The sequence below is a fragment of the Oreochromis aureus genome, linkage group 13 (assembly GCF_013358895.1).
Source record: "Oreochromis aureus strain Israel breed Guangdong linkage group 13, ZZ_aureus, whole genome shotgun sequence".
Taxonomy (NCBI): domain Eukaryota; kingdom Metazoa; phylum Chordata; class Actinopteri; order Cichliformes; family Cichlidae; genus Oreochromis; species Oreochromis aureus.
The window spans coordinates 2,018,823-2,088,663 of NC_052954.1; the positions used below are offsets into that span (position 1 = coordinate 2,018,823).

Below are 69,841 nucleotides of genomic sequence, written 5' to 3' on the forward strand. Positions count from 1 at the left end.
TATAATGGAATATGATATAATAAATTATTTACGAGTTCAATTTGTCAGCAACTTTCTGCCAGCCCTCTCTCCTTGCTTTTGCAGCCTTTGCGGTGTTCCCTTGTGTTTTAATTAAACTCTGAAACTCCTGATATCCCTCAATCAAGAGTTCTTGCTCTGCTGCCGTAAAATACTGAGCGCGCGCCTTCGACATCTTCGGCGACCAATCACAGGGTTGCCGATCAATGTTTCTACTATCGATGCGTAGCCCCTTTTAAGCCACCCAGTGATCTCGCATTACTTCATCCAGCTATACTAATCGTCAACAACAGGTGTGTTCGGAGAACCGGATTAGCGAGCTCAAAGTTAGCGCCATGATTTGATCTTGGATGTGTCATTTGATCTTGGATGTAGTAAGCGAGGTACGAAGAACGGACCCCAGGTGTGGCCAGTCCTCAAGCCAGGCCACGCCCCTCAGGCCTGACGGTACCTGTAACTTGGCCACAGAAAACAGCAACACACACACACACCACCTGCCTACATACAGATGTGGACAGAGACCAGAGGCAGTGCAGACGACACACCAAATGATGATGATAATAATAATAATAATAATAACAACAACAACAACAACAATGACAATCATAGTCCCCACTGCTCACGGACCCCCGAGTCCCCAGAGCCGGTCCGTGACAGTCTTCAGTCTCAGCTAACTGCAGGTTTCCTCAACCTTATAAACAGTACATTTGCATAATGATAGAAATTAGCAACACTGAATGAACAATGGGCTGGGAGGTCAGTATATCCGAACTGAAAACACTAAGCCCACATGAACAGAATAAACTTTTTGGCATTAAAATTATGATTCTGCCTGAAATAAACTATTTCTCACTGATCACCTATAAACTATTACTTGGTTTAAATCACTAGGCTCCGGTAAATTTTCATGGAAAAATAAACCATCACTGATGGTCCAAAATCTCAACAAAAGCAAAAGCTTTATCACTACTTTTTATCTAATAGATTCCTATATGGTTCCAATTTGATTAAACCAAGCTTCTTAGACAACCATTGGCTGGTCCTAGCGGGTGGGTCCCGGAGGAGGGTCATCGCACGACGGGTGGCCAGCGGGTCGAGCGAGGCCACCACATGGCGATACTTCGTATCGTCAGCCGAGATGCCGCGAAGGGCGAACTGAGCCTCCATGTGTACGAACTAGAGATGGCACGATACCACTTTTTTATGTCCGATACCGATACCGATATCATAAATTTGGATATCTGCCGATACCGATATGAATCCGATATTGTGTGTTTTTTAATCAATAAAACTGTTTTTTTTTAATATCTTGCTGCATTTTGTATAAGTTCATACTCAAGTTTAAATAAACAACAACACTAAAGCTATTCTGTTATACCTGTGTGTAAAAAAATATACTGCACCCAAAATATTTCATAGTTCAGCAACACTGATCAATCTAATAAACCTTACCTAACTTAAAACCTAACTTAAACCTACTCCATCCTCCCTATTCTGGTATTTTAAAGAGTACTTAGCAGAAATATTAAGCAACCTAACTAATAGGGTTGCAAACTCCCAGCAAAAAAAAAAAATAGGAACCACCCCACCCTCCACCTCATGATGCTTAATCGATGTAATCAACTTTAATTTGATGCAGGGTGGAAAAAAAATGCACAGAAACAAATTATTTTTCAAGAATAATGAAATAGATTCAACATCTTTCTTCAACAGAATTGCAGAATTCACAGACGGTACCTTCCCAAAGGAAAAAGTACTATAGCTTACTAGGGTATATTAGACTTAACAGTTACTATATGCAGTAATGGACTTCTATACATTTTACATCAGATTAAAACTTTCGGTGTAAGATTCAGATAATTATTTATTAAAAGCTAGACATTTTAAATGAGAATAAGAAAGAAAAGTATGTCTTTGTGCCCCTTTTCCTGTTCATGCCCTATCGGCCCCCTGGCTAAATTTTGCTAGATCCGCCCCTGCACAGTTACCAGCCGTCAGCTACGTAGAAAAGGATCCTGGTGTAGAAAGTAATATTAAATAAATTCTAACAACAGCTTATCAAGGTTAAAGGTGCTGCTGTTGTTCAGCCGCTGGTTTCCTCTTTCTGGCGCGAAGTGGACCAAAAACAAAGAAGAGAGACGGACTCCCAACAGAAAAGCCGATCAGCTGATCGTTAAGCAGTTTCACGATTGAAGTAGCGGCAGGAAGGTGAGGGAGAGAGAGGCGCAGTCGCTCCATATATCGGTTGTTAAGCTTAACATGGGAATGCTTTACAAACATTCAGAGATGAACTTACACACTTGCTTTACTTCTCTCTGGGATAACTTCCTCAGAGATGAAATGCTGGTTTGGTAGAGGCTACAAATACACACAGCCGCTCTATCACGTGAGCACACTGCTGCAACGTGCTACAGTTATGAGCCCAGTTACGCGGTGTTGCAAGTTTTGTGAGGTGTTTTTTTTTATATTTAATGGATCGGATTACATTTTTTATTTTTCGCCGATATCCGATCCAGTAATTTAGGTCAGTATCGGACCGATACCGATACGTAATATCGGATCGGTCCATCTCTAGTACGAACCACGACGGGGGATCGTGGAGCCAAAAGTCCGGCAGTTTTAACGCCACAGCAAACGTAGCTGCAGCAGGGGGCGGAGGACCGGCGGCCGCTGATGCATCCATAGCGGAGCCTGCGTTATCCTTGGCCCGCAGCATCCTCGAGTCAGAGGTCACCAATGTGGAGGTAAGCATGGACGACACCGAGCTCTTAGTTCTCACTCCTTCTTTATTCCTCTCCACACATCAACTGAACACATCATGCCACAAAACACAGCAACACACTTCCTCAACACTGGGTGTGAGTGGAGCCCTCTAGTGGTCCACCACACTAGAACACTTTGTGGTACACATCTCTAATCTGCCTTTCATAAGCTCCAATTTTAAACATAATAACTTCTTTAAAAACTTTACCATAACTACCTCTGTGAAGTCGGACCCCAACACACATACACAAGTCCACAGGTGTGGTGACAGCACATTCATTTGATTCACAATGTTACAGTGGTTTCAGCACAAATGTATGGGACACATACACTCCCGCTCCGCTGTCACGTCCACTCACACACCCCTCCTCGACTGTCACTGCAACTGCAACATAAAAAGAGTCACAATAAATCACACGTCCCCAGCACACCTGTTTACCCCGCCTCCGCGCCACCCCGGGAGGTCACTGTGCCACCCTTCCTCTGTAGCCGGCCAGAGACCACACCCATGCCGCAACCTCTGTGACAGCCTGGCGGGAAATTCAAAAGATTTTATAAACCAGGTGCTATATCAGAAAAAGAAAATACTAAACCTTTCATCACGGCATGAGAAAGAGATTTAAAAATCTGGAGCATATTATACAAGATCTCAGCCTGCCCAGCAACTCCACCTGAGAGACCTCAAAAAGTCATCAGCAGGTAAACATCAGCTCTTTTAAGTTTTGGGTGTCTATTGAAATAAAAATAAAAGCATTCTTAAATTTGAACGTGTTCTATGTATAATATTTTACCAAGAGACATAACTGTCCATCCATCCATCTATTTTCTTCCACTTATCTGAGGTTGGGTTGTGGGAGCAGCAGCCTAAGCAGAGAAACCAGGATTCGCTCTCCCCCCCCGACCACCTCTTCCAGCTTGTGCTGGAGAACCCCAAGGCCTTCCGCCGAGAAATTCTGTCCATAAAATTTATGAACAGAATCATTGACAAAGGGCAGCCCTGCCAGAGTCCAAAACCCACCGCCCATTCTGTTTGGCTTATCAGTACCTATCGGTTGCCGCTGGAGTCCCACAAGCTAACCAAGCCCAATAGGACTCCTTCTTCAGGCTGATGGTTCCATTCACCTCTGGTGTCCACTATCTGGTTCAGTTGTTTCTATCAGGCACCAACCACCTTGCTGCCACAGCTCAGTGCAGCAGCTTCAGCAATGGAGGTGCTGAACATGGTCCATTCTGACTGAATGTCCCCACTGTCCCTCAGATGCTGTTGAAGCTCTGCAAGAGGTGGGAGTTGAAATGGACCAGAGCCTCTGCCAGGCATTCCCAGGAAACCCTCACTATAAGTTTAGGTGCGCCAGGTCTGTTTGGTATCCTCCCTCGGCAGCTGATCCAACTCACCACCAGGTGGTCATCAGTTGACAACTCAGCGCCTCTCTTCATTCAAAACATAGGTGTCACAGATGTGAAGTGGGTGTGTTTATGCTGCGGACCCAAGTGTGGACACGCAAAGGACGGCTCGTTTAACAAAAAATGAGCTGTTTATTTAGCTGAAAAAACATGAATACAAAACAAGGCAAAAATGAACCCGGGCAAAATTAAACTAAAACCTGAACTGGGAAAACTAAACTGTGATAACTATGATGACAAAAGGACATGAACATGATTCAGGGCAGTAGCATGCGAGGAACTGTGAGAATAGTCTGTGAAGGTTCTCAGTCATCCAGGTCATCGTTGACTAAGGAGCTTGGAAAGAAAAGCGTCTGGACTTCTTTGAGTTGCTTGCAAACATTTCACCTCTCATCCGAGAAGCTTCTTCAGTTCTAAGGGTCAATTGGTGGTTAGTCCCAGATTTAAACCCTGTGGGAGTTTTCCCCCCAAAGAGGGACAAAGGACCCCCTGATGATCCTCTACCCTAATCACATGAGCCAAGGTGTGAAAACGGGTGTGGGTCCCAATCAGCCAGGGTTTCGGGTGAGCTCATTGTGAAACCTGGCCCCACCCTATCATGTGATTTGCTGAGGTCAGATGGCCCAGGATGTGAGTGGGCGTTAAGGCGTCTGGGAAGGGATCTCAAAACTGGATTATAGATGGCAGACAGTTGGTGTCGTAAACCACCGCCTCTGTTCAAAGATGGTCGCTCACAGTGGACATAAATGGCTTCTTTCACTCCTCTTTCAAACCATCTGTCCTCAAACCAACTGTGAGAATAAACATGAATGTGAAACACAAGCATGACCTGAACAGAGTCATGAGGTACCTGAACACTTGACATGACATGAAGGCAGGAAAACAGACGCACAAACGATGAACAGAGGGAGACAGAGGACTTAAATACACAAAAGGGTGATGAGCAAAGTGGAAACACCTGGGGAACACAGCTGACACAAATGAACATGACGCCACAGGGGAAGCTAAACTACACTGAAAAAAAAGAGCATGTTAGATTTACTTAATTCAATAGTGGAGAATCAGGTTAACATAAAAATTTAATGGATTTACAACAACTTCCTTCCTCCTTTCTTTATCAAGGTTGCAGGGGGGCTGGGGCATAACCCTGAAGTGATAGGTTAAGAGGCAGAGTACACACTGGACAGCTCACCAGTCTATCACATAGAGATAAACAACCATTTCCACTTACATTCATCAATTAACCTAACTCTACACAGCAAAATCGCCAGTGTCAAATTGACACTGTGAGTGTTAAATTTAACACTAGAAAAGTGTCTATATGTGTCCACTCTTTTGAGTGTTAAATTAACACTTTTCAAAGTGTTATATTTTTAACAATGAGCTAGTGTTATTTTAACACTGCACAGAGTTAAAGATTAACACTGAGTTACACTGACCAGTGTCAAAAATATTCTACACTGGTGTTAAGTGTTAAAAAATTAACACTGAATAGTGTTGGTAGTACTTTACACTAGCCCTGGTGTTTAAAAATTCAACACTGAATAGTGTTAATTTTCTAACACTAACACTAGTGTCAGTCAAATCATTAATACTACCAGATTACAATAAACTCCCATTAATCTGATATCTCTACTGCTACAAGTAACCCCTAACATCTACCCATTACAAAGAAATACAAGACATTAACGTTCCAAAATACTTTGTATTCTGATACACCACAAATAAGCAAGTTATACAAAATTACAGTATGGGACAATGTACATTTTGTCATCAGTGCCATTTGAAAATTGCCTATCATAAGGTCTATAGTACACCAGATCATCTACAGAGATCAGTGCAAAGACATCTAATCCATCCTCAATAACAAATGCATTTAAGTGCTCATTGAAATATACTGTTGAAGCCTTACAAGTTAGAAGACAAGCATTGCAATCTAACAATTATATTGACAATCTTACTGAACAAAGGCATCTCATTTTCAACACCAGAACAAACATACATCCCAACTTGATATCTGTATCATGGTATCAGTTGACAAACAGTCAACAACAGATTGTTTTGCATGTGCATGGATGTCATTAACGAGTTCCTCCAATGAAACAACTAAACACTGCACAGTACTTTCAGGAACTCCTGATGATTGTACCTGAGCAATAACAGAGCTGCACATGTTCAGTATTTGCCTTTTTTCAACTGGAACCTGTGTAGCAATTGTCATGGGATGAGCCACATTTACAGGCTGTGAAACAGAGGTTCCATCGTTAGGTACAGGCTCAAAAGTATTGATGACCTCAGAGTGAAGACAGTCTCCATGTGCTCGGAGTAAGTGCCGCTTGTAATCAGAGTACGTCTGAAAGATAAATGAACATCCAGGCTCTCCACAGGTCAAACGTAAAAACCTTCCTGGGTACAAACCATGCTGGAACTTCAAATGTCTAAATAACACTGAGCAACTTGTGTGGTGTATCTTGCAAATGTAACAGATGAACATTTCCAGTCAAAGTGCTGAATAGTGGATATCTTTAAACTGTACAATGAAGACTTCCTCTTGTTTCCCTGACCCGAGGACTCTCCTTCACACTGCCAACATCAATGCCATACACGGTGGTCTGGATGAATGTGTAGAAGTTGTCCAATGCCTTGTCAAAGGACACGGCAAATAAAAAATGTGCCTTGAAAAGTTTTGCCTTGTCAAAACCTGCAACTCCCATCTGTGTCACACAGGGAATGACCTTTTGATCTAGGACAATGTAGAAACTCTGGATGATGTTCTTTCTTTCTCCAACACACAGGACGAATGGCTGAGTGGGGCCAGCCTTAAGAAAAGCCTCCATGCTACCTCCCACCTGAGGGAGAGAAAGAAACCAAGTGATTCACATTAAACAAAATTGGTAATCTGATGTTGAGGCATAGCTGCCTGAAATTATGACAATATTAAAATGTTTCACTCCGCGCGCACAATTATTTTTGTTTCAATGTGTACATTTAGTTTAGTTGACAGCAAAGGCGACTCAAAGCTTGGGAGGCAGCAACTGGCAAGACAGTCACCATGGTTCACGAAACCGGCTACTACGATCTTCTGGGTGTCAAACCCAGTGCTTCACAGGATGAAATCAAAAAAGCCTACCGAAAACTTGCCTTGAAATATCATCCTGACAAGAATCCAAACGAAGGAGAGAAGTTCAAGCACATTTCTCAAGCATATGAGGTGCTGTCAGATCCAAAGAAGAAAAAAGAAGAGAGTTTTAATAGAAACAATAACATGTCAGTCCTGCAACACCAAGCCTGTCTGGGATAGATACATCTGCTGCACGTTGGATCACCTTGCCATCTTAAAATATCAGCCCTTGATAATTTGCATCTGTTCTCATCAAAAGAGAAATATACAATTCTAAAAATCATACCTTGATGAATTTCATTAGGTGGTGAGCAGCATCTGATGTGCTAATCTTTGAAGACTTCCCTCCCTTAGATGTTGGAGGTACAAGTGAAGCAGCAAAAGCTGGCAGCATACTCATGAGTCCCAAACTACAGAATAGGAATTAAGATCATCACAATTACTGTCATTTAAAGGACCACAGCAGTCATTTTTTCCACGTTATGTAATACCATGATGACATTTTAGACACCCGATAATTTTTCAAATAAGGCAGTTTTCCAGTGCCTTGGTATACAAATTTCTTTCTAGAGACTTAAAATCTTCTGGCCACCACGTGAAGTACATATCGAGTCATAACAATAGTAAGATTACGTAACTTTTTTTGTGTTCAAACTACATTAAATGTCATTTCAGGTTTAACATGTTTGTAAGCTTGTTTTCATACCATACAGAAATGAACAGAAACCCAATGTGATTTAGAAAATGGACAGCTGTATTCCAATTTGTAGTAAAGGTTTACCAGTATGGTCCACTGATATATTGTGTTGTGGGAATTAAGCAAATGCTGTAAAGGCATGCAAAATCTACCATTTCCAACTTACACTTACCACCCTCGTCAGAGTAACGCTGTGCAGAAATGAGCAGCTCATCCAATTCTGTACTCTGAGACAGATTTTTGCAATCTTTGATGATCCTTGGCTTGGTTGGCCACTTTGCAAGGAACTTAGCAGACACTTCCTCCCCAACAAACAGCATTGTGAAGTCTTGGTCAACCTTAAACACAAAGTGTAACAACAGAAACAACACATTAACAAGAAAACAAACAAAGGAACCACAAAGCTGTCACTAAATCATTTTATGCCTTACCAAGCCAGGTGTACAGAAATCTTGGGAAAAGGTCCAGGACAGTAGAAGCTGTGGCAGGTTCTTGAACCACTTTTTGCCTATGTTGAAATGTCACCTTCATGTTGTCTTTGACATGTTTCATGTCAGTTGAGTGCCTCTTCCTTGCATTCATCACCTGACAACAGCCTCACATTTGAACACAGGTTGCGAGGAGTCTTGGGGCTGTCTTGAAAAGCTGACTTTGATTTCTTCATCTCTTGTCAGGAACCAGCATATCACCACCTTCCAAGAGTAGAATAAGGTCAAGCATATAACACCATTTCTTTGCAAAATATCTAGCATGTCTAGTCCCTTTAGACTGAGCTAAAATTCATTTTGTTAAGAAAAAACATCCTTGGTCCATCTTTAAGTAGTACAAGCTGTGTAACATGACTGCAATACAGTATTCTCTCAATTATCGCAGGGGTCAGTAGAAACCATATTTCTATTTTTTTATATATTTTAAGCCATAAAAACCCTCCCCACTCTCTAACAAACCCTAATATAACCCTGTTATTCATTTTTAGACTAGAAAATGCTTAATTTACCATGAAAAAATTTTAATCTAAAAAAAAGAAAAATACCCTACTGTCTACAGAAATGCACACTATAATGAAATTCCCATAATTTACAAGATGTAGGGGCCATTATAGTGTAAAAATACTCTCAGGTTACCCTTAAGCATCCTAGTTCACCTAAGGCAGGGTCTCAAACTTAAATGAGCTGTGATCTCATTGGAGGGCCATTTCAGTGTTCTAGTAAAAAAAAAAACAAAACAAAACAAAAAAAAAACAGAAACCACAAAGAAAACACCCACAAATATTCCTGACAATGTAGCGTTTGGTTTGTTTGTTTTTAAATTTCAAATATTGTATAACAAGACAAAACTGCAAATATGAACGCATTTTCCCCCCTCTCACTCTTAACTAACCGATGCCTTTAATTGAACTACCAAATGAACACAATGGTCCTCTCTTTTTGGTCAGACACTTTGCAGCACTTCTGCTGTAATTTTGTTCATATTTAACAAAATAAAAATGCAGAAATAAGTGTACACATTAGTTTTTGACTCTCACTGAACTAACAAAGCCAATCCCTCCACATGCTTGTACTCTCTTGTTACCTCGGCCAGGTCCGCGGCTCTGAACCGTGGTAAAGAGACCTCTGGCTAATACGTCGGGTTGTCGGGCTTGTAGCTTTACTGTCAGCGAACACAGTGTACAGTCGAGTCTTTACAGCTTTCTTACAACCAGGCACTCCTTTTGGCGGCAGTGGTTATTATTATATTTACATGCTTTCTTCTTCCATTTCTCCTCGGTAACAGCTCCTACTTTCTCCCTCTCTCGCGCTCAAACACACAACGTTCTCCCTACAGCACGGACTACACTGCCCATGAGGGCCTGTAACACTCTGCCCTTATTGCCTTCATATTAAATCATTTTTGGCTAATGACCAAAAAAAAGTCACTTCAAGGGCCAAATTGCATTATACTTCTTCACCTCAATATACAGGCCGCAAGAAGGGGTGACGTGGGCATAAGTGGCCTCTGGGCCGGGAGTTTGAGACCACTGACCTTAAGGCTTTGGCAGTTTAATTAAAAAATAAATAAAAGGCATTTAATAAAAACTGTGACATATATTAAGTAATATTCATTACAGTCTGCCAATAGCCAGATTATGCTAAATGAATATTAGGAAAGTAACTGGTACTTTGCAGAGTTCTAGCTAGCAGTAGCCCAGCTAAACAAAAAACAGTTAAAATTCAAATATGACACTTAAAGATGATGTATTTTGATATAAATACTATTTTTTTTACTAGTTATCATGTTACTTGTTCTAACATCAATCTAAAACTTGATATTTAACCGAATAAAACTTACCGCAGCAGCAAGAAAAAATGACGACCGAAGATTCTGAAATGCGAAGCTCCACAGGAAATGAAGGTGTGGTCTAATTTAACACCCACAGTGTTAAAATGCAGTAACGACTCAAATCCACACCAACACTTTTCAGGAATCAACTCCCGATGTGTTATTTTAACTCGATTAAGTGTTGAACTAACTCGGAACTCTGTTGAATTCTACTAACACTGAAAAATCAACACTGGCATTTTTGCTGTGTAATAACTGCATGACTTTTAACTGTGGGAGGAAACCAGAATACCCAGAGAGAACACAGTGCAAACGAACCAGATTGTGGATTTGAACCCAGGACCTTCTTGCTGTGGGACAACAGCACTAACGACCACACCGCCAATCCAGGCTTAACAAGGCTTATCAAGGCTTAATGCAGAATTTTCAGTACATTTTCGTCCTTGACAGGTTCAACCACAAAAAAATAGCGATAGCATACACGTGGTACGTGTAGTCGTCTGCCTCTTATAACTTCAGTGATTTCCCTGCAGTTTGAAATCTTGTGTGATCTTGTGAATTTCATGAGTCCAGCAACTAACCACTCTTACTAGATTGTATCATGTCATCTCAACAAGATCAAATTAAGTTGTTGAATTCCATACAGATCCTACATGATTTAATTACGTTCACCATAAAAACATGAAACTATTTTGTTCAAATTGCAAGTTAGACTTTTGTAAATGTAACAACCGCCCATTTTCCTTTTTTTCGGTATTCCGAAAAAAGTAGAAGCAGCTGCTCAACTTGACTTAGATGGATGCCTTCCTCAAACCATGATCCAAAGTGCGCGAGCCAAAATCACGTGCGGTGTCGCAAGATTTAACATTGCTGTATTATTGACTTACTTCACTTGAACATGATACTAGGGCAGGGCGATATGGCCAAAAATATTTATCACGATATACATTTGAAAATTTGCGATAACGATATAACTGACGATATAATTGACGTAAAACAAAATACAACTCTACAACTTTATTAGTGAAAAAAAAACCCTTCAATTTCTTTTTGTTTAAACAAGCAGCTGTTTGTTTTAATGTGCATTACAGCCACACAAAATTCAACAGTGGTTATCCTATTATATACATGGTTATACATAACCATGTATATCCACAAAACTTAAGAGGTGCTTTGCAACAAAAGTGCAGTGTGCAAAATCAATAAGTCAAATAATAATATTGCACAAACTCTTGAGTAAAAACAAAACAAACAAAAACATAGATAAATTACGCTACTGCTCCTGGAAGTTTTCTACATTTCAAGTTTTAAGATTCTTTGTCAGAAACACTAACATGTTCACAGATGCGGGCTTAAGGGAGGACCTTTGACAAGTTACAACATTTCCACCTGTGCTGAACAACCTTTCAGATGCAGAGCTAGTTGCTGGAATGCAGAGGTATAACCGTGGATCAAGGAAAGAAGCCATGTTAACAAGCCTCTCTGTGACACTGTTTTTGTAGCTTTTATTCATGTAGTCAAGTGTTGCTGTTTTGATGTCTTTGGTCAGTTCAGTGTCACCTTCTTTTACTTTTAACATGTCATTGTTAAACATCTGAAGAACAGGCTTAACACATGAAATGGTTACATACTCTTCAGCAGAGAAAGTATCTGTAAACTCTAGGAGTGGACTCAATGCAGTGCTGACCGAGTCAAGCACTTCAGTGTCTTGCCATGTCAACATGAGGTGCCTTGTGGTTTTATCAGCAGCTAAAACCTGTGTTATAGCTTTTTCTTGTTCCAGCAGCCGTTGGATCATTCTCTGCTTTGAACCCCAACGAGTGCAACATTCAGTTATGAGTTTGTGTTCTGGTAGGCCCAGTTCCTTTTGGGCAGCCTGCAGAGCTCGCTGGCCCTTCCAGCTGTGGCCAAAAGCAGCAACAATCTTCTTTCCCACTCCAACTGCTCGTTCGATCCTTGGGTCCTTCACACTTCTTTCTAAAAGAAAGAAGTGTGAAGTACAACTACCCACATTCAGAGATTAATAATACAAACAGTATTATTACCATCATTTAAACTAATACAATAAGTGCTTAATCTGACGTTATAATTAACTTACCTATTGCAAAAACAAACAAACAAACAAAAAAAACTTACCTATTGCAATGTGCAGGCGATGTCCGAAGCATGAAAGTCTGGTCCAGTTGTTGAGTGCGACGGCTTTCACAATGTTGGCCCCGTTGTCTGTCGTCACACACACTTGGTTTTCCTCCTGAAGATTCCACGAGCTGAGGAACTCTTTTAAGACTCTGGCTATATTTTCCCCAGTATGGTCCTCGGGGAAAAAACTTGTTTCGAGGCACTTGTTTTGTAGCTTCCAGTCTTTGTCCACGTAATGTATTGTGAGGCTCATGTAGGGGTCTGATGTTCGGCTTGACCACATGTCCGTGGTGGACGCAAAAAACTCCACCGAAGATAACGCATTTGACACCTCAGTGCGGATCTCTTCATATAAAGCAGGCAAGGCGACTTTAGAGAAGTATTTCTTTGTCGGTAGCTTGTAGCGTGGATCGAACATTTTAAGCATCTTTTTGAAACCTTCTCTTTCCACACTCTGAATAGGCATCATATCCCTGGCTAAACAATGTGTCACTGCATTAGTTAGTTCCCCCCAGCGTTTGTTACTTTTGTCATAAGGCGTGCAGCTATTTAAAGCTACGTCGATTGTTTGTTGAGTCATCTTCTTTCGTCTCACCACCTCGCTAGTTGAAGCGGACAACTCTTCACGTGCTTTAACGGCTTTTTTGTACTCCAAGAAGTGCTTCTGCTTCAAATGATAAAATAGGTTTGTAGTGTTTCCTCCCTTTTCCACGACGGCCTGCTTGCACGTTCTACAAAAAATTGTGCTTTGGTGGGTATCCGATGGACGAAAACCAAACCACTTCCACACCACAGAAGTTGCACCGTTTTTACTGACCAATTCTGGTTCACCCGCTTCATTCAAAGATGCGCTTTCGTTCGTGTCATCCTCCATTGCCGCCATACTTTATCTGCCATGTGCGTATGAGCGTATGAAAACAAAGGCACTGCGCATGCACATTTTGCCCACATTCTATCACGATATTTCATTTTCTTATCGTTGCCGAACGTTATACCGGTATTACCGTGAACGGTATAACATGGCCCAGCCCTACATGATATGAACAATTTAATCTACCCTCTCTCCATATCATGTAGTTTCTACACTATATAGTTACACTTAACTTTAAAGCATGAGGCAATTGTGTTAAATACACGCAAGATGCTTACATAAATCAAAGAGATGGCCAATCCCTTTTTTTCAGTGTAAACACACTGAACACGAGACATAGACATGACAGCACGAGCTTGACAACATGGAACACACAGACATAAAACACAAAACACAAGGAGAGATGCATGAGAACTACTAAGGGAGAAGAAAGCACGGCCATAACTAAAAGTTAAACATAGAGGACAAGACAGACTACACAGAGACCACGCAAAGACTCAAAACTAAAGGAACCTTGATGATAACATAGACTAGACTAAATTTTAACTAAAAATAACCACTTCGAGGTGGATGAATAGGCCACTATATCATCCAAATACACTTCGCAGTTATTGACCCCATACAAAACAGTGTTCATCAGTCGCTGGAATGTGGCAGGGGCATTTCTCAGCATGAATGGCATTACGGTGAAGTCTAAAAAAAAAATGGCCGGGTGTAACAAAGGCACTGATTTCTGATGCGTGTTTGGTTAACAGTACCTGCCAGTACCCTTTCAGGAGGTCAAGTTTGGTTAACCATTTAGCTGAACCGACACGGTCGACACAATTGTCCATGCGTGGAAGTGGGAAGGAGTCCGGTTTTGTAACGGCATTTACTTTTCGGTAGTCTGTACAAAAGAGTTTGATTAGGTTTTGGAACAAGCAGTGATGTGGAAAGCGGCAGTAAGACATCAGCTCTGAAGCCCGACCAAGACAGCGAAGGTCGTTAGCCAACAGGTCCGGAGGCCAACGGGGACGGAGACCCTCAGGTGGCTTGTCTTGAGGCCAATGTCAACGACGACAGAGACCCTCAAACAAAGCTGGTGACCACTGGCTCATGGTGTCACAAGGCCCAGAGGCCACCATGAGAGCAGGACACAAATGCAGATACCAATGCATAGACTACGATCAGATTCACAAGCCTTTATTGTTAACACAATTTAAACGAAAGGAATACCAAACAACTTGATTTGGAAAAACACTGGGGTGACGTAGCTAAACACAGAGAGTCTAACATGGGGAACACAGGGGACTGACTCGTCATGGGGCTGGGGCAGAGAGTCACTGAGCCAATGGGTCTGAAACACAAGAGAAACGGGGTTAGCAGTGGTGACGTAGTTTCAAGAGCCAGAGATGTGAAAGGGTATGAAAGGTTGCTTACCTGCGGGAATAGCTGGCTTAGTGAGCGGTTGAGTAGTGAGCAGAGGACAGAGTTTGTCCAACCTGAAATCCTGAGCTTTCCTGAGCTGAGTGAGGGCAGGCAGGTGAGGCAAAGAGAATCCAGGCGCAGAGGCAGCTGTGGTGAGATTCCCAGCACAAAGCTACAGCTTATTGTAAGCATGAATGGTGAAGCTGAAACTGCAAGTACAAGTAGAAGAGGTAAGAGACATAAACGTGAAGGAAACACTAGAGGTATGCAGCCTGTTACCACCATAGGTAGGTGACGGACTGGCGAAGAAGAGATGGCCACACCGGGTTAAATTGCAGCCTCTTGATTGCTGCTGATGAGAAACAGGAAAGAGACTATTTTAATCATAAAGTAGCGCTGATTGCATCTTGTGGACATCTACTTTGCCAGCTGATTGTAAGGCTCGGCACACCCGGCCTGGCAAGGACAAATTAGAAAGTGTTAAGCTCCAGCTTGTCAGTCCAGTGAACTGTTGTGGAAAAAGCTTTGGATGAGGACAGCTTTGGAATGCTTCATTCCCAGCGTCATTCTCAGCTTCTCCCACACTGATTTCTAGGGGTGGGCAAATTGTTCATATCAGTTTCAACACTTGTATTGGTATCAGATCAATACTAGTCCAATAGGATCAGTACTTTATTTGGTTCTCTCCTCTAAGTTCAGTGCGTTGCTCCTCATCGTCAGAATCTAAACATGTCGGTGCAAACACCATGCCTCTCATGCAGCCACACTTTGATCTGGCCCTGCTCTTCTGTGTTTTGTTGTCCCTCGGTCATGTGACTCAGCGACACTGAGCAGTGACATGTTGCAGTGAGGGAGAAAGCATAGCATTGTGTACAAGTACCATGCAGCTGTAAATGAAAACACTGCAAACACTGATGTGTGCTAGAGGGAAATTCTCTATCGTGGCAACACCAACAACTGATAAAAAGGCATGAAAGAATATGAAAAAGTGCAAAAGAAATGAAAAGAGCAGGAAGTAAATCCGTTAGGCAGCCCCACACCCCCAGCACAGAGTCACTGTCCTTTACGAGAGGCAAAGAAGAATATGTAGCTCATACAGTGGTGACAGTAATTTTTTTGTGGATAGATAGTGTTAACCACATTTGATATAATTGCATAAATATGTAGTGTTTATTTAAAAGATAAACCTTTAAAGTCCATTTTCTTCCACTTGGGTGGGGTGGGGGCTGGAGCCTATAGAGCAAAAGGCAAGGTCAATTTTTCAAATAATTATATAATAACATTTGAATAATAACAGTAATTTCTGAGAATTTTAATGTAAATACTATTTATTTAACATAAAATATCCACAAAAATACACAACATCTCATGAAAATTAAAGCTACACAACAGTTTTTTGTAGAGAGTTTTTTGTTTGTTTGTTTTTTGTTAAATCCAGAACTGAATTTAAAATCTTTCTCCTCAGTTACAAGGTCTTAAATAATCAGGCTTCCATCTTATCTTAAAGACCTCATAGTACCATCACTCAAATAGAGCACAACAGAACACACCTGCTTTGTTCGGGGTAACTACAGCTGTAGCGGTATATCTGCTAATTGGCAGGTCAGTGGTTCAATCCCTGGCTGCTTCAGTCTGCGTTCCAAAGTGTCCTTGGGCAGAATACTGAACTCTAAGTCACTCACCAATGTCTTGCGTCAATGTGTACAAGAAAGAACTTGTACACATAAATGTGTTTGTATCAATGGGTGAATAAGGTATCTTTGTAGTGTTGAGTGCTCAGAGTAGAAAAGTGCTATATAAGAACCAGTCCATTTACACCACTTTGGATTTCACCATTAGTTCTTATTAACCTTTGGCTCTCTTCCACAGTGTGTCTTTTGTCCTGTCTTCCCCCCCTCATCAGTCACGGCAGATGGTTCCCTCTCCCTGAGCCTAATTCTGGCAGAGGGTTCTTCCTGTTAAAAAGCTGCTTTTTCTTCCTGCTGTTGCCAAGTGCTTGGTCATAGATGGTCGTCTGATTGTTTGGGTTTTCTCTGCATTATTGTAGGGTCTTTATGTTATAACATAAAGCTTAAGGGGCTTTATATTCAATACAGTTTAGGCTGACTGTACACTGAAAAAAAGGGATTGGCCAGCTCTTGGATTTATGTAAGCATCTTGCGTGTATTTAACACAATTGCCTCGTGGTTTAAAGTTAAGTGTAACTATATAGTGTAGAAACTACATAATATGCAGAGTGGGTAGATTAAATTGTTCATATCATGCTCGAGTGAAGTAAGTCAGTGATATAGCAATGTTAAATCTCGCGACACTGCACGGGATTTCAGTCTTGCATGCTTTGGATCGTGGTTTGAGGAAGGCATCCATCTCAGTCAAGTCGAACAGCCACCTCTACTTTTTTTGGTATACCGAAAGAAGTAAATTAAAAAAGTCTACCTTGTAATTTGAACACAAAATTTTCATGTTTCTATCTTGAACGTAATTAAATCATGTAGGATCTGTTTGAAATTCAACAACTTACTTTGTTCTTGTTGAGATGACATGATACAATCTAGTAAGAGTGGTTAGTTGCTGGACTCTTGAAATTAACAAGATCACATGAGATTTCAAACTGCAGGAAAATCACTGGAGTTATAAGAGGCAGATAACTACACACACACAACGCGTATGCTATTGCTATTTATTGTGGTACAGAAAATTCTGCATCAAGCCTTGAAATCATAGCTTTCCTACTTTTGTAAACCCTGGATTGGTGACATGGTGGTTAGTGCTGTTGCCTCACAGTAAGAAGGTCCTGGGTTCAAATCCACAATCTGGCTAGTTTGCACTGATTTCTGTCTGGGTATTCTGGTGTCCTCCCACAGTTAAAAGTCATGCGGTTATTAGAGTTAGCTTAGGTTAATTGATGATTCTAAATTCCCCGTGATGGGAGTGCAAATGGTTGTTTGTCAATATGTGATAGACTGGTGAGCTGTGCAGTGTGTAACCTGTCACTTCAGGGTTATGCCCCAGCCCCCTGCAACAAGGATAAACATAGGAGGATGGTAGTTGTAGTACTGGGGTAAAGGTTATTGAATAGTGTTGAAATAAAATGACAAAATTGTGAAGGATTAAAATATTCCAAGAGCTCAATTTACTTCATCTAAACATGTTTCAATCACGTTTTATGAACACAAAATGCACAGGTTTATTGATTATGAATAAGTTGTGTTTATTTAACTCAGTTGTTTAAGTTTCTGCCAAAGCAAAACATTTGTGTGCAACCAATGTCCACTATTGAATCAAGTAAATCCAACATGGCCTTTTTTTCAGTGTAGCTCAAGAGGTAGTGCATATCATATACTATTGGAAAGCTGAAGGCTTCTTCAGTCTGTATTTTGTGTCCTTGGGTTGAAGGGGTGTCGCACTCCAGGCATCAGGGCCGGTGTCCTGCAGGTTTTAGATCTCACCCTGGGTCAACACGCCTGAATCAAATGATTAGTTCATTACCAGGCCTCTGGAGAACTGCAAGACATGTTGAGGAGGTAATTTAGCCATTTAAATCAGCTGTGTTGGATCAAGGACACATCTAAAACCTGCAGGACACCGGCCCTCGAGGCCTGGAGTTCGACACCTGTAGTAATGAACCCTCAGTTTCTCAGGATGCAACTATTGGAAAGTGAAGCGACTTGAGTCAACTGCTGTTATGACGTAGTGCTTTATAAATAAGATTGAATTGAATGTTGAAATGTCAGACAATGTGCTTAGCCATGATGAAAGCATTGTATGTAACAGTATAGATCTGTCAGCAAAGCTTCATCTGTATGTTCAATGTGAAACATTTTCTGGCTGGCCACTTCAGAAACAGATAATTTCACACCTGCCAAACAGTTACTTGTTTCTGTTCAAAGACAGTTTTCAATTCTGATTTTTTCTTAGATTTCAGACTTTTAAAGAATTTTACAATGTGTGTTTTTGTTGTTGTTGTTGGAGTTTTGCCTAAAACCCATAATATGACTGAAAAAAATTACACCATAGAAACAAAACAGAGGAAGACACTGTATAACTTTATTGTTTTCACTCTAGAACAAAGCTTCTAAAAGGCCAAAAAAATGCCCTCCCTAAAAATACAGATCTGTTCACGAATGTTAAGTGAAATGTAGTTATAGCCAGAACATATGTTCACACAAATATTACATTAAACATCACAGCAAAAGTGTGCTTCACGCCCATCAGCTCATTATTCACTTTATGTTGTACAGAACACACATGCTAACCACTTTCCCAAAATGATCCAGCTACAGATGCACACTGAAAAAGTATTGCTACTACATTAGAATGATTGTTTAGTTTATATACAGATGTTAAAAAGTGCAGTGTAACGAGTACCTTCTTCACATTGTGCTTCCTTTAAAATGAAGTGTAGGTATGGATATTGCTGTTATGCTTGAGCCCCATTTGTCTGTTGAGTAATCTGTAAAATTCAAAACATGAGGATGAGAGTAAATTCATGTAGACAGCGCGAAATCACAACAACAGTCGCCTCAAGACACGTTATATTGTAAGGTTGACCCTACAATAACACATAACAGTGGCACTGTCAAGAAATGTATAGTTTATTTTTATTCTACAAATGCATCCATTTGAAATAAAATAATCTGGATTTTTATTAACTATATATAAATGTTTTTGTAACACTGAGTGGTATTAGCACTGGCAGACAATACTAGAGCTGTGTTGCTGATAGAACGTTCCCATGCTACATTCACATCACATTACTTTTTTATTCTCATTTTTCTAGTTACAAAAACATGACATGACCACTAGGAAGTCTTTAATTGTATAGCTTTTCTATAAGTCACACAACACGACTGCAATGCTAAATATGTTAAGTGCTTCAGCCAGCATTGTGACATGACACAAACAAAACAGCGACAAATGCAAGTAAAAACCAACATTAAATGTCTTGGTGCAGTTTTGCCATGGTCATCAAAGACCATGAGTACTGGAAAGTGGACAGGGAGGAATCAAGGAGGACATTCATGTGAAAAGGGAAAGACCATCTCTGAATCGAGGAGGCGGCCTAAGGGTACATCTGTCACTAAGGAGCTTGGAAAGAAAAGCATCTGGACTTTGTCTTAAGAAAGTTAAATAAGTCCAGATGCTTTTCTTTCAAAGCTCATTAGACTACGATGACCTGAGAACCTTCTCAGACATCTTTTACCATCTCACAATGCTGTGATTGCAGATATTCCCCAACTCTCTGTGAATGGGACTCATGGTTTTCAATCAGTGGTTGTTGATCAATGGTCATGACAATTTGTACATCAATGATCAAGAAACTGACCTCACAGCCCATTGTTCCTTCAGTGGGCTGGTTTCAGTCATTATGCAGATGTACTGTTTATAAGATTGGGGAAACCTGCAGTCAGCTGAGACTGAAGAAGTCACTCGGATGAGTCAGGAAACGTTTCTCCCACTAAAAAAAATGCTACGTCCAGATGGGCAGAATCGACTATCCTTACCTCGATGACTGAACATGCATCAAGACATGTTCATCTGGGTCTTTAACTTACAATATAAAGCGCCTTGAGGCAACTCTCAGTTGGTGCTATATAAATAAAACTGTATTGAGTAGATAAATGTGATCTTTTAGAACCACACACACCTCATACCCAGAGGCTAAGTTATCAGATTCTTCCTTTGTTGTTGTTATTTGTATGTTCATCATTTACATCTGTTGCAGTTCTTACTGGAAGAGTATATGCCATAAAGCCAATTTATTGTTTATGAACACCCTTTTAATGTTTGAGTCCACTCATCAGAATATCACTGGTGATTTACAGACCTGACAACCTGGTTTGATAGTAGCTGATAGGCTTATTATAAAACATAATCTGAGTCATCTTAAACAGGCTCAACCTATCAGAAAATAATTATCAGAAACATCACCTCAGCTGCCACAATACAGACAAACCAGAGCATTGTACATTCACTTGTATATCACAATCTTATCCAGTAGTTAGTTTTGTTGCTGGAGTAATTAAAATAAAACTACTTTAGGTCAAACAATATTGCTGCAGAATCATCACACTTCATATCACTGGCATGGCAAAAAAAGTTCCTTGATATAGTCAAACTTTCTTTTAATCAGTGATCCAAACACTTAGGAAGAGCACACGTCACTTCTTTACCTCTTTACCTTTGGGATATTGAGAAAAACGTCAATTTGTTTGGTAAACTATTCTGGCTGCATATTCAATAACATCCTATCCATCCATTTTCTAATGCTTATCCAATTTAGAGCCTATCCCATATATGTTGAGAAGCGGGGTAGACCCTCAACAGGTCGCCAGTCTATCGCAGGGCTAACACACAGAGACAGACAACTACGCACACTCACCTGTGGCCAAATTAGAAGTGGCAGTTATCTAACAGCATGATTCTCACTCTCCATACTTGGCACTAGTTAACTTGTAAGGTGGCAAAGCTGGCTGGTCAAGCTGTTCAGGAATTACCATTTCCTGTTCAGAAGCCTCTAGAGGAGCCCAGCAAAGGTTTTCTTTGCTTTGTCACTGAATTTGTGCCTAAATGTAATATTTTCATTCTTGGTGATTTTAATATCCATGATTGTTCCCCTTCTGCTCACCAGCTCATGCGTAGGTCATATGAGCCGAGACACATGATTCGGTTCTTTTACTTGTCAAATCTGTGTGTATATTCAATGCTGAGGATGCTACTTTCTCACCACGTGCAATCAATTTTTAAATCAATGTTAAAAATCAAGTAAGAGTCACGACGATGCTGCACTCTCTGGCCTAATCAAATTGAACACTGTTGATCAGTTGGCTTCACCCATTTGCAGAATATGTGCTGAACTGTCAAGCTCCATCTCTACATTCTTTTAACGCTGTCTGCACTGCTGTCCTTTGAGGTCATACTGCCTTAAATTAAGGGCACTCAGTGCAGGAGAGCTCAAAGAGTCTTATGAAATTTTAACAAACATCAGGAGGCTATCAAGGCCTCAATAACACAAACACTTTCTGACTTGATTTATACTCAGTCAAATACAGCACAGTCCTCTCCAGTATAATGAATTCAGCTCTTAACCCTTCACTGGTGTATTTACTCACTCTGGGCATGTTTCACTTCCTGCCCTAACCAACACTGTTGACAGCTTAAAGCCTACTACATGTCTCATCTGTTCATCTTTTTCTTGTAAGTAGAAAATCAGTTTTGAGAATTATACATACTTGGTTTTTGTTCACCCAACTGAAGACATTCCTCTTCCCATCAGCTTTCTCAGCTTCAGACTAGTTCCAGTTTATTGTCTCATTTTTGCCAGTCCATTTCTACTTTCATATTTTAATATGATCATTTCTACATTATTACTTATCCCTGTGTCAGGCTGGGGTCCAGGGTGTACTCCAACTCCCCCCAATTGTTCTTAAATTATTTGTATTGTTTATTGACATCCTACTTCCTGTGCAGCACTTGGATTAGATTAGAAGCCTGGAACCACCTTCTGTAACGCGACACACAAAGAGCTTCCACTGCACCACTGTGATGCTCATATTCAGTAATATTAAATAACAATTTATATAATACTAACATATATTATAATAACATCTTTGCCAATGACCTGCTACTGAAGTTACAGATATTAGCACTGAGGTTTTATTTGTAACTTTTGTATGTGCACATGTGCCTCCATCACTGGCTCTAGTAAATTTCTCCATCCACCCTCTTTGGTCCAGAGTACTGTAAAACTTGGTACACCTAACGTGTGTTCTCCAGTTAACTTTACCTGCCCTCTTACCCTTTCCTTTTGCTATCTTTATGAAATGTCTACAATATTGCTAGTCATGATACATGACTGCCTGAGACTGGATACATTGTGGCTATTCATTTAGTCGTTACCTTTGAGCCCTATATGTATACTCATTGCATCATCTGATTCATAAATGTGCAGCAGAACATGCTGCAAATATACCCGAGGCTGTGCTGATAAGACTCTTAGGCAGTCTCATTACTACTCAAAGGAAAACCTAAATAAATGAGCTTAGATGATGTCTGAATTGTGCAGTGTAAAGACAATGTTTCTTCTTTTTAACAAAGGAGCAAATCAAACGCGTAACTCAAATAATCCTATAATCTGTTGCATGCCACACATGCACACACGGGGACTAAAAAGGGCCCTTAATTTTTACAGAACAGGTGACAAGAAGCCAGTTCAATACTTTGCAATGTCTGTGCAGTAAAATATCTGTCATTTAAGTATGCCACTGAATAAGCTCGATAAATCCATACAGCTGATGGGATCCCCTGTTGCTGCAAGATGCTGGTTTAGCTGGTGTCACTGAGGATGGTCAGTATGGAGCTGGCCTGTGAGGCAAGTTTACTGCTGCTATGATCTGTGAGTTTACTGATGCTTTCCTTCATATTCACAGAGTTCAACTCCTCCTTCATGACACCTAGAGCACACAAGAATAGAAAGAAAAGAGAAAACCAAGAGATTGATTGAAATAGAGATCAAACTATGCAGATGCGCTGTACAGTATTCTCTGATCATCACTGGGTGTACAGTGTATTTTGTGTTCTTTAGAGCTTGGTTTGATGACCCTACACACCTGAGTCATTCTAAATCAGGAAAATCTGTGAAACGCTCAAACCTGGCTCCCCAAGAATCAGCGATTTTTCTACAACAATGCTGCCATTCTACGAAAATTGTTACAGGCCTCTGAAATACCTGAGGATGGATGAAAATTTCTGCTTTTTAAATCATCTTTATTTTTTCCACCATTTCTGTTCCCTTAAAACCTCTTAAGTACACGAGGTAGCCGCACAAACATTTCAGGGCTGAAAAACACATTTAGGCTCTGCAACCAAAACAACTTTACACAAAATCAGTTGCACCAAATTTTGCATTAAATGTCAATGTAAACACACTACTACTACTGGAAATTCAGAAAACCTAATATCTAATATAATCATTTTTAATTGCCCAAAATTTGGAGCCTTCGTGTCCTGTTACTATTAACATCGCTAGCTGAAACACAAAACTGAGTGACACTTGTGATGTTGTCATGGTCCCTGGGTCTTACATGCAGGGGTTGAAGGTTTTGTCTTCATGAGGATTCTTTATGCTTTATTCTTGTTATTTAAGTCTTCTCTTAAGTTAATCATGACTTTAGGTTTATAATATATACTTTATATATATACTTTCTCTTTGTGTTATTTGTCTTCAGCTATATTTCTTCTCAGGTTACACTTCCCTCTTGGACACTGACTGTCTCAGTCAGTAACGCAAGTAATGTGTTACTGTAATCCGATTACTTTTTAAAGTAACGAGTAAAGTAAGGGATTACTATTGAAAAAAATCTATTAGATTACTGTTACTTTCCTGTAAGCACGCTGCGTTACTAAACCGTGTTTTGTTTGCGAGAGTGTCTCATGACGATGACGTACGAGCGTGCGACGTCCGTGGCAGCAACAGACGTGTGCAGATCAACAATGGATAATATGCAGTGTGTGAGAGAGTACGAACATGCAGCGTTTAAAGCGTGGAAGTACTCACATTACTTTAGGTTTGATTCTGTAAAAAGTGACAAAAACATTAGTGTCCGTTGTACACTCTGCGTGGGGAGAAAACTTCTTTCTACAGCAAAAAATTAAACTTCTAATCTGAGCGAGCAGCGAGCACGCCACCACGGGAATGTGACATTCACAGAGAAACCCCCGGATCGTCCCACTGACATGACCACTGTGGGCAAACCTCCACCTGCCCCACTCCTGCTAAACAGGTGACAATAGATTTAAGAGTGACAGGACTCAGAGCTGCTGAGTCTTTGATTTTATTTATTTTCTGCTGTTTTACTTGCATCTATTTGAAAGAGTGTAAACACAAAACATTGTTTTACTTAATATGCTGGAATATGCAGAAAATAGGTTTAAATGTTAAACACACAAGTCAGAGACTGCTGCATACAATTAATTGTCCATAAAATTAAAAGATTAAAACTAATAAAACAAGTTTTAAAAAGAGACTTTTTCATTTGATTACATTTTATATGATGGATTATTATAAAAAATAGAATTGGGCTGAAAGGTCTGTTGCTTTATTACCTATCCAGGTTGGTATCATGTTTTTAAAAAGTAATTAATTAATAGGGTAACTAATTACTTTTGAAAAGAAGTAATCAGTAAAGTAACGGGATTATGTTCTTGGAGAAGTAATCAGTAATTAGTAATTAATTACTATTGTCAAGTAACTTGACCAACACTGCTCCTGAGCTCTTTACTTCCCTGCTTTCAGGCGTCTTCTTTGTTTTTCTTTGGGTCTCTGTATTTCATACTTCCTGTAACCTGCCTGATTTAATCTTTGTGACGCTGAGCTGTAAGCTGATAGGTGCACATGAGTCATTTACTTTCAGCTACGTTTGCTTGTTGCATATTTGTGGCTCCTCTGACACTGACATCACAGCTTTATCATTCTACATCCGTTGGATAGAATTACTACAATTTCTATGTGTTGCTTTAAAATCAGACACATACTGGAGTTAGCCAGGCTGCAAATGAGACCTAAAGCACTGAACTTGACCTCGACCGCTCCCACAGGATCCTCCAACATCTTCTTCAGCATGGGCAATAGGTCAGCCTCCCGAAATGGATCCTTCATAGACTCTGCATTGTTTACAGACATGCAAAAATAGGTAAACATATATTCTTTAATGTACATCATCTCCATTCAGTATTGACATCATATCTCTTGATTTGTCAAATATCTTGTATTTTGCTAAATTGCAACAGGTCAGTAGGTTAGAGTGGTTAAATCTTGTGTTTTACATTGTAGCACATTAAGTGCTTCTGCAGATTAATTTACATTATGGCCAAAAAGAGTCATTATTGTGTTATTGTTGAAAGTCTGTCACTCTTGCATTGTTTTTCTGTTCTCTTGGCACAATACAAGATTTTATGTATTGCTGATCTGTGGAACCATCACTCTGCTTTAACACTCAGTGGCACCTCTCTCGACTATCTCCCTCTCTCTCTCTCTCTCTAAGGGGGAGCCAGGACGTCAGGTCAGGGGGGAGATATCATCATCCTCACCCTCCAAGGTTGGGCACCAAGCCCCAAGAACAACTATTGCGTTAACATACCCGTTTCCCTCCCAGGCTTCTAGACTTCTGACTGGCCAACATTTCTACACGGTTAGGATCTGGCATGTTCTTGACAGCGTTTGACTTTGTTTTCAGCGTTTACATGTGGACAGAGATGTTTTTTCAAAACTGCATATGTGGACAAGATTTTAAAAAAACCCCAGAAAATCACCATTTTCAAAACTACCCGTGTGTACGTAGCCTTAGATGAGTTTGTTGAGTGTGACTAATAACTTTCTGCACTCTCTTATTTGGTGGCGAATATGATCACTGATCCAGGGGGAAGAATTTGTAACTTGGACTAATCTGAATTTTAACAGTCCGACATGATCCAGAATTGGTGAGCATATATTATTAAACCAATTAATGAAGTCACTGATATCTGAAAAATTAGTTGTTGATGCCATAAGGTCAGAGAGCAGAAAACTGAGCTGCTGAGTGCTCATTAAAGATGCAATGTGTAATAGTTTTTCTCTGGGAAGACAACACTGGATGCAGAGCGGTGTCAAACATTATACATTTGTGATCAGACGTGTACGATGTGTTTATAGATAAGCCAAAACTAAAAACTGTATCCAGCGTGTGGTCACCACATGTTGTACTAAATTAAATGCCTTTGCAATGTTAAGAAATTCTGTGGTAGTGCAGTTAGAGGGATCATGAATATGTAAAGTAAAGTCAGCTACTAAGATGATTTAATCAAAATTAACAATAACACATAAAAGTAGAATTCATTTAAGAAATTACTGCAGGATTTGGGAGGTTGATAGATTACAATATACAACAAACTGTTTAAATAGTTCAGGGCGGTTGAGGAATGATGTGAAATTGTCCACATAAGCAATGTTTTTATTCCTGCAGTACCTCTTGAACCAAATGTGCAGGTTGTCAACAGCTGAAGAGCAGTCAGAGTAAAATCCTTCACACAGGCCCCAGGATAGGAAAAGGTACGGCCACCAAGCATCGCCAACTGTTAAACCACAGAGGTGGGTAGAATTGGCCATGAGGAGGTGGTCGATGATGAGCAGTTCAGGGGCATGACCGCATGTGAGCTCCAAGATGCAGCTGTGGCAGCAGCAGCAGTGGCAACAGTAGTAGTACCCGGCAGAGAAAAACGCCAATGCCTGTGTGGCAGGGCGTGGTCTGTGGCGCCGCTGCGGGGAGGCTGACACACCAGAGCTGCATCAGCTCATCACGCCTCCCCTGCACTGGATCCTGACTGAGTAGTTGTTGTTGTTGCTGCGCATGTGTGGCTGGCAGCTGAAAAGTTGCCAGCCGAGTGCAAAAGAAACAACAACTGAGAATAAAGACCTGTGTTTAAAAGTGTGACAATGTGGTCGGGTCTCCCATGTGTCTGCTACAGCCTGGTTTCTGGAGGAGGGAGATGGCTAGGCGTCTGTGCTGGAGCAAGGCCGCCTGGAAGAGTGTTGAAGTGGCGAGAAAGTCTGGGGGTGACACAGCTGTGGCAGCCAATCCGGTGCTGAGCAGGCCATGAGAAGAAGGAGCATGCTGAGGAGTGAAACTGGACCAGCATCCCTGTTGGGCAGCCATCCCATCTTCATTGTCCAAACGGTCCCCATTATCGTCGGGCTGAGTGAGGGGCATCTCTCCAGTAGCCACACATGCAAAAGCATCATCCTGCTCTGGAGCAGACAGCCCATTAGAACTTAAAAGGTCCCCCACAGAAGAGTTTGGGGCGAAGCCAGACCCAGGAAATCAGCTGAGATGACTGGCTATCCTCCAGAGGTGGTCTAATTGAACCAGGGGACTGTGGCATCACAGTCAGCTGCTGCGACTAACCACTGAGCGGAGGGGCAGCTGCTGATGTTGCCACAACAGGAGATGCGTACGGAAGCTAGGAGCTTCACCTGTGTGTGGCCACAGATGAAAACTCCATGATAAGCTCATTCTTCTTTCTAAGGTCTGGTTTCAGTTCCCGGGTATCCTCTTTTAACTCACTCATAAGTATGGTGGGAGACATGGACCACAGACAGCCATGGCTTGAGGACAGAAAAAAACTGACAGACAAGCTAAAAACAAAGTCAGCCTTGGTAGCAGATGAACCAAGTCAGGAGGCTTCAGGGTGTGTTGATTAGCAGTGGTTGCACCATTAAAGTTGTAAAGGGTGTCAAGCTGAAATTACAGTTTCAACAGCATTAAAGATTTAGTAAATCCAGAAAAAACTTTGGAAGCCAGCAAAATATGGTTTGAAAGACAGAGAAAAACAGCAGAGAGGCACTAATCATAGCAGCATAGGAACAAGCCCTAAACACTAGATCCATAGAGGCTGGGGTCTATCACACCAGGCAAGACCCCAGCTGCAGGCTGTGTAAAGATGCCCCTGAGACAATCCAGCACATAACAGCAGGGTGTAAGATGCTAGCAGGCAGGACATACATGGAACGCCATAACCAAGTGGGCGGCATAGTGTACAGGAACATCTGTGCTGAATGTGGCCTGGAGATCCTCAGGTCAAAGTGGGAGACGCCCCCCGGGGTGGTTTTGAATGAGCAAGCTAAGATACTGTGGCATTTCTAGGTACAGACGGACAAACTGGTGATGGCTGACCAACCAGACTTATTAGTGGCGGAGAGGCAGAGGAAGATGGGTACAGCACATCAGGAAAAGGAACACAGGAAGCTGGAGAAACACCAAGGGCTGACAGAGGAGCTCGAGAAGATGTGGAGGGTGAAGGTAACTGTGGTACCTTCACTCAGGGCAGTGACCCCCTAACTGGGTGAGTGGCTCCAACAAATCCCAGGAATGAGTTCCGAGATCTCTGTCCAAAGGAACCCTCAAGCTCCCAGGACTCTGGTGGAGGACCCGTGTGTGTGTGTGTGTGTGTGTGTGTGTGTGTGTAACATACAACCTGCTGGTTATGGTAAAATATTTTGAAATCCTGGGTGGGTGTACATGGGCTGGTAGTGTTTTGACGTTTTAATTATGAGGCCACTCTGTGTACAACATATCTATGTGAGCCCCATACTACTCTTATTGTTTAATTTCAAACAGCATTTTTTACACTTCACTCACTTCCACAGACACCAAATTAAAACTTGTTGTGAACACTAATAGAGTGCCAGGCTCCTTCTTTGATACACCAAATTCAAATTTAATTTAACAATTTAATTCAATGTCACTTCCAGATGAGACCAAACTAGTGTCTGATATTTTGTATGTTTTTTAACCAAAGCCAGTGTTGGAATGCCCATGTTCCCAAATATATTCCAGAGTAATTGCTCATTCCTAACTGGAGAACACTTCGTAGTAACACTTTGGATCCGTCTCGTGAAGCTTGAGAGCTCTCACTAGAACTACACTCTGAAATGTTTGATAAATTTAGCCAGAGAACTTGAAATTGCTTTACCAATGTCAATGGCACTTGCAATTGCCAGGGCAACCAGGGCTTCATTCTGCATGATGACATGTTCACTTGATGCCATAGAAATAAGATGCCGAATTCCATTGGCTCTGGCTACTTCACGGACAACTTCCTGTAAAAGAGAGAAAATCAGCCAATCAGACTGATAATAAGTGAACATCCGACACAGTGAGTTTGATAACCAACACAAATAAATTAGAATTTAACCAGAGAAACATTCACAGTAGAATAATCTGACTCACTGAGTTCTGACTATGTCTGATGAGAGCAGCCAAGAGGCGACTGGCTTCTCCTCTGACTCCTGCATGATCTTTGGCTTCGCACCACTCCATGATCCGATCGAGGAGGTCAGCATCTCTTCCCAGCACTAACGCAGCTTCCTCTGACACACAGTATAGCAGAGGGTAGAAGATGTTTGTTTTGACAACGATTAATAAAGGCTGCCAGCTGTACATGGGGGAAAAAGATGGACAAAAACCCATATACCCTTTTGATGTCCCATGTATTACATTAATCGGAGAGAAGCATGAAATTTTGGTGGGTCTCCTCATATGAAATGCTTACTTTTGATCCTTGCACAACATTTCTGTTGAATTCACATCAGGACTTTGACTTGGCAAGGTTGTATTCTTTTTGCAGACCAGTGCTTTTCCTTTGTTGTTCAGGGTTCTGTTAGTTGACCTTCAAATGTTCTGTCTTGATGGAGGTTTACATACTTCATTTCATATTTTCATTTAATTTCTTTAAACGGGCTTTCTGTTTCAGACGTGTGAAAATCTGGTAATGACTACAGAATGTCTCTCATACAGAAACCCAGAGCACTTATTGTCCCAATACTCCTTCAGACCTTACAGCACACGGACAGGTGTTTTACTGGATCTGCTGAATTCATATATTAGCCCAATATTTTATTTTTGCAGGTTGTGGAAAGTAGTGTGTTTGGTGTTTGTTTGGTATCCAATGGTCAATAAGATGTCTTCTACTAAAGGGAAGAATCTAAGTTATCACTTGTCATCAAAACAATTCTTGTTTACAAACTGAAGCATTTTAAGCATTTTGCTCACCATGTCCGTCCACCATCATACGCAGAGTACCCAGCAGTTTGAACTGAACTGGGGGCATGTCAGAGCGCAGCAGTGTCTTTATTCTGTCAGTTACCCCGTCCTCCAGCATTCGCACTTTGTTGGTGGCTGGAAAACACACATGTCATATTATTGACTTTCTCAGTGTTTCAGTTTTACTTTATCAATTCACTTTGATTTTTAAGGACAAAACACATTCAGGACAATTTCAGTGTATGAAATGTACTTGAACTTATTTATTTTGATTGCTTAGGCAGTGGAAGCCTGTACCAGGAATGGCAAGGTTTCTGAGTGCGCTTAGTCCAGCATGTTGAACAGATACGTCTCCTTCATCTACGTGCTGCTCCAACAATGTCAGGATGTGAGGAACCACCCCGAGGTCCAGCATCTTTACACAGTTACTGTCTGACAGAAAAACAACAGGCACAACGTCCTTAAAACCCAATTACTTACAAACAAACAAACAAACAAACAAACAAACAAACAAACAAACAAACAAACAAACAGACATTAACATCAAGGTCATTTGGGGCTTTTTTTCTCTACTTTGTAAAGCAAGAATTGGTGCACAAATTTTAATTTTGTTATTATTTTCTCCAATTCACACAAAATCTAAATTATACACACAGTCTCAAATATATGATTCATGTAGTAGAATAACTGACTACAATTGCTAGTTTCTCTTTGCCAGCGGAAAAAGGACTTGTTTGACACAACACACTTACCAATACACAAGGTATTGGTAAGTGTGTTGGACCAGAGTGAAGATCTATGAAGAACTGCAGATTTACACAACCTGGGAAGTTCTCTTGGGGCCATTTCTGTATAACTACAGATTTCTGATTCACCAGTTCAAACAACTTATTCTGATATGTCCCCACTTTGCCCGTGTCTGAGACCCAAACTGTCCACAATGATGCAATTTTACATTGTCATGGGCTGAGGGGGTGCTGACCAAGAAAGAAACCCAACCTTGCTCCAAAACCAACAGTCAACCTTGACTGAAAGTTGCTGCTGCCCACATGGATAAGCCAAATACATTCTGGAGAAAAGCTTTATGGTCAGAAGACACAAAGATTGAGCTACTGTGCCAAAATGACAAGAGGCGTGTTTGGAGGAGTAAAGGCGAGCCTTTCAAACTGGATGTGGGACTGAAAAAGACTGAAGTCTATCTTATCTCTCATTACATCTGAGAGTGGGTAAAAAAGTAAGAACTATTTATATTAATGTGGATTTAATACTCAGATTTTTACCTTTATGGTTTCACAAAGGGTTAAAAAGGTGACGCACAAAATTAATATGATTTACTATTTGCAAAAGCACATAAAGATAAACTCTGTTATAGCACTTTGTATCACTGTAAACATAAGAGGCTGGGTGTTAAGACCTTACCCACTCTCAGATGTAATGAGAGGTAAGCTGGGGGGACTTCAATCCCTTCAATCCCACGTTTCTTCACAGTTTGAAAAGCTCGCCTTTACTCCTCCACACATAACTCTTATCATTTCTGCAAACCAGTAGTGTAATTAGCCTTTATACATGTAGTGTTTTGCCCATTTTAATGAAACAGATCCTTGGGCAGTTTTCCAAGCCACTGATTTAAACCTAGTCATATTCCCAAAGCGCTGAGCACTGCTGCAACTGGTATGGCTGGTAGGAGTGGCTCTGCAAAGCTACTCAGGTCTTGCTTTTTTTCCCCCCTGGAGGCCAAAGGCAGTTAGAACTGAGTGAGCCTCCTCACTCATCAGCTTCATCCAAGCTCTGCACTGCCTGCTGGGTAATACTCATTGGATCAGAGACTGAACTTTTTTAAATAGAGCGCTGATCCAGACTTCCCGTAGTGGAGTGCTGCTCCACACATCAACAAAACAAAAGAACACCGTACCAGCAATCCACCATGGTGGTGGCAGCGTTATGGTCTTGGGCTGTTTTGCTGCCAGTGGTAGTAGTACATTGAACAAGCTGGATGGAATAATTAAGAAAGAGGACTACCTCCAATTTCTGTAACTTCACCTCAGATCAGCAGCAAGACAGAAATTTGGACACAACCCAAAGGGACAATGATCCCAAACACATAACAAAACTGGATTTGGAGCGGATAAAGCAGGCTAACATTAAGCTTCTGGAATTTCCAAAGCCCCAACCTCAGACTTGTTGAAAATTTGTGGACTACATTTCAAATCTGAATTCATCCAAGGAAACCAACCAATTTGAGTAAACTATCAATTCTGCCAAGACGATTGGTCAAATATCCATCCAGAATTATGCCAGAAGCATCTGGTTGAGGTACAATATGCAAAGAGATATGAAACCAAATATTAGTGTATAATGTATGTGTATGATTGAGTATTGTAGTTTACTTTGACTCCACGTGGATTAGAAAAAAATCAAAGTAAATTCAAACTTGTACAGCCAATTGTTGTTTTTTTGGGGTGATTAGAGATGTGTGCTGTAAAACAGTGGTCCCCAACCCCCAGGACACGGACCGGAGTTGTCCGGTTTGGAACCGGGCCCCGAGAGTTGAGGCTCGGGTGTGAAATTGATGGTTTTCAGGGTTTTTATCATTTTTATCATTAACTTGGCTTCCCTGGGTCTTTTCCTGTGTGTTATGAATAAATTTTCTTTTATTTGGTACCGGTACTGCTTTTATTTTGTTGTATTTATTCGCAACACCTTAAAGGCCGGTCTGTGAAAATTTTGTTGGACATAAACCGGTCCGTGGCGCAGAAAAGGTTGGGGACCGCTGCTCTACAAGCATTCCAACCCAGAAAAACCTCATCTGATAACACTAAATAACAGTGAACACAAAAAAACTGTATTTTAAAGAAACTACAACTGTTAATGAATGAGTGACTATATTGTGTTACATTCTAATACATAAACTACTAAATATATCCAATTAAACATGAATACTGTATCATTTCAAAACCAGACAGCATGTACACTGCTGAATTCTTTTTAGAAGATCATGAACCAGTTTGATCTGTTTAACTCATCAGATTTTAAAAAAAATGTGTATTTTGTATTTAATGGATAACTTGTAAACTGTCTGGACAGATAGTCTGACAGAACCTTTCTGCTGAGGAAGTAGAAGAAAGTGGGCTTTTGAGATGTTTCATCCAGAAACAAAAATGGGTGAAAACCAAGAAAAAATAAACCTTAAGTTATCTTTAAAAAAAGTTATAACAGTCTGGAGAGCTGTAAAGACTGAACTGTTTCTGGTGATTGTCGAGAACCACAAGAGACTCTCCAGACTCAGTCAAAAAAGACCATGCAGTGTGTCTTTCCGACAAACATCTCACCATTCCTAGCGAAGTTGGCAATGGCAAGTGCTCCCGATAGCTGCAGCTGGGTGTTGGAGCTCTGGAGCCATGACAGAACATCCTGGTACACCAGACCTGATCCTTCACCAAAACACTTCTGCATGGACTCATCTGACACACAAACAGTCTTTTGAAAATGATTTAAAAAGCAACCTAACACAATCACATGATTTAGATTCACATACAGCAGTGACATTACTATTGCTTTATTAGGTAAATAAATCAACACCAGAGATTACATATTAGATTGGTCACAATGCATTCAGTGACAAGTACAGTGCCTTTTTTTTATTACTAATTTTTTTTGTAACTCCAACTCCTAAGACACAATGAACGTACTTACAGTCTGGACAATCAGAGAGAAAAATGGATCTTTCCCTGATAGTTATTAGTCCTCACCACCAGCGATTCAGAAGACGCAGTGCTGTAACCAGTTTTAGCCAAATAATCAGACATATAATTCTACCTTCGTGCTCTTTGAGTGAAACAAATTCCAATTTTGGCACTTCCCGTTTTTGACTATTAAATGAGCTACTAAATACTTGCCCACCCAGTCTCTCCTAAATGCAGCTGTTTCTGAACCAGTCATAGATGTTTCTTGTATAAATGCTGCATCTGTCCAACGTGATTTGAGATAAAGCAAACATTTGTTAAGCTTAACGGAATTATTAGCACCACAGATATGCTATGAAATTACTCTGTCCCTATATTATATATACAGGATAATATATGTTTAGTATCCTTTCTTTTGTGCTTCCATTCTTTAACATACCTCTGATGTTTGCCCAGGAACAAACATTTTTACAACCAACCACAAAACACCAAAATACACACCTCCCCTTGAGCAAACAACCTGTCAAACCCACCACCTAACAACACACACACACACACACGCACACGCGCACACAGACACACACAGCCTCCCCTCAGGTTCAGAGGATTATGATCATTATCCTTCCACATAGAAAAGATACTACTACTGCTACTAACAATAACAACAGCTACAATAACAGCAATAAAAATAAAACAAGCCCACCTGACAAAGGTTAAGAGCACCCAGATAAAAGGGAAAAATATCAGATCAATCATAAACCAAAGCAGAAAGAAATCCCCAAAAAACCTCACATAATATGAACGACCTCACTGTGAGCTGTGAAATAACCTCTCTGTTGATGAAATCCAGTGCTATGTGGTCATCAAACATCATCTTCTAACTACGAGACTGGAGTCATATAATCACAGCATGGCAGGAAGGTCAGTGTGAGCCAAATATTCTTTGTGTGCAACTTTCTCTGTGCTTTAATAACCTCACATCCAGGAAAAATTACATTCTTTTCCCATGCTCCTGCATCTCTGATTTACTCTTACATTTCTCCTTCACTGCCATCATCACTCGTTTGCAGGAATGTCTGGAATATTCTAATGATAGTGTGGCAGGGGTGTGGCTCAAGGGGCAGTGCCAGGGAGAGTGATGGAGCAGGTGGAGATGTGGCTCTAGTGAGGTCTCTTTCCCTTTTCAGTGACCTGAGACGGCAGTGTGGAGTCAGCTGCAAAGACGCCAAACGAAAGAAAATATTTTGTGTCCAATAAAGGAAATGTGGACAGTGTCCTGAGCATCGTGTGGGGTCTGGATCATTCACAGATAGGTCTCAGCTGATGATCATTATCCGGAATAGGCATCGGTGACCTACAGTTAGGTCTATATATGTATATTTGGATACTGACACAAGTTTGTTTTTTCCCTGTTTACCTAAACATATTCTAGCTATAGTTATAAAACGGACATGGGCATATTGTGCAGACTCTCAGCTTTTATTTGAATGTATCCACCTTTAAATTGGATGAATGGTTTAGGAGTTTCAGCTCTTTAACATTTGCCACACTCTGTTTTTAAAGGGACCAAAAATAATGGGACACTCGACTCAAAGCCTATTTCGATGCCATGTGTGGACAATTCCTTTGTTATTTCATTATCAACTAAGCAGATAAAAGGTTTGGAGTTGATTGAGGTGTGGTGCTTGCATTTGGAAGATTTTGCTGTGAACAGACAACATGCAGTTAGAGGAGCTCTCCATGCAGGTGAAACAAGCCTCCTTAAACTGTTAAAGCAGAAAAATACAATACAATATTAGAAATGCCAAAATCTACAGTTTGGTAGAAAGAAATCACAGGTGAACACAACAACGCAACAACACCTGGACGAGCATGGCAGACAACAGTGGTGGATGATCGCAGAATCATTTCCATGGTGAAGAGTCCACAAAGAAACAGAAAATTGAAAGTCGCTGCAGTAAAATCATGGCAGCGCATTCAAAAGGAGGAAACCTGGTGACGTCCATGAGTTCAAGACTTCAGACTGTCACTGCCAGCAAACGGGTTTTAATCAAGTATTAGAAATGAATTTTTTATTTTCAGCTATTTAATTTGTCCAATTACTTTTGAACCCCCGAAATAAAGGGACTGTGGTAGAAAATTATTTTTGTTCAACTGAATTAAAGCTGAAATTCTGCACTTTAACTACATCTGAGTTGTTTTGTTTCATTGTGATAATGTACAGAACAAAATTAAGAAAAAAGTTGTCTCTGTCCAAATACTTTTGGACCTGTATGTACACACTCACCCTCTATCTACACTAAACACCTCTGCTATCAGATTCAACCTGGTCTGTATAGTTTTCCACCTTCTACACGTCACTTCACTCTAATAATCACAGATTAAGACACCACTGGTCTTTCCAGCTGGTCACACCTCTTTGATGTCTTTAGCGGTTAATGCGACGATGTCCCTCTTCCAGTCTCTCATTTCTGTCGGCAATATTCATGTTAACTTAACTTGTGACGTTTTCACCACACAGATGTCCTCCTGCAGTTGTTTAAGCACACTACTGAGTTGAGACATCTGTTGCATCGCTTTTTTCAAAGTTGCTTCAAAGTTCAACAAAAGCATTCGATGCAATACCAGAGGCTGTTAGAACCTTCAGCGTGGTCTCTGTCAGCATGCTTGCATAGCTTATCCCCGGTTTAGCAACGCCACTTTTTGATTTCTTAGATGTCACTGAAATAAAAAGAAACCTCTCAACACTAATGAAAACTATTTACAGACAGTAAGATAAGAGCCAAAGCCAAGAGCTCTGTATTAGGCGAGCGTCTTGGTGAGTGGATCCAAGTGCAGTGCAATTTCAGCACTTTGTCTTCTTCTGTTTGTCATCTGACCACTTTTTCCTTTCAAACCTATGCTAAGACAATGTTGTTGCTATGCATTACTTACCCCCTAAAAGCAGGGACACCATTAGGTTGGAGGCAATCTTGATGCTGCAGAGGTCATGTGGGTCAGACCCTCCCTGCAGACTGCGAATCATCTCGGATAAAGCTTCTGGGACTCCCAACTCTGCAAATTGTAGTTTCAGAGTATCTGATGGCACAGAACAATTCATTTCAGTTCAGTTCAGTTTTACTCATATAGCACCGAATCACAACAACAGTTGCCTCAGGGCGACAACCCAACAAGCTTTACTATTGTCTCCATTAATCATTAACATATGCATGAAAAGCAGAAGAAAACTGTGTTTGGACTTTTTTCGTACAAGTTACTGAGCAGCATATGATTAGAGCACAAACGGGGTAAAAATCTTTGAGTGCTTTTATAATATGAGACACGTTTTCTTAGTTCATCCATCAAAAAATAAATGTCTGACAAGTCAAGGCAATGTATTTCATAATTAGCACATGCCAAGGCTGCTCTCCATCTCCCTCAAGCTTTCTACAACCCAAATTCCAGAAAAGCTGGGGCTCTGTGTAAAAGGTAAACCAAACACAATGAATTTGCAAATGTTGTAGACCCATTTTAATTGACATTAAAACACAGAACACTGATTTAATATTTTACTAGCTCATGAAATGTATTAGCTCATTATGAATTTGATGAAAGCAGCATGTTTCAAATAAGTTGGAAGTGGAGCAACAAAAGGTTTGAAAAGTTTCTCAGGAGTAAAGACGGGCAGAGGTTCACCAAGCGATTAAAAACATGCCCTTACCACTCTCTCCCAGAGAGCCCAGTATTTCCAAAATGACATGTCGGCGTTCAGCATCAGGGGCCTGTTTCAGCTGAAATATCAGTACATCTGCAACATTCAGCTGTGCCAGCGCCTCCCTTGCAGAGTCTGCAATTACATGTGGTCTGTAATCAGCTACAGAATTAGTGACATATCATAATGATAGCAGAACAGCTTATTGCACAGTGAATCGTCTCTCTCTCTATGAGAAGGATTTCCTTTTTTTATTTTTGCAGTATTAGCCCACCTCCCTCTGGCACACTTTGGTTGCTTTAACCTGGATACATTAACTGTGGAAGCTGTAATTAGTCACCCCACTAGATCACAGTAGCTAAAGAGATCTGTGGCTGAGGAGGTAGAGCAGTTCATCAGGTTGAAGTGCTCTTAGCAAGATACTGAACCTTAGATTTCTCCAGGTGTGCCTGCTATATTAATACCAATACATTTATAACGTACAGTTTGGTGAGTAGTTTGAGTGCTTAAGCATGACTAAACTCCAATGCTACACGCTTTCTTCTGCTCTGTTAAAAAGTTTGAAAAGATTACTCTGGCCTGACACGGTTACCACAACGAGTGACAAAGTATTTACTTTGGACAGGTACGGGTACTGTGTCAGCCATTTATTTCTGTCACGTTACTCACAAAAGAAAACCCTCTCTCCTTCATGTTTAGGGTCGCAGGCACATTAATTAAAGGCAATGCTGTAGCTATAAAGAACATGTCTAATCACTAAAGCACTGACAATCAAACTACATCTAATGTACTTAATACAGTGGATACAAATAGTAAATAGTCACCCATGTCTGCCAGGTTACACAAGGCCAGCAGACAGACATTGACCAGTGGATCATTGTCAGGATACTCCCTCATTATGGAAACGAGTCTGGGGATTACACCACTCTGGACTAACTGGTCCTGCTGGTATGCTAGGTAAAAAAGGTAGGAGACAGAGATAAGTGTTAAGGAATAAAGTGAGGGACCTCTAAATATCCATTTTTATCATTTTGTTAAAAAATAGATCTCAGAGCTTTTTGTCAGGATGCTGAAAAGTCCTAAGCATTTAATGGGAGGCAGTTCTGTGGATGGTACATGGACTGGTTCTTCTAAAGTGCTTTATACAACATTACAATATGGATGCAAATGTCTTGTCGTGAAAAGCTGGAGGAGAATGAGAAGACTGGTTGGTTCTGCAATGGGCTGCTACAGCAGCAGATCATATCAGGCTGCACTCCCCCCAGCCACGAACTGAAGCATGTCACGCTGAAGACTGGAAACATGTAACCTGCTGCAAGTCTTTTTTGTTTTGACACAACAACTAGTACACTAAGACAGTGTACAGTCAGGCTTACTTTACACCAGTTAACCATGCTTTGAACGCTCCAGCTCGTCCTGGGTAATGTTGTTGACTGTGTGCCTGCTTTTATGGCGACAGTCTCACATATTTCAAAGCATAAGTTAGCCCCTATATAACATTTCACGCTATATGATATCAGTCCGATTATGGCAGGATCTGGACAGTTTTGGCAGTCAGGAACAAAAAATAGGCATCATACATGACAGTCCTGTTGTCTTGCATAGTGCAATAATGGATGCAAAGCAATGCTGCATCTAGGAAACCTGACACATGTTCTGAAAGCAGCTTGCATGACTGATCTGGGAGCAAGTCGTGCAGTTGCCTAACATGATGTAGTTACCATGACGAAAATATCAGGTAGTTTGAGGCTGGAATTAAGATCTGTCACTCTGTAACCTTCAAAAGAAATCAGACTCGTCATCACACTGAGAACGCCCTGCTGACGGAGCCAGCAGTGTCTCACCAACTCACAGTTGTCAAAGCAGATGCGCCCAATGGCCCTGCCAGAGTTCAGCAGCAGTTCTTGGTTATTGCTGTTCAGATGGGGAACCAACACCTTAACCAGGCCTGCCTCGATGCATGGCTCCCTCACTGCAGCTACAACACATTTAAGGACATTAAACTTTGTAAATGCTGATATTTTTTAAATGCTATGTTGCACATGTTACTCAACAGCTATGAAACAACCTGGTGTTTTAGTCTCATGACACATCACTGGAGCATAAGATGCAACCCCCTTTTTGAAAAGCATCATATTTTCAGCCACTCTGTTTGGAATTTAAGTGTATTTTTTCAGAACAGAAATAATATTAAAAAAAACACTGCAACCTCATACAGATAAAACATCAACCCAGTAATCTGAAAGTGGCACTAAACTAAACCAGTTGGGACGTTTTCTAAAGTGGCTTCATCTGTATAATCCTACACATACTGGCTTTAAGTTGCTTAAAAGTGATAAAATGTTTCCTTATACACTGCAATATATTTTTATTTGATATTTAATAATTATTTTAATTAACAATAAACATAGTACAAGGTCCTTAACATAAATTAAACTGATTTTAAGGACGTTGTAGAATCCTAAAGCTCTGGTCTAGTTCTAAGAGAACATGAAACAAGACAAAATAAGGAAGCTTATACTGTACAAACTGTTTTTTGAAGCACACCCAGTTTTATAGTATTCAAGTGTTCTACCTTCTCGGGCCATCTCTGCCACCACCAAAGCCACCTGGCAGCTCAGACTGCTTTTTCTCTGTAAGGCCTGAGCCAGTATGGGTAGAATCCCACTTTTGGCAACGTCGATAGCAGCATCTTTCTCTGTGAATACACAAGTCAGTTCATTTAGAATGATAAAATTCACTATGTAATATGTGATGTTAGTTGAAAAGTGAAAGTGTGAGGCTTTGATGACTCAAAAAGTTGATTCTGTTCATCTGGATGAAGCGTTTTCAGTGGGATCATCATTCAGGGGACTTCTTCAGTCTCAGCTGACTGCAGGTTTCCAACCTTAGAAACAGGACATTTGCATAATGACCGAAGCTAGCACCACTGACAAACAATGAGCCGTGAGGTCAGTTTCATGATCTTTAATATGCAAATTGTCATGACTCAATAAACACTGATCAATGTCCATGAGTACCATTCACAGACAGTTGGGGAATGGCTGCAGTCACAGCATTGTAAGATGGTGACAGATGTACCCCTGGCCTGACGAGGTAGCTCTTCTGTGTCGTGCCATCCGCTTCGCTAGAGGTTGTTTGGTTTCCCCGATGTATAAATCCTGGCAATCCTCCCGGCACTTAACAGCGTACACTATGTTACTCTGTTTGTGTCGAGGGACCCGATCTTTGGGGTTTACCAATTTTTGGCGTAGCGTGTTTGGAATTTGAAAGCCACAGATACTCAGTGTTTTGTGAAAATGCATCTCAGCTGTTTCAATAGTCCTGACACATAAAGGGTCACTAAAGGTTTTCACTTCCATCTCTTTCTTCAAGTGCCTTCCCAGTTGGATATTTGTCAAAACTGGGATAACCACATTCACTTAGCACTTTCTTGATATTATGTTCTTCTGCTTCCCTGGTTGCTTTGTCTGTGGGGATGGTGTTCGTCTCCTAGTTTGTGCTCCAATGGATGATGAGAGTCAAACCTTAAATACTGATCCGTATGCGTAGGTTTACAGTACTAATTAACTTTTAAATGTCCCCCATTACTGATGGAAATCTCACAGTCTAAGAAGGCTAACCTGCCATTTATCGACCGAGTTAATGTGATCAGTGAACTCAGTGGGTCCTGAAATTTGATTTTCCCCCAGGTGTCATCCACATACCTGGACCAATGACTGGGTGGTGTCCAGGGTTACCAGAGTAAAATGAATTGGTCTCATATGCTCATTGAGCAGCTGGTTCTTTGGCTTCTGTTGCTTAGAGGCCCTTAACTGAAGATCTCATTTGCAGACTTTTAGGAGTAATCCTATTTTGTCTGCATCTGAGGCTGAATCTCAATTCAATTCAATTCAATTCAATTTTATTTATATAGCGCCAAATCACAACAAAAGTCGCCTCAAGGCGCTTTATATTGTACAGTAGATAGCACAATAATAAATACAGAGAAAGCTGGTAGCTGTACTCAACCATCTCTCGTGCTGTTTGCTTGTACTCACGTACTAGCTTTTTAGGCAGTCCTTGTCAAAGTGGGTTAAAATGTCTTCATGCATGAACATTTCTCCACTCTCTCTGAATGGTACTCATGGCGACTGATCAATGTTTATGACAATTTGCATGTTAATGATCATGAAACTGAAATATGGCCCAGTGGTGCTAATTTCAGCCGTTATGCAAATGTACTGTTTATAAGGCTGGAGAAACCTGGAGTCAGCTGAGACTGAAGAAGTCACTTGGATGAGCGAGGAAATGTTTCCCACTGAAAATGCTACTTCCAGATAAACAGAATCAACTTCCTGGGATGTGTGTGTTATATGACTTACTCTTTTCTAGCAGCGCAGCCAGCACTTTATCCAAATGAGGCTTGAGCTCTTCTTCAATCAGCTCTGTACTCACACTAATAGCTTTTAACGCCTCACTTAGAGAGTCTGCCACACACAACGAGAGTTACTTGTTAGCTTTAGTAACAAGGAAGTTAGGTGAGACATGCCATTTTATAGGTAAAACACAACTTGAATAAGATTAAGACTCTAACAATGAAGCAACTAAAAATTTGCTAACAAGATCTGGAAAATCTGTAGCACTGACAAAATAAGGAGCTGGGTTACCTTGTTACCAACACAAAATCGTAGACAGATATTGGTTAGTGGCTACCAAGCACTAAGATCTGTACGCCTAAACTGGCGTTCAGGTTTAAGTGATCCTATGATTCAATTAAATTTAATTTAATTAAATTTCGTTTATACAGCGCCAAATCACAACAACAGTCACCTCAACATGCTTTATATTGTAAGGTCGACCCTACAATAATACATTCAGAGAAAAAAACCCAACAATCATTTGACCCCCTATGAGCAAGCACTTGGGCCACAGTGGGAAGGAAAAACTCCCTTTTAACAGGAAGAAACCTCCGGCAGAACCAGGCTCAGGGAGGGGCGGGGCCATCTGCTGCGACCCGTATATAACAGGACATTTGTTTGTATCTGTTGACAGGCTAAGCTTACAATTTGTTACATTTGGTTTTTATAACCCAAAACATAGCAAGAGGTGTTCATACACACACATAATGTGTAAATAGTGGGTAACACCACATGAAAAATCAAAAAAAGAATAACAACGAATGGCTTCTGGAACCTTAATAATGAAGTTTTTGACTGAAAATTTGTTTTGTTTGAGAAATGTTAGACTGAAATGAAAATGATCGACTTACAGAGAGCTGAATTTAAAGACATGACAAAAACCAAAGTGAAAAAATGGAATTCAATTTTATTCATATAGCACCACAACAACAGTTACCTCAACACGCTTTATATGACAATAATACAAAGAAAACCCCAACAATCAGAAACTCCCAGTTGTTGCACGACTGTGAGGAGAGACATGTTTTAAAACCCCGAAGAAACCTCCGACAGAGCCAGGATCAGGGAGGGGCAGCCATCTGCTGCACCCGGTTGGGGATGAGGGACTCATCCTTCACAACTCAGAATGATATACAGTAGATTATACGGCTCCACAGTGACAGACAGTGAGCAGAGGGTCCACTACAGGATGTCAGGCTCTTAGGCCACACTTATGAAGTCTGTTTCTGATTGTTTGGTCAGAGACATTCACATCCAATGGCCTGCTGGAGGTCATTTTGTAGGACTCTGCCAGTGCTCATCCTTTTCCTTCTTGCACTGCTGATGGCTTAAAATATAAATATATAATAAAATTCAAAAATAGTGAGAAAACAGTCTGGAAAGATACGGAGCTTCTTTATGTCTACCTTGATAAGCAGAAAAGGACATGATGAAAAGCAGAATAATCAACAAAGCAGCAACTGAGAAAAAAAAGTGACTTACAAACTGGCATTAGCTCTTTAGGCTGCAAGACTGCCGAGGTTATTATTCGACAATTAAAAATCCAGAAATCTTGGAAGTTTTTCCTATTTGGTTCTACAAGTGTTGGCAGCACTCTTACAGATATTGTAGCTGATAGGATGCGCCACCACATGCAGAACATATATGAAGAAGCTATTGGAGACCAGAGCTACTACCACTAAAAACCACAAGATCATCTGCAGACATGAAATGGTTCACTAGAGTCCTGCCAATGATGCAACTTCTTCAAGAAATCATCAGCTGAAAGTCTAAGGAGGTTGGAAAGAAAAGCGTCTGGACTTCTTTAAGTTAAGAAGACGGGACTGGAACTCTCCACCATTTGACCTTAGAACTGAAGAAGCTTCTCGGATGAGAGGTGAAACGTCTTCAAGCAACTTAAAGAAGTCCAGACGCTTTTCTGTCCAAGTTCCTTAGACTACGATGACCTGGATGACTGAGAACCTTCACAGACATCAGCTGAAAGGTTAATAAGAACTGGAGACAAATGTTTAATTACATTAAATATCAGGAGTCAAAATCCTCCAAACATGCGAGAATTTTTAGAGTATTTTATAGAGCTTTGTTATTATTTGCCAAATTCCTATAACAAAATTTTATTTCTCCTAATCCTGATTTTGTATAATATATACGACTCACATGATGCTTTTTTTCTCTTTTACCCACCAATAAACAAAGTCTTGGTTAAACTTAGACCTATTTACTTAAACCTTTATACCTATATTAAACTTAAATAAGTATAAAGGAAACAATAGATTTTTCTAGAGCCGTCTAATACTGATGTTTCTGTTCAGTGATGTGGTCGAATAAAGTTTAAACAGTTTACACATGCCAGCAAAGGGCTGTGTAGGTTCTTAAACACATACAGTCCATTTCAGTCAGACGCACACACACACACACACACACAGTGCAGATGGTAATCACGTCGGCTAATCCCTATAAAGTCGATTGAAAATAGCCCGGGTGGAGGGGGCTAGGAAACGGATACACACACTTGTATGTCACGATCTAGCCCTCGTGTCCTTCTGCATGTGTAAAAAGACTTATAGACTCTTCTGTTCTAACTGAGCACGTAAAGCACTTGTTACTAGAAGCCTCATTCATCCAATCACACACACATTCATACAACCACTTTCTTCTATAGCGTTTATCCACACACACTCAGACAAATGAATCGCAGGCAACTCGGCATCTTGCCCAAGGATATTTTGACATGCAGACTGCAGTAGCCAGGGAATCGATCCATCAACCTTTGGATTGGTAGACAACCAGCTGAGCACAGTCAGGGTGGCTGTGGCTCACTGTGTGCATGTGTCTGTGTTAAAGCACAGGCCAACAATTTCCTAGTCAGTCTCACAATGTTATGCCAAGAAGTCCCCAGGGTGCCTATTAAACCTACTTCAGCTACACTACAAATGTGACTGCATGCATAGACACAATAACAGGAACAACTGGGAAGTCTAATCCCATCAGTCCGTACACCACTAAATCCTGTCACTGTGATGCTCATTGTGTTTATTCCACTGTTAGACTACTCGGTACATTTTGGATGGTACTGGTATTATGATGGAATTATTATGATGGCAGTCAGCAATGCCACAGACAGGAGAAGACGCTGCACAGATGATTGTGTGGCTCAGCTGGTAAGTTTATGTTCATCCACTCCTGAACTACACAGTGCTGCAATCTTCCTGGCCGGTGGCACAAACAACTCACTGTTCCTGGTCTGCAGAGTGGCGCAACAACACAGTGCACCACGCCGGCTGCAAGTCGTTTTATATTTTAGACAGAGCAAGAAAGGAGATAAGCATCACACACACATAGAGGATGTAACTACTCACCAGTGTCTGTCATGGCTGCTGGCAGGCTCTCTGCTGGCTGGCTAACTGCCTTCGCCTGCTTGCTAGCACTGTGAGTGTGTGTCTGTGTGTGTCTGTGTGCAGCTAGCAGAGAAGCCGCCCTCCCTTCAGTCAGGTGTATCCCGCTCACTCTGCCTGCTTCCTTGTCCTTGCTCTTACCCCACTAATCCTATTACCTAACTCTCCTTTTCGTTTTCCTCGCTCCACTCTGCCCTTCTCTGCTCCCACTGCGCGTGCGTTTTCTCTCTACGCTCATTTGTTTTCTGTTCCCATCATGTGCTTTCGTTCTTTCTCAGGGACAAATTCAAAGCACAGGCTTTGGTGAAAGAAAAACAAACAAACAAAATGATATAGAGTATAATAACAAGCAAATTACGGTGATATTTACATATTTGATATGTTTTTAAAAATATATTTCATTGTTATATATTATTATATGTATATTTTTATCATATAAAACAAAGGACTCTATTTTAAAGACTGATGGGCATAAACATGATATCACATAGAAAAGACTGATAATATATGCAGATTTTTTTTTAATGAAAAACTAATATTTTTGAAGCTCTAAAAAGAGTTTTGTGGAAAACAGACTATAACTTAAGTGCGTGTCTGTGTAGAGTGCATTGCGCTTTCTGATTTTTTTCTGCATATTTGGCACACTGGCAGGTTTCAGATGGTCAACTTTTAATATTTGACATAAAGAACTCTTGTAAACACAAAATGCAGCGTGTGATAAAAAGGTTATCCAAACCTTCCTGACCTTTGTAAAACCAAAACACTAATTGCCCTCAAATAAATGTGTTTGTCACTCTTCATGGAAAAAAAAATGCAGTCGAGCATTTTTAATAACTGGCAATGAGACCTTTTTTTATCACTGTACAGGACTTTTTGGCCCACTGTTGTTTGCAGAATTGTTTTAGTTCACCCACTCTGGAAGGTTTGCCTGGTTAAAGTCATGCTTCAATCTGATTTGTATCCAGACTTTGACTGCGCCATCCCAAAACCTCTTTTTGAGCCATTCAGAGCTGGACTTGCTGCTGTGTTTCAGATCGATCATGCTGCATAACTCAACGTGTCTCAAAGTTTCATTGTCATATGCCCACTAAAGAAACATGTTTTCCCCGAAATTCTTCCTTTGCTGCCTGCAACAAATACCCAAGAGGAAAAAAAACACTTATAAAATAGATCAATAGAATAAATCATTTAAAAACATTAGAAATAATTATAAAAGATTATACTAAATACAACAAAAGAAATACAATAGAAATATAAAATATGCAAAATAAAAAGAATCTGAGCTGCAAAAATCTACATGAATATTTTTAGAGTTTACATTTGTTTTTGTTTTTTTGTTTTTTTGTTTTTTTGCTGCCTGTCCCGTTTGGTTCTTTTGCCATCAGAATTATTGTCTGAAGGCCAAGAAAGATGCCCAACGGATTTACTATACCAAGTGGACCATCCCGGCCTTGCCGTATTGGTCCATTTGATTGACCTTTGTTTTTATTGTTTATTTATTTTATTTTATTTTCAGTTGTTACAGATGGGACAGACATGACTGGGGGAAAGGAAAGGGAGAAAGAAAGAGGCAGCCAGCTGTGCCAGAGTGGAGCGAGCGCCAGGCCCAGAGGCCGAGGGCACCCCACCCCCTGAAGGGGCCCGACCAAGCCACAGGCGCCAGGCCCCAACAAGCAGCCACCGGGAGTGAGCCGGTGCATAAGTGAGCACCCAGCCCCGGACACCAAGAACCACCGACACACCGATGTCTGAGGGCGTCAGCCACGGGGAGTGGTGGGGGGAGATAAGCCTCCATACCTTGGAGGGCCTGAGATGTCCCCAGAGAGGTGGCGTCTAATACCCGACCTGACATATAGACACAGACAAACAGGCACACACAGATACAAACATCCATTCCTACCCTCATGCTCTCATATGCAATTACTCTACACTCACCCAACGTGGAGACAGACATAAATAAACACTGTGCACACAATCACACTTCCCAAGCGTACTCTATACCCCGGGTCTAGGTACCCTTGCCCCTGGAGGGGGAAACTGCACCCAGACCCAGGTGGTGTTACCCTCTTCCCTGGGGTGGAGACAAGCAGACTGCCCCCGACTCCGCAGTAGCAGGGAGGCCACACATTCCAGACCCCAGTCGGACGGCCAACTCCTCCTCCCAGGCCCCCCGCCCCAACGGGCAACAGAGAACGGGGGTGTATGAAGACCCCAAACCTCCCTCTGCCCGCTCATATGTAGTGTTGATGCATGTGTGTTCTAAGGTGCATTTAAAACCCGGGAGGGCATGGAGCTACCTGCCAGAGAGCAGCAGGTAAGCGCATAGCCCCTCCCAAGAACCCTCAATGTATACAGGATGGGCCATTTATATGGATACACCGTAATAACATGGGAATGGTTGGTGATATTAAAGTCCTGTTTGTGGCACATTAGTATATGTGAGGGGGAAAACTCCTCAAGATGGGTGGTGACCATGGTGGCCATTTAGAAGTCGGCCATCTTGGATACAACTTTGTTTTTTCAGTAGGAAGAGGGCCATGTGACACATCAAACTTATTGGTAATGTCACAAGAAAAACAATGGTGTGCTTGGTTTCAAGGTAACTTTATTCTTTCATGAGTTATTTACAAGTTTCTCTTTGTTCACAGCCATTGACATGTCGAAGAGGTTAACACGTGAGGAGCGGATCGAAATTGTGTTGATATCTGGTGAACGCAGTAACCGGGTCATTGCAGCAGATTTCAGTGCAAGACACCCTACGAGACCACCCATCTCCCATGCTACAGTTAGCAAACTGCTTGCTAAGTTTCGTGAAACTGGTTCAGTGTTGGATTTGCCAAAATGTGGACGCAAGAAAACTGTCACTAATTAAGAAACATCAGTGGCTGTCCTAGCTTCATTCAGCAAGAGCCCACAGCGTAGCACTCGCCGCATGTCACTGGAGAGTGGCATTAGTCGAACATCCTTCGGGGGATATTAGCTACTCACAAATGGCACCCTTACAAACTCCAGCTACTGCAGCATCTCAACGAGGATGACCCAGATCGGCGCACAGAATTTGCAGAATGGGCAAAACAAAAATTGGAACAGGATCCTCAGTTCACGCAGAAGATTTTGTTCAGTGATGAGGCAAACTTTTATATGAATGGTGAAGTTAACAAACAAAACCACCGCTATTGGTCTGACACTAACCCACATTGGATGGATCCCTCCAAGACTGTTGGACCAACAAAAGTGATGGTTTGGTGTGGTATATGGGTACAACGATAGTGGGTCCATTCTTCATCAATGGAAACCTCAAGGCCACTGGATATTTGAAATTGCTACATGATGATGTGTTTCCCTCTTTATGCACTGAAGCTGGCACGTTTCCAGCAAGATGGTGCACCACCACATTATGGGTGCCAGGTCCGAGCATTCCTAGATGAACAGTTTCCTGGAAAGTGGATTGGTCATCGTGGGTCAGTTGAATGGCCCTCAAGGTCTCCCGATCTGACCCCCTTAGACTTTTATCTTTGGGGTCATCTGAAGGCAATTGTCTATGGTGTGAAGATACGAGATGTGCAGCACCTGAAACTACGGATACTGGATGCCTGTGCTGGCATTTCTCCCATGGTGTTGCTATCAGTGTGTGAAGAGTGGGAGAAGAGGGTTGCATTGACAATCCAACACAATGGGCAGCACATTGAACACATTTTATAAGTGGTCAGAAACTTGTAAATAACTCATGACAGAATAAAGTTACGTTGAAACCAAGCACACCATTGTTTTTCTTGTGACATTACCAATAAGTTTGATGTGTCACATGGCCCTCTTCCTATTGAAAAAACAAAGTTGTATCCAAGATGGCCGACTTCTAAATGGCCACCATGGTCACCACCATCTTGAGGAGTTTGCCCCTCACATATACTAATGTGCCACAAACAGGACTTTAATATCACCAACCATTCCCATTTTATTACGGTGTATCCATATAAATGGCCCACCCTGTACATGTATTTAAAATTGAGAAGTGGGCACCTGCGCCAGAGGTGGGGTTGTATACACAGACGGTCCTCTGGATGCTGTGTAGCGTGCCCACCCCCAAGGTCCTATATGCATGTGTTATGAGAGTGTGAGTAATGTGGATGTCTAAGTTGTGGGATAAAATCGAGGCACCAGCGGCCAGAAGGGGACCAGAGGGGGGGGGATGCCACCCTGCACCCTGGTGACACACCTGCACCCCAAGGCCCTGCATGTGTGGGTGATTGTGGTGGAGTGGGAAGAGGGAGGCAGCTGGGGATGGGGAGGGAGGGCGGGGCCCCTCCCTGGGGCCAGCTCCCCCGCTGACCCCAGTAGGCACCCCAGCCCTCCAGAACCCACCAAGGCCAGGGAGCCCAGGCCCATCTGGAAAGGGGCCCACAGCAGCAGCACCGCCCAGCCCCACAGAATCCAGGGCAGCCCACCCGACCCCATCACAGAGAAAACAGCACCCACCCCATCATCCACTCATCTCCCAGATTACACAAGACAATAGACACCCAGGTTAAGTTCATTATCCTCCTCTCCTATATCTCTCTCCCACTCTCACTCTCTGGGGGAGAGTTTACATTTCGAATGCTTCAGTTTCATTTCAGGGCATGAACTGTACTGGAATCTGTGCTGCTGCAGGAACTTAAACAGGGAAGACTACGATTCATGGCTATGTGAGGATTGCCTGTTCCTGTCTATAAAGCTTAGTTTGGGTCAAAGCTGGTACAAAGGATTGTGTGTATCAGGTAATGTCCTCTGCTACCTGTTGAGTGGGCATCTGTAATCCTGACTAATGAGTTTCATAAAATACACTATACTAATGCTTTACAACTCTGATTAATTAAATTAATTACTATTGTCAAATACTACAACTGCTAATAATAATAAAAATAAATAATGATGATAATAATCATGTATCAGAAGTAAAGGACCTGTCAAGATCTGCGGGCAGCAGATCATGTAGAGTGCAGAGTGAGGACCCAAATGCAGACAACGTGGGCAGGAATTGAGCTTAACAGAAAGTGAGCCATTTAATGATTCTCCAACAGTACAAATATAAGAAAACCAATCAAAAATGAGGAACTACACAGAAAACCTGAACTGGAAAAACTGTAGAAACTGGGAAACACTGGGAACACAGACCCGGAGTGACACAGGGATAGAGGAACAGATGCTCTCACAAAGGGCAGAGGAAACAGAGACATTATATACATGTGACTAGAGTCACTAAGGAAGTGGAGACATATGGGAACACAACAAGAACCAATTAGACAAATTATACTCAAATTATATTTTTTATTTATGCATTTATTACTCTTCCAATCAGTTCTACCTGTGTCCACCAGGGCTGGGGAGTGACCTGCAGTTTCACCCTCCTTCCACCGGATGGAGCCAGAGAGATTATTTTATCTCAGTCCTACCACTGGTTGTAATACACGGTGTCACACTCTAACAAATAAAGACTTCCTTTTTTCTCAGTTCTGTGGTACAATGAGTTGTATCATTCACCAGAACTAATACAAAGCCATATCTCCATGCACGCTGGTGAATAGTGATGTGCCGTACCACTGATTTCCTTTCCAATCCGATACCAAGTAAAATTCAGGGTGGTATCGACGATACTGATCCGATACTGATATTTTATACAAAAACTTAATGTGTTATTGTATTTCAAATTATAGCTTCATAATGACTGCAGGACTACTTGTTCTTATTGTTTAATTATGAAGAATTATCATATAGAAATAAAAAACCTGAAGTTGTGTGTTAATTTATGCTATTTGAACATGTATATCTTGTCATTTAACATGTATATACTTGCTCGGACATGTCAACAAAAACCTTCAACATTCACACTTTCCCTCGTTCACAGCAGTGCTGTGCCACACTACACATTTTGGTATTGATCCAATACCAAGTAAATACAGGGCCAGTACTGCCGAAGTTACTCAGGCAGCTAAATGGGGGAGAGTAGTGTGCATGATTAATGAGACAAATTCTCAATTTGCAAATTCTGAAACATTGTAATCACCACTATATGTTTTGAAACTGGGTTTTTGGAGACCTGGAATGTTTTTCTGTCTTTAAAGCACACAAAAAGGTTTGGACATTTTTCATAGTGCATGTTGGAAGTTTATTTTTTCCAAAGAAATAATTAACACAGTTCAGCTGGCTACACATTGAACTTGAAGGATAAAAGCAAAGTATCAATCCAATTGTGCTAGTATTGATCCGATACCAATACTAGTGTTGGTATCGATACTAACGATACCGCCCACCCCTACTGGTGAAATCGGTTCAAGCCGACGTGCTCAGAAGGCACCTTCATTAAAAACAGCGGGCCCATGGGCACTTTAGGAGTTGCCGGTTGGTTCTCACACTCAGGGCAGGGCGTGCACCATCGGAAAAGCCACCTGGAAAGTTATTTCCCGGTAGATTCTTAGCACCAACAATTGGGTATTTTCCTCTTCTGTGCGCGTATCACCATCAATTTTCATCACTTGGTCAAGGGCTGAGTGTAATATGTCATCACGAGACTGCTCTAGAGGAAAATCTCCCGTGGAGGGAATTACTGTAGCCGTTTCCTTCTCAGCCTCAGATGCAGCTGAATACAGCAAAGTCGCTACACACTCCTATAGGTCGTGAATGTATCAAAACGCCCCAACAGGTGATTAAAACTTGGCCAATGCTTTGCCAGAATCAAGGGACACATCAGGCGGGAGCTAACTGCAGCTGTACCTCTACATATTTCAGTTTCACAAGCACGGTCAGTTCTGTACTCGGGTAAGGATCTCTGCTAGTGGTGAGACAAGTAATTAACCTCAGGTACAGAGAACAAAGGATGGGAAGCAAGAAAGAAAGGATCCCACCTCTGCAAGACAAGGGCATGGTTCGCTGCACACTCTCATTCAGATGGAGAGGGAGAGAGGAAGAGGAGAAGAGACAGAGGGGCAGAGAAGCACCGGAGGACTGGAGCTTTGCAATACAATCCTCTTTGGTAACATCTAGTGGCCAAAAATATGAAGAGCAGTTTGAATCTGACTGTAGTTGGAAGCACCAAGCAGCCAAAGCCTACTGCAACATGACAAAGGGAGAAAACAAATTAAAATGAATTTCTTCATTATAAGTGCCCACTCTGCTGTGGACACCTTCTGTCTAATATCATGTGACAGTTCTGTCTGATACCGCTGTGGTGCTTTCACAGGGGTGAACAAATAATGTTGTCTGTTTGATTATTAAATTATTGTGATGAATAAACTATTGTTTAAACGTGTGCTATGGCGTGCTCTCACTTTACTTGTGAATTCGTGACATTTGTAAACATAATACATGAAAAAAACATTATATATATATACATATATATATATATATATATGTATATATATATGTGTGTGTGTGTGTGTGTGTGTGTGTACAGCACAGTCAGGTAATAAACTGGGAGTACACTTGTGATGGGAAGTCTCTGCCTCCATGTGGTGATTTAATTTACCTGTGTACAGGTACATTTATATAAGATTATTCTACTTGATGTTTACTTATGAACAGGTAGAAGGTCATCACTGCTTCCATGTCCCATTATGTCGTGCACTGGTTTGCTATCTCTTGCACCAAATCACCACCTAAACACACATCAAATCCTGCCAGTGATTCACGAGTCAGCTGATCACCTGACTTTGGCCAGCTGAACCAAGCTTTGACACAATGCTTCTGAAGCTCAGCCAGCACTTCAGCTTCAAACAGGTCATGACTATAACCTAGGTACTCCCAAGATCTAGTATATTGTTGTGAAGTTGGAAGATGATCCAGGAAAAATTGTGAATAATATAAAGTTTGAATAATTTTCACATTATGGTGTGATCTTGACCCGATTTTCACCAAAGTTAAATCAGCTCCGGCTGGTATTGGTATCTTGGGAAAAAAAATGTGGACTGCTAACAGACAGACAACCAAACTGAAGTGAATACAAGCTCCATTCCTTTGGAGGAAAATTACACTGACAGAATCTGAATGTGTTGGAACATGTTCTGAAGTGTGTAAGCTGACTGGGAGTTAACAGGAAAGGGTTTCACCAGGGGATTAAAGAGTGGATTTACCTGTTTTTTTAACTAATGAGTAAAGTGTGTGTGTTTTCAAAATTAAATTGTAGTTTCTGTGAAAGTTTTAAAAGATTGTCTAAAACATTATTTTGCTGAAAGCAGTTTAAATGCACACTTTCCTTTAACGAGTCAGGGTTCATCTCTGATAGTGATGAACAATGAATTATTTAGCTGACACTTTGTTGTTCTGAGGTATTCTTCCTGCTCTGTCGTTTATAGGTTCAGCTTGCAGCTATTTTCACACAGGGAGCTTCAAAAAGCTGAAAAGTGGAGTCTGAGTACAGCCAGTCCTGCAGCTAAGGTGAACATAACATTGACATTTTAGATGATGTCTTATGATTTCCTCATAGATTTTTACAGTATGAGTGTATGGGTGTGTTATTTACTGTGAAGGCTGTTGTTACAAAGCTGGCACTTGATACCACGCACCGTACCAGCTGTTATTTGTGCTGATGCTGCATCCCTCAGACAACAGCAGATGTTAAGACTTGTCCTGAATTCTCTCTGAGCACCATGTAGACATAGGCCAAGTAGAAGAGAAACCAAGCACATACTGAGGATCGAGGAAGGCGAGGCAAAAAAAGTCTCATTTTTAAGCCTTCACCACCTTAAAAATGTTCTTCAAATGAACTTAATGTATCTTAGTGACGTGCACTCCAGTTATAATCTGACATTCCATTAGTTTTTTTAATGCGAGGGGTCTCGAGTACCCCATTAGGCAAAATCTGTTTTTCTATTTTGTAAAGGGCAGATAGATGACAGTATGTTAATTCCAGCAACACATTTTGGTTGAACATTAAGATTTGACATCAAAACATTTTCACTTACAAATATCTAATTCAATTTCGAGGCAATGGCAATGAGACTGTGCAGCCACCCAAGATTTAGTCCGAGTGACCCAAAATCTACAATAATAATGACAAGAAAAACAGAAAAGTGATATGGAGATTAAACCTGCATTAACTGTTCTGTGTAGACAAGAACACAGAAAAGCACACAAAGCCTCTAGTGTGTATACAGATCACCTGATTGAGTACAGCCATGGCGTGATGTTCTGGGCGTGATAAAGTTGGGTTGATGTACAGCTTATCGACTATGGTGACAGCTTGGGAGCCTTCTTGGATGAACCTTTAGCAGGTCAGGAACAGGACCTTGTGTCACAGGTCTTCACCAGCTTTTCTGTTTAAAGTGTTTGAGTTTGGCCACAATCGGCCTCCCAAACGACGAAATGTGATGTTTTTAACCACGTCCAATGTGAGTTTCAGGGGCGTGTGGATTAAATGTCTCACCGTTGTCATCGGGACCTCTTCTGCCTTCTCTGGGATGACTGAAAACTCCAAGTTGTCCCTCATGCTGCAGGCCTCGATTTGTTTTATTTTTTTCATTAGTCTGGTCATTCCCTCATTGAGGGACTTCACCAACTCTCTGAGGGCAGCGTTTTCAGGAGCGACTTACGCAGTGTGCTCAAAACATTCATCAATAAAATACAATACAGTACAATACAGTTTTATTTGTATGGCACATTTAAAAACCAAATGCACACCAAAGTGCTTCATAAAAATACAGAAAATCAAAATAAATCAATAAACAAAATACAGATCAGGTACTAGCACTAGCACAGACAGAAGGGAGGCACTAATAGACCAAGACTGAGATAAAATAGGTTCCTTCCTCAATTCAGAATGAAGGTAAATGGACTGGAAACTGTGTCAGATGAACTGACATGTTAGCTGTCAGGGCTGCAACAGCAGCTGCACCATCAACAGTAACAGCAACAACACAAGGTTCACAGTCACAGGAGGCTGCTGGTACTAGCACCAGCTGTGCAGAAGACCCCATAGTCCCAACAAAAGTGTGAGGAAGATACTGAGGAAAGTGAAATTAATGTGGTAAAAATCTTTTAGCCTGCTTCAGTTTGTCAGACAGGTTTTATTTAAGGGATTTCTTGATTCAGCAGGTCTGGCAGTACCCGCACCTGGGTGTGGCCCCGAAACAGATCTGAGCTTTCCAAAATATACTGTTATTTACAGATATTCAGAATTTTAGACACTTTTTTCACACGGGCAGGTAGATGGATAGCTTTTTTCCTTCAATAAATGAAACCATCATCAAAAAGAGCCTGCATTTTGTATTTACTTGGGTTATCTTTGTCTAATATTAAAAGTTTGTCTGTTGATCTGAAACTTTTGAATGTGACAAATATGCAACAAAATAGGAAATGAAAAAAGAGGCAGCCTTATGTTATTTATTTTTCTTGAAGCCTGTGAAAACAGCTTGAATTGTGTAAGAAACTGCAGTTTTTATTAAAAATCTCCTGCTGTGTGTTCACTTATTTATGAAATCATTATTTATGTCTTATTTCATTATAATCTCTGACTATTAATGCTACTGTTGAGAGACCCTGGCTTATCTTTTAAACGTTTTTGTGTTCTTTTTACTTGCTTTCCTTCAATTATTTATTTAAAAAAAGTTTGTAAAAGCTTGGTGACATGAAAGTGAAACTGGACTTGGTTGATTTATTTCGTAAGAACTCGAGAAGTGAGAGTTATCAGCAGTGAGAGTTATCGGGCCATATTTTGATTTGTTTTTAAGGCAGACTAATTTGTTTGGGAGGAGTTGAATTTTTTACTTTTTTTTATTTTTTGACACTTCGGTCCACACTCCGCACCAGTTGGTGGCGGTAATGCCGCATTTTGCTGCTATGCCAATATATGCCAATATATAATATAAAGAAGAAGAAGAACTTTACGACACTTAATTTCTTTCTACGGTAAAACATGGCGCCGCGCAGCTAAGCTTGGTGAGGTAACGAAGCACCGAGATAAACATTGAGAGCTTTTCTTCTCTTCTGTCGTTCACAAACTTCCAAAATACTTCCTCGGCGAGGCAGCAGTTCCCCGTGGAGCTAAGGCACAGTGGGGGGAGGAGTTTCACACTGCGATGGCCACGCAGGGAGGCATCGTGTTCCAGGAGAAGGTCAGCAGGCTCCTCCGCGGACAGAACGGAAAACCAGTGCTCAAACCCAACAGGGCTCTGGTTCTGAAAGACGCTGTAGCGAACCGAAAGCCCAAGAAAGGGGGTAAGAACATAAAGACATCAATACATCAGCTCTGCAGGAGAAACGGACCGAGAGGGCTGCTTAGAGAAGCCCCATCACAGACTAAGTACATGCAGCGTAGTTCAGTGATGTGCTGGTAGTAGCAGCAGGTTGGAGGTTGGGGCTGTACTCTGCTCAGATTCAGCTAAATGCTACACAACTGATCGGATAGTGCTTTACGGGATTGATGTCTTAGAAGAATAGAAGAGCAATATTAATTGACAGATGTCTCAACCTTTAGATGATGGTACATATGAAATGTCAGTTTGCCTGTTTCATCTGCAGGATGTTTCAGCTATGTCACAAATAGACATTTTATTTGTTTATTAAACTTTTTTTTCTCAAAGAACTACAACAGAGTTAAGTTTCTGTGTTTATAGGCAAGTATCTGGATTTAACTTTACACTTGTAGTTGCCTGTAGAAGCCCTTTATGTCCCACAGCTTGTTAACTAGATTTATTATGAATAATTCAAGTTGGATTAATGTGTAAATACGAATGTCTTTCTCCACAGAGGCCTCTTGTATCACTGAAATGTCAGTCCTGATGGCCTGTTGGAAGCAGAACAACTTTGTGGACAGTCTGTGCTCTAATGAGATTAACAGCTTTTATATGTGTGTGGAAAAGGCTCAGGTATGTCCATGCTTCTGCACCTTCACACACGCATGGGATCATTTTCTTTTTGATCAAAATCCAGCTAATGCAGAATTCAATGAAACATGCCCATGCATTAACTGTGACTCTAGCAGTACAGAAAAACTGAGAATGGGGATGGAGAAAAGTGTAACTATTATTTTAGAGTAACACAAATGGAAAATAAATTATGCATCATATGCAAATTATGTATACTCGAGTGATTTTGATGTACAACTTACCTTACCCAAGTGGCAGAATACAGCCATTCCTAACAGATATGCACTACCAGTCAAACGTTTGGAAACACCTTCTCATGTAATGATTTTTCTTTATTTTTCCTACTTTCTACATTGTAGATACAAACTGAAGGCATCAAGCAAGCACATGGAATTATGTGGCAAAGAAAAAAAAAGGATAAATGATTCTAAATATGTTTTATATTTTAGATTCCTCAAAGCAGCCACACATCCTTTATTGACAGCGCTGCAGTCTTGGCCTTTTCTTATTGAGCTTCATGAGGGGTCCACAAGCAGACTGTTGTGTGAGCAGATAACCTCAGCTGTAACTTGTCCCTCACACTGTAAACCAGTTCTCACTAGAGAGTGCTACAGATGTTATTTGCCAAACAGAAAGACATCAAATACTTTAAAGTGTGGAGAGAGGTGTTGTAGGTGGTGGGAAAGGTTCATCAGATCAGCACATCAGGATTTCCTTAGCTGGATGATTAAGCTTGAATCAAGACACTTTTTCTCCAATTGATCTTTCTGAGTCAACTTCAGTAATTATTTCCTCCAAACAATCAACTTGTCTTTTAGACCCCAGTCCTGCAAGACTGCTCAAAGAAGTCATACCATTCGTTAATGCTTCAAACTTAAATATATGATCAACCTGTCTCTAATCAGCTTTGTACCATAAGCCGTAATTAAACCTTTACTCATCTCTGTGCTTGTCCTGCTAGACCTCAGTGCTGCATTCGATACTGTTGACCATAATATCCTATTAGAGCGATTAGAACATGCTGTAGGTATTACAGGTACTGCACTGCAGTGGTTTGTATCATATCTATCTAATAGACTCCAATTTGTTCAAGTAAATGGAGAGTCCTCTTCACACACTAAGGTCAATTATGGTGTTCCACAGGGTTCAGTGCTAGGACCAATTCTATTTACATTATACATGCTTCCCTTAGGCAGCATCATTAGAAGACATAGCATAAATTTTCACTGCTATGCAGATGACACCCAGCTCTATCTATCCATGAAGCCAGGTAACACACAAAAAAGGTTATTGTACTAAAATTCTTAGAAATACTGTAAGGGACTAGAGAGCATATTTTGCCTACGCTGGCTTCTCTTCTTTCACTACCTGTGAAATTGAGGATCAAATTTAAAATTCCTCTAATCACATACAAGGTCTTGAATAATCAGGCCCTGTGTTATCTTAAAGACCTCACGCTACTGTAGCACTTCACTCTCAGACTGCTGATTCCCTTTTGATTTCTAGGGTATTTTAAAGTAGAATGGGAGGCAGATCCTACAGCTTTCAGTTTGGATTTGAGAGACAGACACTTTCCACAGCGTGTCTTTGTCCTGTCTTCCTCTACTCACTCTAGCCGGTTGTGACAGATGGCCCCGCCCCTCCCTGAGCCGGGTTCTGTCGGAGGTTTCTTCCTGTTAAAACAGAGTTTTTCCTTCCCACTGTTGCCAAAGCTCATAGGGAGTCTTCTGATTGTTGGGGTTTTTCTGTCGGGTATTAACCTGACAATATGAAGCACCTTGAGGCAACAGTTGTTGGGATTTGGCACTATATAAATAAACTTGAATTCAGGGGTTAAGCTTTCACCGTAAAGTTGAGTCCCTCTCACCTGTGCTTCTTCCTCATTATTCTTTCTAAACTCTGACTTTAGAAGGCCTGCAAAATGTCGGGCTGATAGTGGGCAGAAGTGTCCTTGTTGTAGTTTAGAAACATTACTCTCATAAACACATCTGTAATAAATCATCTTCCTTTATAGGCTGATGCGAAGAATAAAGCCGGACAGAGCAACATCCAGGGAGGACGTCTGCCACCAAAACAAGCCACAGGCCTTCTGAAGAGATATCCCAACCTGTGCAAAGAGATCTGATGCACAAACATTTTAATGCTCTTCTTGTACAGATTTGAAATGGGCAGCATTTGGACTAGGACGCTCTCGGAGATGAATTTGGATTATGTCATGGTGTGTCGAGCTGCCAGTTGCCAAATAAATAATTAAATAAATAAAAAGAATAAATGAGGGGAATATTGAAAAGGGTGATTGCTGCTTTTACCCTTTACTGTAAGGTTCTTTCATACCTCTGACCGTTAGTTTGTAATGTACACTTGTGTTCTTGTCTTATTTTAAAACATGTTTTAAAATATAAAGGAACTGTTTCATGTCCTGAATTGAAACTGATGTCTGTTTGTTCTTAATTTAATTTGGCAAAGTGCAGAGATCGTAAGTGGATGTGATGGAATTATTCTTCTTGGGTTGCATGGCTCTGGCCGGAAGATTACCGCTATCGCTGAACACTGAAATGCCCCATCATTCCTGTGGAAGCTGATATTGGTGTTCAGCAATGTCAAAATTCAATCAGCCAGGGAGACGTGCATTAAGCACCAGTAAACAATGTTAGTGTGGTTGATGCAGATATCTGTGATTGGATTTACACACTTAAAAAAAAATCATTCACGAGTAACTTTCTCTGAACCTGTCTGTGGTAAAAATATTTTTAAGCTTAACTTCTACTTACAGCATTTTAACAGCAGTGTAAACCTAATGAATCTAATCATCTGAGTATTGTTACAACTGCTGCTTCAACCTTTCCGACAGCATTCTGCCATTTGTGAACATGTTACTACCAGTTTATACATTCCTCCTCCTCCTCGTAAAGCTCGGTCATGTTGGTTGGGTGTGCGTATCTCACTTCCATAGACTCCCTTGCACTGCACCACAGTCTGAAATTTATATTTTGTCAAACACTTTAGTGTGTGTTAAAATGTAACTCTTTAAAGAAAATTTATATGAAGGTTGCACTTCATGCACTCTTCATATGAGAGTATAGCTTTGGAATCACTTAGGTTTGTAACACTGGCTTTGTGTTAAAAGATTTGAACTAGCAATATATTTTAAATCATTACAAAATATTATTATTATGATAATATTAGTATAATATTCAGTATCTGCTGATCTACTGGAATTTTCCCATGCAACAATCCTAGGGCTGGACTTCAGCCATGGAGGGTCCAGGTTTCCAGCTTACTTTCTCTCAGATCAGCTGCTTTCGCACTGAACACCTTCAATGCACCAGTTGTACCTGGGGCTTGGTGCCCAGTCTCAGGTGGAGATTATGATTTCTCCCCCCTGACATCCTCGCTTCCCACTGCTGTAGTATTTGTGTTGTACACTGAGATACTAGATGTTGGGTATCAAAGAGTCCATAGGTCCCACATCCTCTTCATCTAACGCCATCCACCTTTAATTTATTTTTTGAATGACCTTCTTTATTAAATTGCTGTAGTTGATGGCTTGTGGGCATTTAGGAAGTGTAAACAAATATATAATACATACAATATATTTATATAATATATAAATACCTTTAATATTATCTTATTTTCTGTATAAGTTATTGTAAATGATTTGTAATGACAAAAACAATCAGAACTAAAACTGAATAATAAAGCTTTACAGTTATGCTATATTAAGCTTAATTTATCACTACCATATTTCTAGTCGATCCCAGCTGTCCCTGTGCAGGAGGTGGTGTGCACCTTGCATAGGTCGCTAGTCTGTCACAGTAATAACACAGAGACATGCATTCATGCTTGTATTCAAATCCACAACTAATTTCGAATCATCAGTTACCCAACAATGAGCGCTGGGATGAAGGCAGAGTACCCAGATGGAAATCCACTCAGACACAGGAAGAACATGCAGCTTCCAGACAGACAGTGGATTTGGACCTTGGATATTCTTGCTATTAGCCAGCAGTCCTAACCACTGCACATCTATGTGGCTCTTATAGTAAATTAGATTTAAAATTCTATCACTGCTTATACTGACAACAGTATTTTAAGCTAGATTGATTTTTTTTTTTTTTTTTTAAATCTGGTTGATATGCTCTGTTTCTATTGACATTTAGCTAACGATGTTGAAAGTGTGGATTTGGTTTCATGTTTTGTCTAAGGCACAGGAAGGATTTGGGGCTGTTTGCACCAGCCACTGTGAGAACATTTTTCTGTTCCATCCCTGTTTATCTGCACATCATTGTACAAACCATTTCCCCACCCTGCTTATCACTTCCTCCCAAATATCCACACTCAGTCCACAGTAATTACTATTATATACACATCTTAGGGCTTCTTGCACATTAGGTCACACTAAATATATTTTTATTTATCTAATTATCTAAAAATGACTGAATTATAGATTAAATATAAACACAAACCCCAAGTACAGCCATTATTAGTATATTCCTTATTGTGTTCAACACTTTTAAATGGAAGGATGTGGTATTAAAACACACAGGAGCTACGTGTTACTAAGTCAACATTACTCTTAGCTACCGTTCACTGCTATTGCACTAATGTTCCTCAGATTAGGTTTGTGACAGACTTTCAAAGTATATCTATTCAGTGACTGCTTTTGGAAAAACAAACAAACAAAGGAACCTCGGGGCCTCGAGGTGGTCTTTTGGTTCAGCCCACGTCGATGGCTGTTTGCACTTAGTGGTCCTGAGAATGTTCACTTCTCAGAGTCTTTTTAGGGTGTTTCTGTGGGATCTGTGAAACTGTTGCTTCTTATCTTTGTCACCCATCTCCAAAGTCAAGGAAGCGTAACCGGGTGATAAAATACGTATTGTTTTAATTACACAATCTGTTCCAAACCCCCAAACAGTTGCTGATACTTTCTTAGGACCTCCAAAATTTGCCTTCATTATCAGTTAGAGCTTCTTTTTCTGTGGTGCACTGCTATAAATTTGGGGTACAGCTTTGGTCTTTCCCCTTTTCTACAATCCCCCTGTGGGCTCATTTTTCCCCAACACTACAGTCCTGATATTTCTGGTGTATCAGTTTATTATTGTAACACTAGAATTACTGAGCCTTTTTTCCCTGGTGCAAGTCCCTACTACTAGATTTACTAGCCTGCGCAAATTAGCGTAAATTCCCCCCGACCTTAACACCTCTTGGCACCCCGCTGAGATTTTCACAGGTCTTCAGCTCCATTGTTCTCCTGCTTTTGTTGTGCAAACACACCCTCCCCCAACCCCTAACCATGAGAGATTCAGGTCTTTCCTTCCTTACCTGCAGTGTACTATACACCATGGTAGTTTCTATGTGCAATATTTCTCATATGCAATATTAGTTCTTGTCAATCCTTGTCACTACATTGGATGCCTGGCCATAAACATATATACACAGAGTTGTACATATATTTATATAGCCACACCTTATATAATATGCATAAAGGAAAGACAGACAGACAGACAGACAGACAGACAGACAGACAGACAGACAGACAGACAGACAGACGTGTGTGTATACATACACCAATATTTTTGAATACTCGTGTCCATATATATGTTTCCAGATTGTTTGTATAGTGCACTTTCTATACTGTGCTCTGTCCACTTTTTTGCAATGACAATGCAGAGTTTCCACTTGTGGGACAAATAAATGCAGATTTGCTGTGTGTGTGTGTGTGTGTGTGTGTGTGTGTGTGTGTGTGTGTGTGTGTGTGTATGTATGTATGTATGTGTGTGTGTGTGTGTGTGTGTGTGTGTGTGTGTGTGTGTTTGTGCAACATTGGCATTTGTTTACTCAGATCCAAGGCAGGCCAAACCTCTGTGTTACAACCTACATACAAAAGACACACATTCACAATATATGGGTACACAAGTCTGTTTTATTTCAGTGTTTCAAGCTTTACAGCGTTTGCAGACCCAGTGTCCATCATCCCTGCATTTGGCACAGGTGAATTTCAAATTCAAATTCAAATTCAAATTTTTATTTGTCACATACACAGTCATACACAGTACGATATGCAGTGAAATGCTTACACAACTGCTCGTGACCTAAGGAAAAAAGAAAGGGCTATGAATAAGATAGGAAATAAATATGAAAATTAAAAAGGGTAAATTTAACTAGGAAGGAATAAAATAAAATATATATATGAATTTGTTGAAAATAAAATAACTGTACAACACAAATTAGAATGAAGGGTAAATTTAGCTGGGAAGGAATAAGATAAAATATATATGAATTAAAGTTTAAAATAAAATAACTGTACAGCAAAATACACAATACACAGTATAGAAATATATAAGAATGTATGAAGAAATATAAATATATATACAATAACAGCAGCATTTTACAAGTATTAAATGGAAATGGAGAAATATAATGTCCAGTGTTGTGCAAACCACATTGTAGGTGTCTTGTGCAGTGCAAATATGCTTAAAGTGATTAAGTGTAAACAAAGTCCAGACTGTCCAGTGTGTGTGTGTAAGAACCATATATGTGGGTCCGTTCTATGTGGTGGTGTGATGATTGAGAGACCGTATCGCCTGCGGAAGAAGCTCCTCCTCAGTCTCTCTGTGTTGGTCTTCAGGGAGCGGAATCGCTTTCCTGACCTCAACAGAGAGAACAGTCCGTTGTTGGGATGGCTGAGGTCCTTCACGATCTTCCTGGCCTTGGTCCAGCACCGCCTGCTGTAGATTGAGTGCAGGTCAGGGGAGCTCGAGCGGATGGTGCGCTCAGCTGATCGCACAACCCTCTGTAGAGCTCGTCTGTCCTGCATGGTGCTGTTCCCGAACCAGGTTAAGATGTTTCCGTCAGGATGCTCTCTATGGTGCACGGTAAAAGTTCCTGAGCACCTTGGAGGGCAGTCGGAAGTCTCTCAAGCGCCTGAGGTGGTAGAGACGCTGTCGGGCCTTTTTCACTATGGTGTTGATGTGACAGGACCATGACAGGTCCTGCGTGATGTGAACTCCGAGGTATTTGAAGCTGTCCACTCTCTCCACTGGGCACTCGTTGATGACGGGGTCTGGTAGTTCCTCTCCTGCTTAGTACTGAAGTCCACTATCAACTCCTTTGTTTTACTGACGTTTAGAAGGAGGTTGTTCCTCTGGCACCAGGTCTCCAGATTCCTAACCTCCTTCAAGTAGGCCGTCTCGTTGTTATCAGAGATAAGGCCCACCACGACGGTGTCGTCAGCAAACTTGATGATGGTGGTGGAGCTGGTAGTGGCCACACAGTCATATGTGTACAAAGAGTACAGCAGGGGGCTCAGAACACACCCCTGGGGGCTCCAGTGCTGAGAGTGGTGGAGGCTGAGACATGTCCGCCCATCCTTACTGCCTGTGGTCTGCCAGTTAGGAAGTTGGAGATCCACTGACACATAGATGAGCTGAGTCCCAGGTGCTCCAGTTTGGTGGTGAGTGTGGAGGGATTATGGTATTAAATGCAGAGCTGTAGTCGATGAAGAGCATTTTAACATAATTCCCCTTCTAGTGTCCAGGTGAGTGAGTGATGTGTGGAGGAGATGAGAGATGGCATCGCCTGTGGAACGATTTGGACGGTAAGCGAACTGTAGTGGGTCCAGTGTGTCTGGTAGTGAAGAAATGATGAAGTCTCTGACCAGGCGTTCAAAGCACTTCATCACTACTGAGGTGAGGGCTACAGGGCGATAGTCATTGAGAGAAGCAGGGTGGGGTTTCTTCGGGACAGGAACAATGATGGACTCCTTGAAGCATGTGGGGATCACCGACTGAGATAAAGAGATGTTGAATATCTCAGTGAACACAGGTGCTAGCTGGTATGCGCAGTCCCTGAGGATACGACCTGGGATGCCGCCTGGTCCTGCTGCTTTCCTGGTGTTCACTCTCTTGAAGGCTCTCCTCACGTCATGCTCAGAGATGACGAGCACGCTTCCGGTGTTGGCAGTATCTTCCTGTCTGCAGCCGTTAGCGCCGCTAGCGCTAGCATCGTTGTAGTCCTTAGCTGCAGCCTCGGGCGAGCATAGAAAGTGTTCAGCTCGTCTGCCAGAGTCCCGTCCGCGTTCGTCAAACCGGTTGTTGGTGCTTTATAGTCCGTTATTGTCCTTAATCCCGCCACAGGCTCCTAGAGTCACTCTGTTGGAGTTGTGACTCTAGTTTCCTCCCGTAGCGCTGCTTTCGCCTCTTTCACCGCCTTCCGCCGCACGTCATAAGACGCGGCTTTGTACGGGTCCATGTCCCCGTCGCGAGTCCCGTGTTGTAGGCAGCGGTGCGGGATCTCAGAGCGTCGCGGATGGTTTTATCCACCCACGGCTTCTGGTTGGGAAACGTTGTGATGGTCTTTGTCTCCACGGTATCATCCGCTAGTTTCCCGATGAATCCCACCACCGCTTCCGTAAACACGTTGACGTCATCATCGGAGCTGTTCCTGAACATGTCCCAGTCTGCGTCGTCGAGTGCGTCCTGTAACGCGGCCACCGATTGGTCTGAATTTCTGACATGTTGCACAGGTAAACCTGCTGCGATTCCTGTTGCAGCTCTCTTGCACCTGGCACTGCGTTGTCTTTACACTCCCTGGCACAGCAGCTGCAGCAGCCTGCCTCTGTGCTAAGATTTCCTTGTGCTGCATGAATCGGCAACGAAGTTGCTGAGCTAGAAGACTCAGAAACAATCTTCTTTTGCCTGTCCACCCTGTGCATGCCTTGTACAAAATGTAGGCATTCACTGCCGCCAGGTCCAGCATATTGTAGAAAACCACTACTGGCCACCTGCGTGTTGCTGATCTTACAGAATACAGCCGTGCCATTTGGTCCAACACGTCTACACCACACTGTAAAAGCAGAGAGAGAGAGTCATGAGTATATGTTTTTTTCTATAGGCCTGTATAGCACACATCAGAAAACATTGTAGCACTGGTGTAAAATTGTACACACATTCACATACCTCCATGTGGTTATAGTCTGTTATCGTGTTGGGTTTCCTCTTTCTGCCGTCACCGATCGTCACGTCTTGGTGCGTGGAACTTAGAACACACAGTCTTGTTTTTTTTAGGTGCATAAATTGTCAAGGAGACACTGCCACTTCTAAGCACTGAAGTGGAGAATACCTCTCGCTTTGCAGTATCTTTTGCAAGTTGAGGAAGTTCACGCCGGACTTTATTCACCGTGCCCAGTAACGTTGTTTTGCGCTGCAGCAGTCTGTGCGACAGTGACAGTGAAGTAAAGAAATTGTCCGTTGTGACGTTTCTCCCATCATCCAAAAACTGCTCCATCAGTTTCATGACCACGTTCTCTGCCAGCCTCTCTCCCTTCTGACGACTGGGGTCCTTTCCCAAGTAAGGAGATGCACTGCAGACATATTTGGTGTCCAAATCCGTGGCCATCCAGAACTTGATCCCAAATTTGTCTGGCTTGGTTGCAATATACTGTGTGAATGGACAACGAACCTTGGTAGGGAACAGCTGTTCCCTACCAAGGTTCGTTGTCCATCCTGCATTTCTTGCAGCTGGCAACAACGGTCATGCATTCAGTATAGTTGTGACTTCCGCTAGAAATGTGGTCAAAATCTCATGAGTAAGTTGAAGCATTTCTACCAGGCATTTCTGAAAGTTGTAACACAGAGGTTTGGCCTGCCTTGGATCTGAGCAACTCTGAGTGAGCAAATGCAAATGTGCCAGGCCTCAAGGACAATGGGTGGTTTGCACAACAAAAGCTGGAGGAGAAACAAGCTGACGACCTGTGAAAATCTCAGCAGGGGTGCTTAACACCTCGGGACTTGCACCAGAAAATAAAAAACCCAGTAATTCTAGGGGGTGTTGGGTTTAGGGAAGTTACGCAAATTTGCGCAGGATAGTAAACCTAGTGGTAATCATTAGGCCTGTCTCTGCTATGAATATGTGGTACATGTGTGTTGTGTATGTGTATAGCAGCTGGTAATGCTAGCTTGGAAGTTGTAGTGGGTTTAAAGTAAAAATAAATACACGCCCCTTTTCCACAATTCCCCTGTGGGAGAGCAGCTGGAGTGGGCAAATTGTTTACTTGGAGGTATATCTTTTTACTTTTTCATTGTCAGATGCACAACACAGGAACACGCGGTGTCAGAGGCATCTGAAGCCTCAGCCCAAAGATGGAGATGATTAAGATCAAGGGTCGTAATTGTTTTGTTTTTGTTTGTTTTGTATAAATTTGTTTTGTATTTGTTTTTTCTGGCAAACTGTTACAATCAGTGCCAAGTAAAACGCAGCTTATCGGGCTCTGCTTATCTGTCCTGTCCTGTTCAGAAGTTGTAGCAAACAGAATAATGGTCTGAGGGAGGGGAGATGTTGAGGATAAAGCAAACACACAGGCTGGGTCTCCAACCGCTGCATCTGTAGCGAAGCATACTCAAATGATACACAACACCTAGGAAGCGACAAGTGGGGAGCAGCAGTGAGGGGAATCCACAGGTCCCTCTGGGACATTGTTATTAAGGGTGGGTCTTAATAACAATGTCCCAGAGGGACCAAGGCCCAGCAGACCCCAGACCCAGGCCTAGTACCACACAGAGCCAGCAATGATCCAGGGAGGCAGTCAACAGGTCACCGATCACCAGGTAGAGTGTAGGAAATGTGGGTGTAGAAGACCCGCCTGCTCCTGTTCCTGCTTCTGATTTCTGTGTAATTTAAAAATAAAATAAAATGGCCTGATGTGTCAAAAGTGAGTGACTGGTTCAGCCTTTTCAGCCTGATCACAGACCTGTTGTTGATGACTTAGCTGGAGCTACTTCATAAGTAGTGGCTTCAGTCTTTGCTGAACTGCTGTCTTGTAACAGTCAGTGCTGGCCAGATCCTTGCCTTTGTTTATGCTGCCACTTGTTTGTCAAAAGGATGTTAAGCTGCTTTTTCCTGTGCTCAGACTTTGCTTGGACTCACTGACACGGAGAGGTGAGCTGTCTTTGATTTAGAGTGAATGTGTGGACTGGAATCTGTGAGAAGCCCAAGAAGAGACTCGAACTGTCACAAGTTTTTGGTCTTTTGGAAATTGTAAATAAATGTGCTGTTCTTTAACTCCAAAGTCCTGCATTTACATACATAGACCTTGACAAAAGGAACAATTTTTTCCATATCCCCCAGTATACTGTATAGGGTTCTCCACAACACAACTTTATTTAAAAAATTTATAAATTTAGGAAACACTATTTACAAAACAAGTTTAATAGTAGCTATGTACCACTCAGTACTTGTTGACCTCAGTCATTCAGTCATTTATATAGTGCTAAATCACAACAACATTCATATTGTAACATAAAGATGCTACAATTATAGGGAAAAAGAGAGGAGAGCCAGAGATTAAACACGTATGTGTTCATGTGCATCATGAGAAGCCCTCAACAGACCTATTGCAACATGACTAAGGGAAAACTGGGGATCACCTGATCCAGTCCTAACTATATGTTTCCCAAAAAGGAACTTTTTAAGCCTAAACTTAGAAGTAGAGAGGGTGTCTGTCTCCTGAATCCAAACTGGGAGCTGGTCCCTCTGAGGAAGTGTAACGCAAGTGGTAAGGAAGGTGATAGGTAAACAGCATCAGCAGATATTATCTGGCCTAAAGGAAGAATGTATATTAAAAACAGAGTAGGTCCCAGCACGGAGCCCTGAGGAACTCCACACAGCAACTCTGTAGATTCAGACATAATCTGGTTTGCAGACACACTCCTATCAGATATGTAGGATGAAAACCACTCAAGGACAGAGCCAGACAACCCAACCAGATCTCTCAGTGTGTTTATCAGGCTGGTAGGATTAACTGTATTGAAAGGAGAGTTCTAACAAGACCGGGACTGTGTATTCTCCAGAGTGACAACATAATATCATTGGTAACTGAGGCTCTTTCAGTGGAATGCATTTTACAAAAACCAGACTGGAAGCGATCACAGATGTTGTGTTTATCCAAGTACGCTATAAGGTGGACAGTAACTGCCTTCTCAGAACGTTTTGACATAAAGCGAGTTTGGAAGTAGGTCTATAATGTTGATATAGTGTTGAATCCAGGCTGGGTTTTTTGAGCCTTGGTTCCACAATGGCACATTTAAAAAAGCTGGGAAACACTTAGGAAACATGTTTCCCTTCATGTCTGAAGGGAAACATTAAAAAAGTTTACAATCCAAGGGACCAATAGTATCAAAGGCATTGATAAAAAGTTTAGTGGGGAGAATATCTGAGGGACCTGAGGACGGCTTCATTTTGTCCATTGGGGCTGTTATTACATCATATGTCACAGTTGTAAAAGTTGACCAGGAGTCCGAAGGGGGTGCCTCACTAGCAGAATAAGAAAGCTTTAGGGAGATTTTGGTATTGATTTCTTTGATCTTATCAACACAAAATCAAAGAAGTTTGTTACTGTCTGCTTTAGAGTGCACATTTAAAGGTACCACATCTGGGGACACAATAGCTCTATTTTGTCAAACAGAATCTTGGGATTTCTCTTGTTTTTGATATGAGTCTAGCAAAAATATTCTGATCATTTTTCA

At 41.3% G+C, this 69,841-nt stretch overlaps 2 protein-coding genes and 1 long non-coding RNA gene across 6 annotated transcripts; 1 reads left to right on the top strand and 2 right to left on the bottom strand.

Moving 5' to 3' along the window:
• Positions 1–8,100: 8,100 nt before the first annotated feature.
• LOC120443393 lies at positions 8,101–10,430 on the bottom strand. Its single transcript, XR_005615410.1, has 3 exons — positions 10,332–10,430; positions 8,435–8,695; positions 8,101–8,341 (listed from the first exon to the last, which is right to left on the bottom strand). It is a non-coding gene; the product is annotated as an uncharacterized LOC120443393 (long non-coding RNA).
• Positions 10,431–20,117: 9,687 nt separating this feature from the next.
• On the bottom strand, positions 20,118–45,685 carry si:dkey-191g9.5 (rap1 GTPase-GDP dissociation stimulator 1). 3 transcript variants are annotated; one of them, XM_039621407.1, is made up of 14 exons: positions 45,448–45,685; positions 42,053–42,157; positions 40,264–40,386; positions 39,541–39,666; positions 38,513–38,641; positions 37,698–37,823; positions 36,932–37,075; positions 33,644–33,775; positions 30,612–30,746; positions 30,324–30,449; positions 29,502–29,641; positions 29,245–29,371; positions 25,314–25,401; positions 20,118–23,192 (listed from the first exon to the last, which is right to left on the bottom strand). In XM_039621407.1, the coding sequence occupies exons 1-14, from the start codon at positions 45,458–45,460 to the stop codon at positions 23,141–23,143; spliced, it is 1,566 nt and encodes a 521-aa protein (XP_039477341.1). In that variant the 5' UTR covers positions 45,461–45,685; the 3' UTR covers positions 20,118–23,140. The 3 variants fall into 3 exon arrangements, with proteins under 3 accessions (XP_039477341.1, XP_031597943.2, XP_039477342.1); XM_031742083.2 differs by having other exon boundaries at positions 25,273–25,401; XM_039621408.1 differs by lacking the exon at positions 33,644–33,775 and having other exon boundaries at positions 25,273–25,401.
• Positions 45,686–56,337: 10,652 nt separating this feature from the next.
• On the top strand, positions 56,338–59,750 carry chchd1 (coiled-coil-helix-coiled-coil-helix domain containing 1). 2 transcript variants are annotated; one of them, XM_031742099.2, is made up of 3 exons: positions 56,338–56,670; positions 57,202–57,320; positions 57,680–58,358. In XM_031742099.2, the coding sequence occupies exons 1-3, from the start codon at positions 56,532–56,534 to the stop codon at positions 57,743–57,745; spliced, it is 324 nt and encodes a 107-aa protein (XP_031597959.1). In that variant the 5' UTR covers positions 56,338–56,531; the 3' UTR covers positions 57,746–58,358. The 2 variants fall into 2 exon arrangements, with proteins under 2 accessions (XP_031597959.1, XP_031597958.1); XM_031742098.2 differs by lacking the exon at positions 57,680–58,358 and adding an exon at positions 59,335–59,750 and having other exon boundaries at positions 56,339–56,670.
• Positions 59,751–69,841: the final 10,091 nt, after the last annotated feature.

What these genes read in the sequence shown, in the direction of transcription:
- si:dkey-191g9.5 (XM_031742083.2), bottom strand. An exon ending in GGCTGCGCTGCTAGAAAAGA is followed by an intron (nt 40,387 to 42,052) that starts GTAAGTCATATA and finishes GTGTATTCACAG; the next exon opens with AGAAAGATGCTGCTATCGAC. An exon ending in TATGATGGTGGACGGACATG is followed by an intron (nt 29,642 to 30,323) that starts GTGAGCAAAATG and finishes ACTGTGTGTCAG; the next exon opens with AGGAAGCTGCGTTAGTGCTG.
- chchd1 (XM_031742098.2), top strand. Translation starts at nt 56,532, where the DNA reads ATGGCCACGCAGGGAGGCATCGTGTTCCAGGAGAAGGTCAGCAGGCTC. An exon ending in CCGAAAGCCCAAGAAAGGGG is followed by an intron (nt 56,671 to 57,201) that starts GTAAGAACATAA and finishes CTTTCTCCACAG; the next exon opens with AGGCCTCTTGTATCACTGAA. An exon ending in TGTGTGTGGAAAAGGCTCAG is followed by an intron (nt 57,321 to 59,334) that starts GTATGTCCATGC and finishes CTTCCTTTATAG; the next exon opens with GCTGATGCGAAGAATAAAGC.